General features: G+C 51.5%; 2 protein-coding genes across 4 annotated transcripts in view; one reads left to right on the top strand and one right to left on the bottom strand.

Annotated features, from left to right (window-relative positions):
• GPN1 (GPN-loop GTPase 1) overlaps positions 1-13,307 on the bottom strand; it is a 17,866-nt gene extending 4,559 nt beyond the window's left edge. Inside the window, exons 1-12 of the mRNA XM_077489383.1 lie at positions 13,167-13,307; positions 11,412-11,505; positions 10,635-10,674; positions 9,145-9,211; positions 7,294-7,331; positions 6,287-6,365; positions 5,987-6,081; positions 4,194-4,239; positions 3,579-3,725; positions 3,411-3,493; positions 199-238; positions 10-100 (exon numbers count right to left, since the gene is read on the bottom strand). Of these exons, the coding sequence (XP_077345509.1) occupies positions 10-100; positions 199-238; positions 3,411-3,493; positions 3,579-3,725; positions 4,194-4,239; positions 5,987-6,081; positions 6,287-6,365; positions 7,294-7,331; positions 9,145-9,211; positions 10,635-10,674; positions 11,412-11,505; positions 13,167-13,256 (910 nt within the window). The 5' untranslated portion in view covers positions 13,257-13,307. The remainder of the gene's footprint in view (positions 1-9; positions 101-198; positions 239-3,410; positions 3,494-3,578; positions 3,726-4,193; positions 4,240-5,986; positions 6,082-6,286; positions 6,366-7,293; positions 7,332-9,144; positions 9,212-10,634; positions 10,675-11,411; positions 11,506-13,166) is intronic.
• Positions 13,308-26,888: 13,581 nt separating this feature from the next.
• DNAJC5G (DnaJ heat shock protein family (Hsp40) member C5 gamma) lies at positions 26,889-60,605 on the top strand. Of its 3 annotated transcripts, none has more exons than XM_077489384.1 (6): positions 26,889-27,040; positions 44,450-44,568; positions 44,754-44,967; positions 56,411-56,561; positions 56,644-56,721; positions 58,935-60,605. In XM_077489384.1, exons 1-5 carry the CDS (start codon positions 26,915-26,917, stop codon positions 56,715-56,717), a joined length of 684 nt encoding a protein of 227 aa, XP_077345510.1. In that variant the 5' UTR covers positions 26,889-26,914; the 3' UTR covers positions 56,718-56,721; positions 58,935-60,605. The 3 variants fall into 3 exon arrangements, with proteins under 3 accessions (XP_077345510.1, XP_077345512.1, XP_077345511.1); XM_077489386.1 differs by lacking the exon at positions 26,889-27,040 and adding an exon at positions 36,342-36,494; XM_077489385.1 differs by lacking the exon at positions 26,889-27,040 and adding an exon at positions 37,173-37,205.
• Positions 60,606-61,425: the final 820 nt, after the last annotated feature.

Genomic DNA, 61,425 nt, shown 5'->3' with positions numbered 1-61,425 from the left:
GTTTATTACCTGTGGACTGCGTGGGGTCCAGAGCCACGGAGCCCATATCTCTATGGAGCCTGTTCATCTGCTCCTGCTGTTCCTTCCTCTTCTCTTCCTCCTGATAATGGGAAAAAAAAAAACAGATCAGGATATCATAATTAATTGTACCCATAGGCCCCTCCCCAATCTGCAGGGCCACACAAGAAATTAATTTACCGCATCTCTGCGCATACGTTCGTACTCCGGCCGGTACTCTCTGTGAACAAACAGACAGTTAAAGTTACAGCAGAATGGTGGAAGGTAGAACGATCTTTGTAGCCTACTGAAGGACACAGGAAGTCATAGACTGTTGTGTTATTACTGCCACCTACAGCAGGATTGGCTTCGTAAATCTGGAAAACAGATGCCTCAAGCCAAAAAAGCACCAAGATTTAGTGCAGTGTGTCCTTAAGAACTTGTTCCTTGAGACCATTAGCTTGCATGGTTATTTGTCCAGGCTACCTAGATAGCTGTGGGTTATGGCCTTCTCGTATTTTACAACAACATCTCACACCACAACTTATCTCTGGTATAAAATAAGATGTGCTAATGAATGATAGAACACATACATAGAAAAACTGACAGTACCCGGAGTCTTGTCTTTTCTATTCTCATGCACTTGTGTACTTGGTTTGCTTTTCAGTATGTCGACCAGAAATGTCCATAACAACTTGGCGAGCCAGCCAGGAGTCTCCACCACTGCGAAAGAAAACCACTATATACACTCGCTAGGTAAACTGCCCCTAAGTTTTAAGCTTTTCTTTTGTCTCCCGTCTGTTCCCAAGGAAACCTGTCCCACTCTCAGACCCTTCTTGTTGGTAACGTGTGTATGAACATGTTTGTGTACTCCTTCTCAGGCTGGACCGAGTGTGAACAAGTTGTTTAAATATCCACAAGAGGTCTTAGGACAGTGAGAGGCTACCAGCCTTTGAAACAGAATGGAAAGAGCAGAAACCGGGTACTCTGAGCATGTCAAGATGCTGAATTTGTCCAGACCGAGCTGTAGAAATAGGAAGATTCGTCCCACCGAGTGGAATCTCCAGAAACTCACACCAAATGAAACAAGCTTTCTATTGTCTAGTGATAGACCTTGCAGGAAGCAGCCTTTCCAACTTTCAGCATCTTAGGAATCACATATTCAGAGATGTCCCCTTCTCTTGGAACCTGGGCTTCATCAGCCATGCCATTAAAACCAAAGATCTTGAAGCCCACTGAGACTGAAGATGCGGATGATCTGGAAGCACCCACCAGGATGCTGGAAAAGTGCGAGTTTCATATCCACCTGGGCCAGTCTGGAGCAATAAGGATCATCGGAATGCTCTACTATCTTAATCCTGCAAATCCGATGAAAAAAAAGCTAAAGACCAACCTGTCAAGTTGGTGATTGAACCTGAAGGCCAAGAAGTCTACAGCCAGTATCCCACACCTATGACATTGGTCCTGGAATACCTCTGGGTGAAGAGGTCGCTACCCCAACCAGTTGCTGCCAACTGTCTATATCTGGAATGTACATGACTGACAAAGCTGAAAACATGATTCTGCTCTGGAGAGGGTGCACCTGAGCAAGACTTCTTAGTTCCTCTCTGATGGTTGAGGTATGCACCACCAAAACATTGTCCGACAAACCAGATCAGTAGGATGATCCAATGCAGCAGAGAAAGCTAAAGTTCCAGGATGCAGATTTGGATACAAGCGACATATTGGGACGCCCTTGACAATCAAGTCCACCAACAGCGTTTCCTCAAAATATGGGAAGGAAGGCCTTTGACTCCAAAAAAGGTGGACTTTTGAACCACCAAGCCAAGGAAAACCTGGTCCTCAGCAACAAATACATCAGCCTGTCCAAAGGCCAGACTGACTTGTCCCACCAAAACAGAATGTTGCATTGTAGAGGTCTGGAGTGAAACTGGGCAAGTGGAGCTGCCAAAGGAGGCCACCAATAGAACCAGGATTCTCATGCAAAAAGCAGGGAGTTTGTCAGCTCCTGGAATAAAACTTTCCCATGTGAGACCAAAGAGTCTGAAGTTTCTCCTGAGAAAGGAACATTGAAGCCCAAGCTGTGTCCAGGACTGGACCCAGATATTCCAGATCTTGAGTTGGTACCAGATCCACCTGAACAGCTATAATGTCCATACGGTTAAAGATGACTGTTCCCTCAACATGAGATACTCTAAATCTCTAACAATGGGGATGCCACAAGAACATTGCAGGGCGAATACTGGTGCCAGCAGCTTTGTAAATACATCAAGGTGCAGATGAGAGGCCGAAGGGCAGGGACACAAACTGGTAGCGAAAGGGACCCAAAGCAAAGTGGTAAGAATCATTGATATGATGGAAAACTAGGGACATGAAGGCAAGCATCCTTAATATCCTTAAAATTCAGATGGATTTAGTGGATTCCATGGAACCCTAGGGTTCCTTCAGAGGTGGCTGGGGATTCCCCACCCATCTGATGGTGCTTGAATAGTTCTGGGTCCAACATCACGTGGCATGAGTGCAAGAGTGACATTCTGACCATCACTGTAAGGGGAAAAAAAAGCTTCCCACTGACCACCACTGTAAAGGGACATCTTCCCAATGACCACCAATTGACTCATCTTAACAGGGGCTCCTGGAGACCTGAAAATGATTCCAAGGGTCCCTCTGCTTGCCTATATCCAGCCCATAGGTCACTCTTCCATCCACTGACACCATAAAAAGGGTAAAATTCCTCCCACTGGACACCAGCGATGGGGCACTAGTCCTCCCACTGGACACCAGCGATGGGGCACCGTTTACTCCCACTGGACCCCAGGACTTTTTCTACTCCCACTGGCATTAGTCCGGCCCCCCTAAAAAAAAAAAAGTGTTGAAAGGACAGTAAAATGGCCCTTTTGTAAAATATTTGAGACCCCCTGCTCTAGGGTAAAGACTGCCTTAGAGCTTTGAAATACAAGATGGGGCAGAGACCCCCTTTTGGGAACTGTGAAAAAGGTTTAAAGTAAAACCCCCATTCTGCTACAAAACTGGGGCAATGACACCTTGATCTTGAGAAGGCCAAAATGTAGATCTGCTAATCAGGTGGATCAGACCATGCTGGGGAGTAGGAGGGGTTATCCTGGACTTGTCTACAATATTTATTTATTTCTTCACTTTCTGTAGGCAACAGTATAACATGGAAGTTTATAACTTATTTTGTCCCTCAGAGAGCAAGAAAAATTATTTTGGTTAGATATACCAAAAAATCATTGTATAGTTTAAAAAAAAAAAACTTATTGAAAGCTTCCACAACTCAGTGGTGGGCCTTGTATGTAGACAGACAATGAGGAAGAGGCCCACCATGTACCCCATAGCCAAAGCGGCCCTTGCTGAGCTTGACTGCCATGTACCGGCCACCTCTCATCACTCACTTCTCATATTCTTCGGCTGCCTCTGAAACCTTGACGAAAAATTCGTCCATCCCGGCTCCGGTCATTGCCGACACGCCAACTACCTGAGGAGAGCCAAGAACATAGACGGTCAGCACTGTGCCTGACCACTCACACACAAACATGGCACACATACAATAAGCACGTTACCCGCAATACGTTATAGAACTCTTCCAGGACCAGGCTCATGGATCGCGTCAAGTTACTGACATAGGAGGTCTCCTGATTCAGAGCGTCCTGGAACGTCTCGAAGTCCTGCATCCACTCCACTGCAAAGCTGTGATCGATTATGTCTGTCTACAGAAAGGTAGATTATTACTGCCCGAATCCCATCCTCGCCAGAAGAGACCATAAACACACACAAAAAAGGGGGGGGGGGAATTCATCCTGAGGATCCTCCATTGTACTGCCTGATGGCCATTCCCACTACCAGAGATGATAAATATACAGGAACTCATACCAAGGACGCTCCATTGTATTGCCTGATGCCCATCCCCACCATCAGAGATGATAAATACACAAGACCCTATCGGCAAATGTCGATATCACCTGTAATTCTTTGCATATTTCTTATCACTATCCCTAGGACCCTGCATTGTAGTGTGTGCCTGATGCACATCACCACCACCAGATACAACACACAGGAGCCCTCCATCTCACAGTTATAGGTCAATGGGGACTAAAGACTGTACGAGGGAACAATAGGCGTACAGACTCCGGGGTTATCACCAGTCCTGTCTATGGGACCTCATATGTATTACTCACCTTGTTCATGACAACAATGAAGGGAAGTTTGGTCTTATACATGATGCTGGAAGAGAAAACGATGCATCAGATATGTTCAGGTTATGTCAGACATGCGCACTCTCTCCCCCCCATCACAGTGTGTACTAGAGCTGCACGATTCTGGCTAAAATGAGAATCAAAACTTTTTTGCTTAGACGATAGATCACGATTCTCTCAAGATTCTCACGGCGTAACATCTTTCACATTAAACAAAATAATTGGGCTAACTTTACTGTTTCGTTTTTTTTTTTCCCCTTTTTATTCATTGAAGTATATTTTTCCCCCCAAAAATTGCATTTGAAAGACCACTGTGCAAATACATTGTGACATAAAATATTGCAACAATCGCTATATATATATATTATAATATGTTTGGGGGTTCCAAGTAATTTTCTAGCAAAAAAAAAAAAAAAAAAAAAAACACAGGTCTTAACTGTAAGAAACAAGTGTCAGAACAAGGGTTAGACTAAGTGGTTAAACTTCCTGCATATTCACATGGAAGTTTTATCCCTTTGATCTAAGACAGAAGAGTTGCAATGTTGTTAAACACTTCGCAGACCGCCAGAGCGAGCAGAGAACTCTCTATACTTGTTACAGGAAAGAATCGGGAAACTCTGCAACATAGATCGTCGGGGGGGGGTGAATCGAGATCGTGATCTTTTAACGATTAATTGTGCAGCTCTAGCGTGTGCCCCCCCCTTCCCTCCACACCGCCATGACAGCGTGTACCCCCGCTTCCCTCTGCACTATCACAACGTGTAGTCCTCTCTTGCCTCAGCACCGTCATAGCGTATAACCCCCTCTTCCCTCCGTACCTTTAGAGCGTGTACACCTCCCTTCCCTCCGCACCGCCATCACAGCATGTACCCCCCCTTCCCTCCATCACGGCGTGTTTTTCCCCCCTTCCCTCCGCACCTCCATCACGGCGTGTTTTTCCCCCCTTCCCTCCATCACGGCATGTTACCCCCCTCCTCCGCACCTCCATCACGGCGTGTTTCCCCCCCCCCTTCCCTCCTCACCTCCATCACGGCGTGTTTTTCCCCCCTTCCCTCCATCACGGCATGTTCCCCCCCTCCTCCGCACCTCCATCACGGCGTGTTTCCCCCCCCCTTCCCTCCTCACCCCCATCACGGCGTGTTTCCCCCCCTTCCCTCCTCACCTCCATCACGGCGTGTTTTCCCCCCCTTCCCTCCTCACCTCCATCACGGTGTGTTTTCCCCCCCCCTTCCCTCCTCACCTCCATCACGGCGTGTTTTCCCCCCCTTCCCTCCTCACCTCCATCACGGCGTGTTTCCCCCCCCTTCCCTCCTCACCTCCATCACGGCGTGTTTTCCCCCCCTTCCCTCCTCACCTCCATCACGGCGTGTTTTTCCCCCTTACCTCCGCACCTCCATCACGCTGTGTTTCCCCCCCTTCCCTCCGCACCTCCATCACAACGTGTTTCCCCCCCCCTTCCCGCCATCACAGTTTGTATCCCCCCCCGCCATCACGGCTTGTTACCCCTTCCCTCCGCCATTACAGTTTGTACCCCCCTTCCCTCGGCACCGCTATCACGGCGTGTACCCCCCCTTCCCTCCGCACCACCATCACAGCGTATACTCCCCCGTTCCCTCCGCATGGCCATCACGGCATATGCCCCTCCTCCTTTCGCCATCACAGCATGTATCCCCCCTTCCCATCGCAGCATGTAACTCTCCCCCCCCCCCTTGCACCGACATCACAGTGCGTACCCCCAACTAATGCCACAACAGCGCCCCCATCATTACACTCACCTGCAGGCGTACAGCATGTTGGACATGAAGGTGACGGGGTTCACGCTGCGGGACGTATCCATCACATACACCACCACAGAGGGGAAGGAGGAGGCCTGGGGAAGAGCAGAACATGTACCAATAACAGAGCAGATATCAGATCACCTGACCCGGATAAGGAGGATTCCCAAAAATCTGCTCATTGCAGACAATGGTACAGGCCAGGGGCCATTTAAATCTAAACCTACCCTTCCCCTACAGCATTGTATAGAGTAGAACCAGTAATGACCACAATGGGAGGGGCCCCTCCTGGGAACTCACCAAGGCTTCTGTAATAATGGCACCGGAGGCCGACCATGTGAAGACTTCGATCTGCCCCGGGGTGTCGATCACAACATACCTACAGGATGGAGAGAAGACAGTCTATTGGTGTGAATGATAACAGGAAACGGCAGCTGGGGCGGGCACATGGGAGGAGCAAATCATTAATCGCATTCTGAATTCTATTCTGCCTGCCAGCAAACGGGAGCCAGTAAGAAATTCCCAGATCCAGGCTGACCAACCCCCTCCCCCTACACAAATCTTAACACATTTTTTTGCACCCGGTCACATGACATCCCGGGTCCTCTCCCTCCTCCAGCAGGGTGAGGAGTCTTTAGTGCTGCACCTGGCCAGTCCCCGCCTGCCCCAGGTACCTGGCCGGTCCGCGCCTGCCCCAGGTACCTAGCCCCTGGCCGGTCTGTGCCGGCCCCTGACCAGTCCGCGCCTGCCTCAGTTAGCCGGCCCCTGACCAGTCCGCGCCTGCCTCAGTTAGCCGGCCCCTGACCAGTCCGCGCCTGCCTCAGTTAGCCGGCCCCTGACCAGTCCCCTCCTGCCTCAGTTAGCCGGCCCCTGACCAGTCCCCTCCTGCCTCAGTTAGCCGGCCCCTGACCAGTCCCCTCCTGCCTCAGTTAGCCGGCCCCTGACCAGTCCCCTCCTGCCTCAGTTAGCCGGCCCCTGACCAGTCCCCTCCTGCCTCAGTTAGCCGGCCCCTGACCAGTCCCCTCCTGCCTCAGTTAGCCGGCCCCTGACCAGTCCCCTCCTGCCTCAGTTAGCCGGCCCCTGACCAGTCCGCTCCTGCCCCAGTTAGCCGGCCCCTGACCAGTCTCTGTATTGCAGGATGAGAAGCAGGAGCCCCAGCACACCTCTAGTGGCGGTGGACCTTGTAGAAATGTTCTATTGGACAGATATTTCTAACCGATTATGTTCAGTGTAATGAGAATCTCTGGTTTTGGTTGAGCTTCCATTAGTTAGATGGCAAAGCCAAGAGATGGTGCCATGACACTCACCGACAGTTCTTCTGCCTCTTCTCGATGAACTTCACCACCTGGAACAAGATCACCGTTACCATGTGACTCCAGTAAACCAATCACATCGAAGAAATGTTAAGCCAAGGAACAAAAAGAAAACATGAACATACAGTGGTGTGAAAAAGTGTTTGCCCCCTTCCTCATTTCCTGTTCCTTTGCATGTTTGTCACACTTAAGTGTTTCGGAACATCAAACCAATTTAAACAATAGTCAAGGACAACGCAAGTAAACACAAAATGCAATTTGTAAATGAAGGTGTTTATTATTAAAGGTGAAAAAAAATCCAAACCATCATGGCCCTGTGTGAAAAAGTGATTGCCCCCTAAACCTAATAACTGGTTGGGCCACCCTTAGCAGCAACAACTGCAACCAAGTGTTTGCGATAACGTACAATGAGGCTTTTACAGCGTCCTGGAGGAATTTTGGCCCACTCATCTTTGCAGAATTGTCCTAATTCAGTTACATTAGAGGGTTTTCGAGCATGAACGGCCTTTTTGAGGTCATACCACAACATCTCAATAGGATTCAGGTCAGGACTTTGGCTAGGCCACTCCAAAGTCTTCATTTTGTTTTTCTTCAGCCATTCGGTGGTGGACTTGCTGGTGTGTTTAGGATCATTGTCCTGCTGCAGAACCCAAGTTCGTTTCAGCTTGAGTACACGAACAGATGGTCGGACATTCTCCTTCAGGATCTCTTGGTAGACAGCAGAATTCATAGTTCCTTTTATCACAGCAAGTCTTCCAGGTCCTGAAGCAGCAAAACAGCCCCAGACCATCACACTACCACCACCATATTTTACTGTTGGTATAATGTTCTTTTTATGAAATGCAGTGTTCCTTCTACGCCAGATATACTTGGACACACACCTTCCAAAGAGTTCCACTTTTGTCTCATCGGTCCACAGAATGTTGTCCCAAAAGTCTTGGGGATCATCAAGATGTGTTGTGGAGAAATTGAGACGAGCTTTGATGTTCTTTTTGCTCAGCAGTGGTTTTCTCCTTGGAACTCTGCCATGCAGGCCATTTTTGCCCAGTCTTTTCCTGATGGTGGAGGCATGAACGCTGACCTTAACTGAGGCAAGTGAGGCCTGTAGTTCCTTGGGCGTTGTTGTGGGGTCTTTTGTGACCTCTTGGATGAGTCGTCGCTGCGCTCTTGGGGTAATTTTGGGCGGCCGGCCACTCCTGGGAAGGTTCACCACTGTTCCATGTCTTCGCCATTTGTGGATAATGGCTCTCACTGTGGTTCGCTGGATTCCCAAAGCTTTGGAAATGGCTTTATAACCCTTTCCAGACTGATGGATCTCAATTACTTTCTTTCTCAATTGTTCCTGAATTTCTTTGGGTCTCGGCATGATGTGTAGCTTTTAAGGATCTTCTGGTGGACCTTACTGTGTCAAGCAGCTCCTATTTAAGTGATGCCTTGATTGTGAACAGGTGTGGCAATAATCAGGCCTGGGTGTGGCTAGAGAAATTGAACTCAGGTGTGGACAACCACAGTTATAGTATGTTTTAACAGGGGGGGCAATCACTTTTTCACACAGGGCCATGATGGTTTGGATTTTTTTTCACCTTTAATAATAAACACCTTCATTTACAAATTGCATTTTGTGTTTACTTGTGTTGTCCTTGACTATTGTTTAAATTGGTTTGATGTTCCGAAACACTTAAGTGTGACAAACATGCAAAGGAACAGGAAATGAGGAAGGGGGCAAACACTTTTTCACACCACTGTAGGTGATTGCCAAGGGGCCCCTGAGGAAAGGAGATGATGCAACTGATGAAAAGGCAAGACGAGCCAAGGTGGGGGGGGGGGGGGGGAAGGGACACTCACCTGATCGAAACGCGTTGCAAAGAGGTTGAGGGCCGTGACAATCCCGCCATTAGGTCCAAGTCCGTATCTATGGAAGGAGCTCAGGAAACCAAACAACTCAAACTCATAGAAGGGGGACCCCCTCCATGCCCATATTTCAATAGACAACCCCACCCCCACCCCCTCCCGGTGCCTATAATGACCCCTGCTCTGTGCCAATAAACAACCCCTCCATGGTTCTGTCCCTATAGAAAACCCCCCCACTGTGCCCAAATAACCCCCCCTGTGCTTAAAGTCCCCACAGACCCCACCCCCTCTCTACCGTGCCCGTGTCCCCATAACCCACCCGCTCAGGGGTCAAGTCCTGGGGGGGGGGAGAAGTGTGGGAACTCACCAAAGATTCCTGCCCCCAACCTCAAAAATAAGAAAAAGTGTGTGCGTGCGTGCATACATACGTGTGTGTGTATATATATATATATATTATATAGATATACACACACACACACACACATATATACACACATATACACACACTCCTCAGGCTGTCTGGGTTGATTGTGCAAAGTGGGGCCCAGGTCCCGGGCTGGTCACTCCTCAGTGCCCAGCAAATGCAGCCTGATCAGTGCTCAGCAATGAGGCCTCACCAGTGCCCATCAGAGCAGCCCACCCCGGGTGCCACACATTGGGGGGGGGGTTATGTATATCATCCTAGCATGTCTGTCCTCCCCTCCCTTGGTCCTTTTCCAGCAGCCCCTGTAACAAGGTCCCCGCCTCCTATAACACACGCCGGGATTGTTCCGCCTATCACTGGACTCTAGGAAGCTTGTTACAGGGGCCGCTGGAGGAGGAGCACCGAGGGAGGGGAGGACTGGCACTCTGGGATGACACACCCCCAAATGTGTGGCACCCGTGGTGGACTGACCCCTGTTGGCACGGACGCCCTCCCTTCCCTCCCACCCACACTGCCTGCCACAGCTACGTTCCTGCTGTAAAAAAAAAAGTAAAGGAACGTCGCTCCCAATACATTGCCACTGGACTCCAGCCCTCGCTTTTTTATTGCTACAGCCTATAGCCTACAGCCTATACAGCCTACCCAGATTGCGGCACCCAGTATTCTCTCTGCCTCCGCCTACCCCCTTCCTTCCCTGCTAAAATTGCCCGACCTAGAAAGGAGCCCCGTACAGCAGCCTGGAGACGACGACCCCCCCCTCCCCCCCCGCCTCAGCACGCAGCGCCTGGGCGCAGTGCACCCCGTGCACCCACCCAGGATCAGTCCTGCCCTCTCCTTCCCACAAACCATCTGCCTCAGTTCCCATGCTTGAGGCCACTCCTGCAGGACGTGGCTGCTAATGGGATCAGCGCTCCTGCTGTAGAAAAGGTACAGGAACGTCGTTCCCACAGGACTTCAGCCCGTCTGCCCCCATAGACCCTCCCCCTCCGTGCCCGTGTCACACACCCATAATTGATTCTCCCCCCCCCCCCATGTCTAGCTATCTCTGTGGGAAGGATACTGCTTCATCACCTCTTTGTAGTTCACAGTGTCCCGAATATCTGCAGAGAGACACACAGATCATGTTAGTTTGGGGGGTTATATAGTACATACTCTATGTTGGCGGGGCGTGGGATTCTAGCACATATTCTAGGTTAGCAGGGGAGGGGGATCTCATGGATGGCAGGGTCTAAGTTCATGGTGTAGGGGGGTGGGTATTGTAGTACATTCCTATGTTGGCGGGGAAAGTGTTTTCATGGACGTAAGGGGTGCAGGTTTAGGATGGGAGAAGGAGGAAGGGGATTGTAGTACATACCAATATTGGTGGGGAAGAGGCTCTTGTGGACGGTGGGGTCCAGGTTTATGGTGTAGGGGGAGGGGATTGTAGTACATACCAATATTGGTGGGCAAGGGAAACTCATAGATGGCGGGGCCCAGGTTGATGGTGTAGGTGGGGGAGGGTTTTGTAGTACATACCTATGTTGGCAGGGAAGGGGATCTCGCGGACAGCAGGGGCCAGGTTGATGGTGTAGGTGGGGGAGGGTTTTGTAGTACATACCTATGTTGGCAGGGAAGGGGATCTCGCGGACGGCAGGGGCCAGGTTGATGGTGTAGGTGGGGGAGGGTATTTTAGTAAATACCTATATTGGTGGGCAAGGGGCTCTCATAGATGGCGGGGTCCAGGTTGATGGTGTAGGTGGGGGAGGGGATTTTAGTATATACCAAAATTGATGGGGAAGGGAATCTCGTGGACGGCAGGGTCCAAACTGATGGTGTCGGAGGGGGTTGTAGTACATACCTATGTTAGCAGGGAAGGGGATCTCGTGGACGGCGGGGTCCAGGTTGATGGTGTAGGGGGCAGAGTCCTTCCCATGTAGATATGAGGTAACTCTCTGTAGGAGGAGAAAAAAGGAGACATTGGAATACATATCTCATCCCAGCCAATCACATCGCTCCATTCTGTGGTGGAGGGGTTTAGGGACTGGTCCTGGTATCTGAACCAATAAAAGAGTGGTACATTCTGCCCCGCCCCCACTAGGAGAGCTTACGTCTGGGTACGTTAAATGTGACTCTCTCCTGATTGGTCGAGCCACATTAGTCCTCAGAGATGAAACACACGAGGGGGCGGGGACTCCTCAGAGATGACACACACACACCAGGGGGCGGGGAGATGAGATGACACAAACGAGGGGGCAGGGACTTCTCAGAGATGACACACACACACCAGGTGGTGGGGACTCCTAAGAGATGACAAACGAGGGGGCGGGGACTCCTCAGAGATGACACACACACACGCGAGGGGGCGGGGACTCCTCACAGATGACACACACACGCGAGGGGGCGGGGACTCCACACAGACACACACACACCAGGGGGCGGGGACTCCTCACCGATGACACACACACACACACACACCACACAGACGACACACACACACACACACACCAGGGGGCGGGGACTCCTCACCGATGACACACACCAGGGGGCGGGGACTCCTCACCGATGACACACACCAGGGGGCGGGGACTCCTCACCGATGACACACACACACCAGGGGGCGGGGACTCCTCACCGATGACACACACACACCAGGGGGCGGGGACTCCTCACCGATGACACACACACACCAGGGGGCGGGGACTCCTCACCGATGACACACACACACCAGGGGGCGGGGACTCCTCACCGATGACACACACACACCAGGGGGCGGGGACTCCTCACCGATGACACACACACACCAGGGGGCGGGGACTCCTCACCGATGACACACACACACCAGGGGGCGGGGACTCCTCACCGATGACACACACACACCAGGGGGCGGGGACTCCTCACCGATGACACACACACACCAGGGGGCGGGGACTCCTCACCGATGACACACACACACCAGGGGGCGGGGACTCCTCACCGATGACACACACACACCAGGGGGCGGGGACTCCTCACCGATGACACACACACACCAGGGGGCGGGGACTCCTCACCGATGACACACACACACCAGGGGGCGGGGACTCCTCACCGATGACACACACACACACACACACCAGGGGGCGTGGACTCCTCACCGATGACAAACACACACACCAGGGGGCGGGGACTCCTCACCGATGACAAACACACACACACACCAGGGGGCGGGGACTCCTCACTGATGACACACACACACACCAGGGGGCGGGGACTCCTCACCGATGACACACACACACCAGGGGGCGGGGACTCCTCACCGATGACACACACACACACACCAGGGGGCGGGGACTCCTCACCGATGACACACACACACACACACACACCAGGGGGCGGGGACTCCTCACCTATGACACACACACACACACCGGGGGGGGGACTCCTCACAGATGACACACACCAGGGGGCGGGACTCCTCACAGATGACACACACACCAGGGGGCGGAGACTCCTCACAGATAACACATGTCCTCCCTGGTGAAGATGTGTATGAAGAGAAGCTGACCTCAGAGAGAAGAGCAGAACAGTAGAGAGGGGGACACTCTCCTCCCCTCCCCCCCACACACACACCTACCTGGGTGAAAGTGGTCTTCCCGGAGCCCGCCATCCCTAATATTATCATACATAACGGGGACCCGCCATCCTCTCCTCCACCCTCCGCCATCTTACTACTCCACTTCACTCCGCACTTCCGCCTGACACACACACACACCAGGGGGCGGGGACTCCTCACCGATGACACACACACACACCAGGGGGCGGGGACTCCTCACCGATGACACACACACACACCAGGGGGCGGGGACTCCTCACCGATGACACACACACACACCAGGGGGCGGGGACTCCTCACCGATGACACACACACACACCAGGGGGCGGGGACTCCTCACCGATGACACACACACACCAGGGGGCGGGGACTCCTCACCGATGACACACACACACCAGGGGGCGGGGACTCCTCACCGATGACACACACACACACACACACACACACACCAGGGGGCGGGGACTCCTCACCGATGACAAACACACACACCAGGGGGCGGGGACTCCTCACCGATGACAAACACACACACACACACCAGGGGGCGGGGACTCCTCACCGATGACACACACACACCAGGGGGCGGGGACTCCTCACCGATGACACACACACACACACACACACACCAGGGGGCGGGGACTCCTCACCGATGACACACACACACACACACCAGGGGGCGGGGACTCCTCACCGATGACACACACACACACACACACCAGGGGGCGGGGACTCCTCACCTATGACACACACACACACACACACACCAGGGGGCCGGGACTCCTCACCGATGACACACACCAGGGGGCGGGGACTCCTCACCGATGACACACACCAGGGGGCGGGGACTCCTCACCGATGACACACACCAGGGGGCGGGGACTCCTCACCGATGACACACACCAGGGGGCGGGGACTCCTCACCGATGACACACACACACCAGGGGGCGGGGACTCCTCACCGATGACACACACACACCAGGGGGCGGGGACTCCTCACCGATGACACACACACACACACCAGGGGGCGGGGACTCCTCACCGATGACACACACACACACACCAGGGGGCGGGGACTCCTCACCGATGACACACACACACACACCAGGGGGCGGGGACTCCTCACCGATGACACACACACACACACCAGGGGGCGGGGACTCCTCACCGATGACACACACACACACACCAGGGGGCGGGGACTCCTCACCGATGACACACACACACACACCAGGGGGCGGGGACTCCTCACCGATGACACACACACACACACCAGGGGGCGGGGACTCCTCACCGATGACACACACACACACCAGGGGGCGGGGACTCCTCACCGATGACACACACACACACCAGGGGGCGGGGACTCCTCACCGATGACACACACACACACACACCAGGGGGCGGGGACTCCTCACCGATGACACACACACACACCAGGGGGCGGGGACTCCTCACCGATGACACACACACACCAGGGGGCGGGGACTCCTCACCGATGACACACACACACACACACCAGGGGGCGGGGACTCCTCACCGATGACACACACACACACACCAGGGGGCGGGGACTCCTCACCGATGACACACACACACACACACCAGGGGGCGGGGACTCCTCACCGATGACAAACACACACCCCAGGGGGCGGGGACTCCTCACCGATGACAAACACACACACACACACACCAGGGGGCGGGGACTCCTCACCGATGACAAACACACACACACACACACACCAGGGGGCGGGGACTCCTCACCGATGACACACACACACACACCAGGGGGCGGGGACTCCTCACCGATGACACACACACACACACCAGGGGGCGGGGACTCCTCACCGATGACACACACACACCAGGGGGCGGGGACTCCTCACCGATGACACACACACACCAGGGGGCGGGGACTCCTCACCGATGACACACACACACACACACACCAGGGGGCGGGGACTCCTCACCGATGACACACACCAGGGGGCGGGGACTCCTCACCGATGACACACACCAGGGGGCGGGGACTCCTCACCGATGACACACACCAGGGGGCGGGGACTCCTCACCGATGACACACACCAGGGGGCGGGGACTCCTCACCGATGACACACACACCAGGGGGCGGGGACTCCTCACCGATGACACACACACACCAGGGGGCGGGGACTCCTCACCGATGACACACACACACCAGGGGGCGGGGACTCCTCACCGATGACACACACACACCAGGGGGCGGGGACTCCTCACCGATGACACACACACACCAGGGGGCGGGGACTCCTCACCGATGACACACACACACCAGGGGGCGGGGACTCCTCACCGATGACACACACACACCAGGGGGCGGGGACTCCTCACCGATGACACACACACACCAGGGGGCGGGGACTCCTCACCGATGACACACACACACCAGGGGGCGGGGACTCCTCACCGATGACACACACACACCAGGGGGCGGGGACTCCTCACCGATGACACACACACACCAGGGGGCGGGGACTCCTCACCGATGACACACACACACCAGGGGGCGGGGACTCCTCACCGATGACACACACACACCAGGGGGCGGGGACTCCTCACCGATGACACACACACACCAGGGGGCGGGGACTCCTCACCGATGACACACACACACCAGGGGGCGGGGACTCCTCACCGATGACACACACACACACACACACCAGGGGGCGTGGACTCCTCACCGATGACAAACACACACACCAGGGGGCGGGGACTCCTCACCGATGACAAACACACACACACACCAGGGGGCGGGGACTCCTCACCGATGACAAACACACACACACACCAGGGGGCGGGGACTCCTCACTGATGACACACACACACACCAGGGGGCGGGGACTCCTCACCGATGACACACACACACCAGGGGGCGGGGACTCCTCACCGATGACACACACACACACACCAGGGGGCGGGGACTCCTCACCGATGACACACACACACACACACACACCAGGGGGCGGGGACTCCTCACCTATGACACACACACACACACCGGGGGGGGGGGGGGTGGGGGGACTCCTCACAGATGACACACACCAGGGGGCGGGACTCCTCACAGATGACACACACACCAGGGGGCGGAGACTCCTCACAGATAACACATGTCCTCCCTGGTGAAGATGTGTATGAAGAGAAGCTGACCTCAGAGAGAAGAGCAGAACAGTAGAGAGGGGGACACTCTCCTCCCCTCCCCCCCCACACACACACCTACCTGGGTGAAAGTGGTCTTCCCGGAGCCCGCCATCCCTAATATTATCATACATAACGGGGACCCGCCATCCTCTCCTCCACCCTCCGCCATCTTACTACTCCACTTCACTCCGCACTTCCGCCTGACACACACACACACCAGGGGGCGGGGACTCCTCACCGATGACACACACACACACCAGGGGGCGGGGACTCCTCACCGATGACACACACACACACCAGGGGGCGGGGACTCCTCACCGATGACACACACACACACCAGGGGGCGGGGACTCCTCACCGATGACACACACACACACCAGGGGGCGGGGACTCCTCACCGATGACACACACACACCAGGGGGCGGGGACTCCTCACCGATGACACACACACACCAGGGGGCGGGGACTCCTCACCGATGACACACACACACACACACACACACACCAGGGGGCGGGGACTCCTCACCGATGACAAACACACACACCAGGGGGCGGGGACTCCTCACCGATGACAAACACACACACACACACCAGGGGGCGGGGACTCCTCACCGATGACAAACACACACACACACACACCAGGGGGCGGGGACTCCTCACCGATGACAAACACACACACACACACCAGGGGGCGGGGACTCCTCACCGATGACACACACACACCAGGGGGCGGGGACTCCTCACCGATCACACACACACACACACACACACCAGGGGGCGGGGACTCCTCACCGATGACACACACACACACACACACACCAGGGGGCGGGGACTCCTCACCGATGACAAACACACACACACACACCAGGGGGCGGGGACTCCTCACCGATGACACACACACACCAGGGGGCGGGGACTCCTCACCGATGACACACACACACACACACACACCAGGGGGCGGGGACTCCTCACCGATGACACACACACACACACACCAGGGGGCGGGGACTCCTCACCGATGACACACACACACACACCAGGGGGCGGGGACTCCTCACCTATGACACACACACACACACACACCAGGGGGCCGGGACTCCTCACCGATGACACACACCAGGGGGCGGGGACTCCTCACCGATGACACACACCAGGGGGCGGGGACTCCTCACCGATGACACACACCAGGGGGCGGGGACTCCTCACCGATGACACACACCAGGGGGCGGGACTCCTCACAGATGACACACACACACCAGGGGGCGGGGACTCCTCACCGATGACACACACACACCAGGGGGCGGGGACTCCTCACCGATAACAAACACACACACACACACACCAGGGGGCGGGGACTCCTCACCGATGACACACACACACACACCAGGGGGCGGGGACTCCTCACCGATGACACACACACACACACCAGGGGGCGGGGACTCCTCACCGATGACACACACACACACACACACCAGGGGGCGGGGACTCCTCACCGATGACACACACACACACCAGGGGGCGGGGACTCCTCACCGATGACACACACACACACCAGGGGGCGGGGACTCCTCACCGATGACACACACACACACACCAGGGGGCGGGGACTCCTCACCGATGACACACACACACCAGGGGGCGGGGACTCCTCACCGATGACACACACACACCAGGGGGCGGGGACTCCTCACCGATGACACACACACACACACACCAGGGGGCGGGGACTCCTCACCGATGACACACACACACACACACCAGGGGGCGGGGACTCCTCACCGATGACAAACACACACACCAGGGGGCGGGGACTCCTCACCGATGACACACACACACACACCAGGGGGCGGGGACTCCTCACCGATGACACACACACACACACCAGGGGGCGGGGACTCCTCACCGATGACACACACACACCAGGGGGCGGGGACTCCTCACCGATGACACACACACACCAGGGGGCGGGGACTCCTCACCGATGACACACACACACCAGGGGGCGGGGACTCCTCACCGATGACACACACACACCAGGGGGCGGGGACTCCTCACCGATGACACACACACACCAGGGGGCGGGGACTCCTCACCGATGACACACACACACCAGGGGGCGGGGACTCCTCACCGATGACACACACACACCAGGGGGCGGGGACTCCTCACCGATGACACACACACACCAGGGGGCGGGGACTCCTCACCGATGACACACACACACCAGGGGGCGGGGACTCCTCACCGATGACACACACACGCCAGGGGGCGGGGACTCCTCACCGATGACACACACACACCAGGGGGCGGGGACTCCTCACCGATGACACACACACACACACCAGGGGGCGGGGACTCCTCACCGATGACACACACACACACACCAGGGGGCGGGGACTCCTCACCGATGACACACACACACACACACCAGGGGGCGGGGACTCCTCACCGATGACACACACACACACACCAGGGGGCGGGGACTCCTCACCGATGACACACACACACACACCAGGGGGCGGGGACTCCTCACCGATGACAAACACACACACCAGGGGGCGGGGACTCCTCACCGATGACAAACACACACACACACCAGGGGGCGGGGACACCTCACCGATGACACACACACACACACTCACACCAGGGGGCGGGGACTCCTCACCGATGACACACACACACACACACACACCAGGGGGCGGGGACTCCTCACCGATGACAAACACACACACCAGGGGGCGGGGACTCCTCACCGATGACACACACACACACACACACCAGGGGGCGGGGACTCCTCACCGATGACACACACACACCAGGGGGCGGGGACTCCTCACCGATGACACACACACACACACACCAGGGGGCGGGGACTCCTCACCGATGACACACACACACACACACACACACACACACCGGGGGGGGGGGGGGGTGGGGGGACTCCTCACAGATGACACACACCAGGGGGCGGGGACTCCTCACCTATGACACACACACACACACACACACACACACCGGGGGGGGGGTGGGGGGACTCCTCACAGATGACACACACCAGGGGGCGGGACTCCTCACAGATGACACACACACCAGGGGGCGGAGACTCCTCACAGATAACACATGTCCTCCCTGGTGAAGATGTGTATGAAGAGAAGCTGACCTCAGAGAGAAGAGCAGAACAGTAGAGAGGGGGACACTCTCCTCCCCTCCCCCCCCACACACACACCTACCTGGGTGAAAGTGGTCTTCCCGGAGCCCGCCATCCCTAATATTATCATACATAACGGGGACCCGCCATCCTCTCCTCCACCCTCCGCCATCTTACTACTCCACTTCACTCCGCACTTCCGCCTGACACACACACACACCAGGGGGCGGGGACTCCTCACCGATGACACACACACACACCAGGGGGCGGGGACTCCTCACCGATGACACACACACACACCAGGGGGCGGGGACTCCTCACCGATGACACACACACACACCAGGGGGCGGGGACTCCTCACCGATGACACACACACACACACCAGGGGGCGGGGACTCCTCACCGATGACACACACACACACACACCAGGGGGCGGGGACTCCTCACCGATGACACACACACACACACCAGGGGGCGGGGACTCCTCACCGATGACACACACACACACACCAGGGGGCGGGGACTCCTCACCGATGACAAACACACACACCAGGGGGCGGGGACTCCTCACCGATGACAAACACACACACACACCAGGGGGCGGGGACACCTCACCGATGACACACACACACACACTCACACCAGGGGGCGGGGACTCCTCACCGATGACACACACACACACACACACACCAGGGGGCGGGGACTCCTCACCGATGACAAACACACACACCAGGGGGCGGGGACTCCTCACCGATGACACACACACACACACACACCAGGGGGCGGGGACTCCTCACCGATGACACACACACACCAGGGGGCGGGGACTCCTCACCGATGACACACACACACACACCAGGGGGCGGGGACTCCTCACCGATGACACACACACACACACACACACACACACACACCGGGGGGGGGGGTGGGGGGACTCCTCACAGATGACACACACCAGGGGGCGGGGACTCCTCACCTATGACACACACACACACACACACACACACACCGGGGGGGGGGGTGGGGGGACTCCTCACAGATGACACACACCAGGGGGCGGGACTCCTCACAGATGACACACACACCAGGGGGCGGAGACTCCTCACAGATAACACATGTCCTCCCTGGTGAAGATGTGTATGAAGAGAAGCTGACCTCAGAGAGAAGAGCAGAACAGTAGAGAGGGGGGACACTCTCCTCCCCTCCCCCCCACACACACACCTACCTGGGTGAAAGTGGTCTTCCCGGAGCCCGCCATCCCTAATATTATCATACATAACGGGGACCCGCCATCCTCTCCTCCACCCTCCGCCATCTTACTACTCCACTTCACTCCGCACTTCCGCCTTCACACAGCTTTATTTACAAAGGACAGAGCTGACAACGAGGGAGGAGCCCTAGAGGAGACCCGCATGGCTCTGCGGTCTGTCATAGGTGGAGGGAGGGGAGTCTGGGCGGTCTTTAGAAGATATTTATCTAAAAATGAACCATTAGAGGGACTACATCTCCCAACATGTCCTGTCACTGCCCCATAGAGGGATTACAACTCCCAGCATGTCCTGTCACTGCCCCCTAGAGGGACTACAACTCCCAGCATGTTCTGTCACCGCCCTCTAGAGGGACTACAACTCCCTGCATGTACTGTCACTGCCTCCTAGAGGGACTACAACTCCCAGCATGTCCTGTCACTGTCCCCCAAAGGGACTACAACCCTCAGCATGTCCTGTCACTGTCCCCCAGAGATACTACAACTCCCAGCATGTTCTGTCACTGCCCCCTAGAGGGACTACAACTCCCAGCATGTCCTGTCACTGCCCTCTAGAGGGACTACAACTCCCAGCATGTCCTGTCACTGCCCCCTAGAGGGACTACAACTCCCAGGCTGTCCTGTCACTGTCCCCTAGAGGAACTACAACTCCCAGCATGTCCTGTCACTGTCCCCTAGAGGGTCCTCCCATCATGTCCCGTCACTGCCCCCTAGAGGGACTACAACACCCATCATGTCTTGCCACTGCCCCCTAGGGGGAATAAATCTCCCAGCATGTCCTATCACTGCTACTAGAGGGACTACAACTCCCGGCATGTCCTGTCACTGCCCTCTAGAGGAGCTACAACTCCCAGCATGTCCTGTCACTGTCCCCCACACGGACTATCAGCCTCAGCATGTCCTGTCACTGTCCCCTAGAGGGACTACAACTCCCAGCATGTTCTGTCACTGCCTCCTAGAGGGACTACAACTCCCAGCATGTCCTGTCACTGTCCCCCACACGGACTACCAGCCTCAGCATGTCCTGTCACTGTCCCCTAGAGGGACTACAACTCCCAGCATGTTCTGTCACTGCCCCCTAGAGGGACTATAACTACCAGCATGTTCTGTCACTGCCCTCTAGAGGGACTACAACTCCCAGCATGTCCTGTCACTGTCCCCTAGAGGGACTACAACTCCCAGCATGTCCTGTCACTGCCCCCTAGAGGGACTACAACTCCCAGCATGTTCTGTCACTGCCCACTAGAGGGACTACAACTCCCAGCATGTCCTGTCACTGCCTCCTAGAGGGACTACAACTCCCAGCATGTCCTGTCACTGCCCCTAGAGGGACTACAACTCCCAGCATGTCCTGTCACTGCCCCCTAGAGGGACTACAACTCCCAGCATGTCCTGTCACTGCCCCCTAGAGGGACTACAACTCCCAGCATGTCCTGTCACTGCCTCCTAGAGGGACTACAACTCCCAGCATGTTCTGTCACTGCCCCCTAGAGGGACTGCAACTCCCAACACGTTCTGTCACTGCCCTCTAGAGGGACTACAACTCCCAGCATGTCCTGTCACTGCCTCCTAGAGGGACTACAACTCCGAGCATGTCCTGTCACTGCCCCTAGAGGGACTACAACTCCCATCATGTCCTGTCACTGCCCCCCAGAGGGACTACAACTCCCAGCATGTCCTGTCACTGCCCCCTACAGGGACTACAACTCCCAGCATGTCCTGTCACTGCCCCCTAGAGGGACTACAACTCCCAGCATGTTCTGTCACTGCCCCCTAGAGGGACTACAACTCCCAGCACGTCCTGTCACTGCCCCTAGAGGGACTACAACTCCCAGCATGTCCTGTCACTGTCCCCCAGAGGGACTACAACCCTCAGCATGTACTGTAACTGTCCCCTAGAGGAACTACAACTCCCATCATGTCCTGTCACTGCCCCCTAGAGGGACTACAACACCCATCACGTCTTGCCACTGCCCCCTAGGGGGACTAAATCTCCCAGCATGTCCTGTCACTGCCCCTAGAGGGACTACAACTCCCAGCGTGTCCTATCACTGCCCTCTAGAGGGACTACAATTCCCAGCATGTCCTGTCATTGCCCCCTAGAGGAACTACAACTCCCATCATGTCCTGTCACTGCCCCCTAGAGCAACTACAACTCCCAGCATGTCCTGTCACTGTCCCCCAGAGGGACTACAACCCTCATCATGTCCTGTCACTGTCCCTAGAGGGACTGCAACTCCAAGCATGTCTTGCCACTGCCCCTAGAAGGACTACAACTCCCAGCATGTCCTGTCACTGCCCCTAGAGGGACAACAACTCCCAGCATGTCCTGTCTGCCCCTGGAGGAACTACCACTCCCAGCATGTCCTGTCACTGTCCCCTAGAGGGACTGCAACTCCCATCATGTCCTGTCACTGCCCCCTAGAGGGACTACAACACCCATCACGTCTTGCCACTGCCCCCTAGGGGGACTAAATCTCCCAGCATGTCCTGTCACTGCCCCCTAGAGGGACTGCAACTCCCATCATGTCCTGCCACTGTACCCTAGAGGAACTAAAACTCCCATCATGTCCTGTCACTACCCCCTAGAAGCACTACAACTCCCAGCACGTCTTGTCACTGCCCCGTAGAGGGACTACAACTCCCAGCATGTACTGTCACTGCCCTCTAGTGGGACTACATCTCCCAGCATGTCCTGTCACTGCCCTCTAGAAGGACTACAACTCCCAACATGTCCCGTTGCTGCCTCTAGAAGGACTACAACTCCCAACATGTCCTGTCACTGCCTCTAGAGGGACTACAACTCCCATCATTTCCTGCCACTCCCCCCTAGAGAGACTATAACTCCCAACATGTCCTGTCACTACCCCTAATGCCGCCCATGTGTGGGCTCCGGCTGACTTAGAAAGAAGTTTTGACTCAAAATTATCCACCGGACTTGGCAGTCCGGCGAACAATCCGCCCATCTGTGTGCTAGTCCGCCGGAACTTTTGAAATGAGCGGACTTGCCCACACACGGAGTAAAGTCCGTTCATTTTGAACGTGGCTCCAGGTAGATGGGACTAGCGAAGGAAGTCAATCTCGCCACCTCCATCAGCGAGATTGACACCTCGCGAGTCCCGTCACCTGGTATGGACTTAAAGGGGAAGCCCTACGCCAAAAAAGGGCGTGGGGGGTCCCCCCCCAAAGTCCATAGCAGACCCTTATCTGAGCACGCAGCCCGGCCGGTCAGGCAAGGGGGTGGGGACGAGCAAGCGCGCCCCCCCCCCCTCCTGAGCTGTGCCAGGCCGCATGCCCTCAACATGGGGGTTGCTTCGGAGAAGGGGGGCCCTGCGGCCCCCCCACCCCAAAGCACCTTGTCCCCATGTTGATGAGGACAAGGGGCTCTTCCCAACAACCCTGGTCATTGGTTGTGGGGGTCTGCGGACGGGGGGCTTTAATAAGGGGGCCCCCAGATCCCAGCCCCCCACCCTATGTTAATGAGTATGGGGTACGATGTACCCCTACCCATTCACCTGGGGAAAAAAGTGGAAATAAAAAAACACTACACAGGTTTTTAAAACACTTTGTTAGACAGCTCAGGTGGTCTTCTTCCGTCTTGGGGGGTCTTCTCGCCGGACTCCTCCACTATCTTCTGCTAGCTATTTTACTAGCGGAGGAGCCTGGCTTTCTCCTTCGTCGCCGCCACCGCCCGGGGGTCTTCTTCCAACTTCGGGGGCCCCCCTTCCCCAAAGCACCCCCATATGTTTTGGGCACGTGGCCTGGTACGGCTCGGGGGGGGGGGGGGCGCTCGCTCGTCCCCACCCCCTTGCCTGACCAGCCGGGCTGCATGCTCGGATAAGGGTCTGCTATAGACTTTGGGGGGGACCCCCACGCCATTTTTTTCCCGTGTAGGGGTTCCCCTTTAAATCCATACCAGGTGACGGGGCCAGCGAGGAGTCAATAGAGACGGCGACATTCACTTCCTGCAATGGTCCCGTCTACCTGGAGCCACTTTCAAAATGAACGGACTTTACTCCTTGTGTGCGCAAGTCCGTTCATTTCAAAAGTACGGCGGATAGTCCGCCGGAAAAGTCCGCTCGTTCGGAAAGTCCAGCGGACCTCCGCTGCAAAGTCCGGCGGTTTGTCCCACGGATAGTCCGATTGTGTGTATGCGGCATTAGAGGCACTACAACTCCCCCTAGAGGGACCACAACTCCCATCATGTCTTGTCACTACCCTCTAGAGGAACTACAACTCCCAACATGTCCTGTCACTACCTCTTAGAGGGACTATAACTCCCATCATGTCCTGTCACTACCCCCTAGAGGGACTACAACTCCAAGCATGTTCTGCCACTGTTCCTTAAAGGAACTACAACTCCCCCTAGAGGGACTACATCTCCCCGCATCTCCTGTCACTGCCCTCTAGAGGGACTACATCTCCCCGCATCTCCTGTCACTGCCCTCTAGAGGGACTACATCTCCCAGCATCTCCTGTCACTGTCCCCTAGAGGAACTACAACTCCCATCATGTCCTGTCACTGCCCTCTAGAGGGACTACATCTCCTAGCATCTCCTGTCACTGCCCCCTAGAGGGACTACAACTCCCAGTCTTTTAACTGCCTATTAGCACTACTTTCGGGGTTAGACCCCCTGTGGGATTGTTATCTCCACCTGTGGCTGTGTTAGAAGAATTCCCCTCATTTCCTGTACTGGAGACAATGGTGTTACAGTAAGTGGGGGAACTCTCCAACCATCACACAGGAAGGGAGAGGGGAGAGCCCCTGTCAGGTGTCTATTGCTTTCCTTGTTGCAGCTTTTACCCCAGTGAGGAGAAATCTCTCCAATGGATGTCATGGAGGGCAATAAAACCTGCCAGGGGCTCTACTCCTTCACCAAGGCCTGGCTGACCCCTCCATCAGCTGAGGAATGGCAGCTGTACTATAGATTGACCATCAGTACCCCCGCCACCCAATCACAGCTGACATTCCTCTATCAGTACGTCAGTGACGGGTTCTCTTTATTACCATGTCTCTCCGGATATAATAATCCGGGCCGCACTCCAGGAAGGCAGAAATGCTGCGGATCTGGCATGCAATGTGATCCCTCAATGTTCTCCATTCCTCACCTCTCATCACCCGAGCCCCATTTATATCAGGAGAGGAATGACCATGAGGAGCCAAGAAACACTCAGATATCTCGCTACTAGGGACCCGGGCAGGAATGGGGCCCCTATAGGGGTATCCTAGGTCAGGCGCTGCTTAGGAATGGGGCCCCTATAGGGGTATCCTAGGTCAGGCGCTGCGTAGGAATGGGGCCCCTATAGGGGTATCCAAGGCCAGGCACTGGGTAGGAATGGGGCCCTATAGGGTTATCCTAGGTCAGGCGCTGCGTAGGAATGGGGCCCCTATAGGGGTATCCAAGGCTAGGCACTGTGTAGAAATGGGGCCATATAGGGGTATCCTAGGTCAGGCGCTGCGTAGGAATGGGGCCCTATAGGGGTATCCAAGGCCAGGCACTGGGTAGGAATGGGGCCCTATAGGGGTATCCAAGGCCAGGCACTGGGTAGGAATGGGGCCCTATAGGGGTATCCAAGGCCAGGCACTGGGTAGGAATGGGGCCCTATAGGGGTATCCAAGGCCAGGCACTGGGTAGGAATGGGGCCCTATAGGGGTATCCTAGGCCAGATGCTGCATAGTAATGGGTCCCCTATAGGGGTATCCAAGGCCAGGAGCTGTGTAGAAATGGGGCCCTATAGGGGTATCCTAGGCTAAGCACTGGGTAGGAATGGGGCCCTATAGGGTTATCCAAGGCTAGGCTCTGGGTAGTAATGGGGCCCCTATAGGAGTATCCAAGGCCAGGGGCTGGGTAGGAATGGGGCCCCTGTAGGTGAATTCTAGGTCAGGTGCTGGGTAGAAATGGGGCCCTATATGGGTATCCTAGGCTAGGCACTGGGTAGGAATGGGGCCCCTATAGCGGTATACTGGTCAGTAATGGGGCCCCTTCACAGAAGCAGGCTGGGGTCACACACCGGAAGTGGGAGGTGTATACAGTCACTCAGCCCCCCTGTGCAGTGTGGGGGAGGTGATCTCCGGGCTCACGATGATCGGTCTGTGTACCGGCGCCCTCTAATGGACGATCTCCGCATGTCAGGGCAGGATGCCCACACCGAACATGGCCGCCCAAGAGCTCTGCAAAAATCATGTGGTTAAATTGTCGTTTGCTTCTCAGTGGGGGGTGTGATGGAGTGGGCGGGGCCGGGAACTGCTGCACTTCCGGGATCCTACGACACAGAGCGGTACAGGGAGGAGGATCACCTACCGACTGTGTGAGTACCTATAATGACACCTACCGGACCGGTTTCTGGTCTATATATTTTCTTTACTTACCTACGGAGTCTCCTCCCCTAATCTACCTACCAGGCTGTAGAGTCCCCTCCCCTAATTTACCTACCTGGCTTTAGAGTCCCCTCCCCTAACCTACCTGGCTTTAGAGTCCCCTCCCCTAACCTACCTGGCTTTAGAGTCCCCTCCCCCAACCTACCTACCCGACTGCAGAGTCCCCTCCCCCAACCTACCTACCCGACTGCAGAGTCCCCTCCCCCAACCTACCTACCCGACTGCAGAGTCCACTCCCCCAACCTACCTACCCGACTGCAGAGTCCACTCCCCCAACCTACCTACCCGACTGCAGAGTCCACTCCCCCAACCTACCTACCTACCCCAAATCTCTCTAGTATACTCACCTCCCTGCCTATGCCCACTTACCTGTCTTCCAGTGTCCCATCATATAAGGTCCCCCATCAGATAGTGTCCGCTGTGTACTGCGCATGCGCAGTACACAGCAACATAGATTCCGAAAATAGCCGTACGGGGCGCACGCTATATGATGGCAGGACACTATCTGCCAGAACACCGGTTCCCAGCTCCCTGCCTCCAGCTTTGACAGCGATGTGGAGGATGGAGGCAGTAAGTGGAGGACGAAGGAGGTAGGTGGGAGGAAGTTACAGCCCTGTGAATGATTGCCAAGTGGTGGTGGTGGTGGGGGGGGTGTGTGTGTGTGTTAAGGTGTAGGAGGTAGGGTATTCAGTTGGTGAGTGGAGGAACTGGGTGGCTGAATAGTTAGAGGTGGGTTGAGATAGTAGGAGTGAAAGTGTAGGAGGTAGGTAGTTGAGATGGAGGAAGTAGGGGTTTAAGGAGGAGGATGTAGGGGGGGTTGAGATTTGAGGTGTAGGAGGAAGGAAGTGGTTGAGATGTAGGTGGTTGTGATGGAGGAAGGAAGTAGTTGAGGGGGAGAGGTTGTAGGTGGTTGTGATATAGGAGGGAGGGAGTGGTTGAGGTGGAGATGGTAGGTGGTTGTGATGTAGGAGGAAGGAAGTAGTTGAGGGGGAGAGATGGTAGGTGGTTGTGAGGGAGGAAGGAAGTAGTTGAGGGGGAGAGATGGTAGGTGGTTGAGGTGGAGATGGGGGTGGTTGTGATGTAGGAGGAAGGAAGTAGTTGAGGTGGAGATGGGGGTGGTTGTGATGTAGGAGGAAGGAAGTAGTTGAGGTGGAGATGGTAGGTGGTTGTGATGTGGTTGTGATGTAGTTGAGGGGGAGAGATGGTAGATGGTTGGGTTGTAGGTGGTTGTGATATAGGAGGGAAGAAGTGGTTGAATTATAGGAGGAAGGAAGTGGTTGAGATGTAGGTGGTTGTGATGGAGGAAGGAAGTAGTTGAGGGGGAGAGGTTGTAGGTGGTTGTGATGAGGGAGGGAGTGGTTGAGGTGGAGATGATAGGTGGTTGTGATGTAGGAGGAAGGAAGTAGTTGAGGGGGAGAGATGGTAGGTGGTTGTGAGGGAGGAAGGAAGTAGTTGAGGGGGAGAGATGGTAGGTGGTTGAGGTGGAGATGGGGGTGGTTGTGATGTAGGAGGAAGGAAGTAGTTGAGGTGGAGATGGGGCTGGTTGTGATGTAGGAGGAAGGAAGTAGTTGAGGTGGAGATGGTAGGTGGTTGTGATGTAGTTGAGGGGGAGAGATGGTTGGGTTGTAGGTGGTTGTGATATAGGAGGGAAGAAGTGGTTGAATTATAGGAGGAAGGAAGTGGTTGAGGTGGAGATGGTTGGGTTGTGATGTAGGAGGAAGGAAGTGGTTGAGGTGGAGATGGTAGATGGTTGGTTGTATGTGGTTGTGATATAGGAGGGAGGAAGTGGTTGAGGTGGTGATATAGGAGGAAGGAAGTGGTTGAGGTGGAGATGGTAGGTGGTTGTGATGTAGGAGGAAGGAAGTGGTTGAGGTGGAGATGATAGGTGGTTGTGATATGGGAGGAGGAAGTGGTGGAGGTGGAGATGGTAGATGGTTGGGTTGTAGGTGGTTGTGATATAGGAGGGAGGAAGTGGTTGAGGTGGAGATGGTAGGTGGTTGTGATGTAGGAGGAAGGAAGTGGTTGAGGTGGAGATGGTAGGTGGTTGGGTTGTAGGTGGTTGTGATATAGGAGGAAGGAAGTGGTTGAGGTGGAGATGATAGGTGGTTGGGTTGTATGTGGTTGTGATATAGGAGGGAGGAAGTGGTGGAGATGGTAGATGGTTGGGTTGTAGGTGGTTGTGATATAGGAGGGAGGAAGTGGTTGAGGTGGAGATGGTAGATGGTTGGGTTGTAGGTGGTTGTGATGTAGGAGAAGGAAGTGATTGAGGTGTAGGTGGTTGTGAATGTAGGAGGAAGGAAGTGGTTGAGGTGTAGGTGATTGTGATGTAGGAGGAAGGAAGTGGTTGAGGTGGAGAGATGGTAGGTGGTTGAGGTGTAGGTGATTGTGATGTAGGAGGAAGGAAGTGGTTGAGGTGGAGAGATGGTAGGTGGTTGAGGTGTAGGTGGTTGTGATGTAGGAGGAAGTGGTTGAGGTGGAGATGGTAGGTGGTTGGGTTGTAGGTGGTTGTGATGTAGGAGGAAGGGGTTGAGGTGGAGATGGTAGGTAGTTGGGTTGTAGGTGGTTGTGATGTGGGAGGAAGGAAGTGGTTGAGGTGGAGAGATGGTAGGTGGTTGAGGTGTAGGTGATTGTGATGTAGGAGGAAGGAAGTGGTTGAGGTGGAGAGATGGTAGGTGGTTGAGGTGTAGGTGATTGTGATGTAGGAGGAAGGAAGTGGTTGAGGTGGAGAGATGGTAGGTGGTTGAGGTGTAGGTGGTTGTGATGTAGGAGGAAGTGGTTGAGGTGGAGATGGTAGGTGGTTGAGGTGTAGGTGGTTGTGATGTAGGAGGAAGTGGTTGAGGTGGAGATGGTAGGTGGTTGGGTTGTAGGTGGTTGTGATGTAGGAGGAAGGGGTTGAGGTGGAGATGGTAGGTAGTTGGGTTGTAGGTGATTGTGATGTAGGAGGAAGGAAGTGGTTGAGGTGGAGATGGTAGGTGGTTGAGGTGTAGGTGGTTGTGATGTAGGAGGAAGTGGTTGAGGTGGAGATGGTAGGTGGTTGGGTTGTAGGTGGTTGTGATGTAGGAGGAAGGGGTTGAGGTGGAGATGGTAGGTAGTTGGGTTGTAGGTGGTTGTGATGTGGGAGGAAGGAAGTGGTTGAAGTGGAGAGATGGTAGGTGGTTGGGTTGTAGGAGGTAAGTAGGTGGGTGGGGTGTGGTGTTGGCCTCCCATTACTCAGACTTGTTCAGTAGCCCAAATGAATGAGCCAAACATTGAACACAGACAGTCATCACAGGTTCTCTTTAATTGAATATTTATATTTCCTATTGCTGTTTGGCGCGGGCAACGCTAGGAGGGAATTGGAGATGAGCAACTGAACACAAAATTCAGGAGCAGTTCAGTCCAGCACTTTAGTAGGAGTTCAGGGACTGTGTGCCTTCACAGCAATATGCAGGGCTCAGAATATTCAGGGGTGGAGAGGTCTGTTCCTAAGAAGGATGGTGTTGTGGTTGTTCACGGTGCTCACTGACCGGTAGGTTTGTCTCCAGGAAGGACATTGTGGGGGTCATTCATGGTGCCTATGGACGGTTAAGTCTGTTCCCAGGAAGGAAGGTGTTGGGGTTATTCATGGTGCCCATGGACAGGTGTGTCTGTCTCAGGGGAGGACTGTGTGTGGGTTATTCAAGGTGCCCATGGATGGGTAGGTCTGTCTCAGGGAAGGACAGTATGGAGGTCATTCAGGGTGCACAGTGCTGCGTACTTTGTGTGGTGTTATATATCAGATAATCAGATTACTGTATGCCGAGGTCAGAGGACGCTTCCTCCTGTGTGCCAGATTACAGCCGTCTTTATCTGCCAGGTGGTTCTCAGCTCAGGACAAACGTCAGGTAATGGCCCAGCTCCCTGCTGGGTGACCAGCTGCAGATTTATCACCTCATCTATCGATCAATAACAAGCATTCTCCGATGAGGTGACATCGCTGATCACGTGATGGCCAGAGATAATTCATTGGCCTTCATTATCTGAGTGGTGGCCCCTTCATGCCAGGCTGCTGGTGGGTTTCCTTTATATTTTGGAATTAGGGTGACCAAGTTATGCTGACCTGTCTGAATGCTTTAAGAGATGGCTGTGTGGCATTTCTCAGCTTCCTCATGGGGATACTGGGTTGAAAGGCTCACTTGTTCCATGGGACAGGGTGACAACCCAGAGGGGTACTTGGTAGACAGGCATAGCGTGTTGTCACCCTATAACAGGAAAAGGTCCTCGACAAGGATTTTTGGCCACATCTGATCACAGCGCTCCTCTTAGGACAGGGGTGTCAAACTCAGTTGTCAGTGGTATGGTTGCCTTCAAGGCAAGTTGTATATGGGGTGTGCTACGTACAGAGTGTAGGGTTCAGGCGTGCGTTACGTACAGAGTGCTGAGTTCAGATGTGTGCGCTGCGTACAGAGTGCGGGGTTCAGGAGTGTGCTCTGTGCAGAGTACAAAAGTGGGCTACTTACAGATTGAGCGTGCTACAAACGGAGTGTAGGGTTCATGAGAGCATTACATAAAGTTCAGGTGTGCGCTGCTTACAAAGTTGAGGGGTGCGCTTGTGTGCAGAGTGCGGCGCTGAGGGGTGCGCTTGTGTGCAGAGTGCGGCGCTGAGGGGTGCGCTTGTGTGCAGAGTACGGCGCTGAGGGGTGCGCTTGTGTGTAGAGTACAGGAGGGGGTCACTTACAAAGTGCATGGTTCAGGAGCATGCTACAAACAGAGTGCAGGGTTCCTGAGTTCATTACATAAAGTAAAATGTGCTACTTGCAGAGCGTAGCGTTCAGGTGTGCTGGGCTGAGGTGTGCGCCGGGCGCGGGGCTGAGGTGTGCGCCGGGCGCGGGGCTGAGGAGTGCGCTTGCGCGCGGGGCTGAGGAGTGCGCTTGCGCGCGGGGCTGAGGAGTGCGCTTGCGCGCGGGGCTGAGGAGTGCGCTTGCGCGCGGGGCTGAGGAGTGCGCTTGGGCGCGGGGCTGAGGAGTGCGCTTGCGCGCCGGGCGCGGGGCTGAGGAGTGCGTTTGCGTGCAGCGCTGAGGAGTGCGCTTGCGTGCCGGGCGCGGGGCTGAGGAGTGCGCTTGCGTGCCGGGCGCGGGGCTGAGGAGTGCGCTTGCGTGCCGGGCGCGGGGCTGAGGAGTGCGCTTGCGTGCCGGGCGCGGGGCTGAGGAGTGCGCTTGCGTGCAGAGTACAGGAGTGGGTTACTTACAAAGTGCATGGTCTAGGAGTGTGCTACAGAGTGCAGGGTTCCTGAGTGCATTACATAAAGTGTACAGAGTTCAGGAATGTGCTACTTACAGAGTGTGTCGTTCAGGTGTGTTGGGCTGAGGAGTGCGCTGCATGCCTAGCGCGGGGCTGAGGAATGCACGCCGAGCGCGGGGCTGAGGAATGCACGCCGAGCACGGGGCTGAGGAGTGGGCGCGGGGCTGAGGAGTGCGCTTGCGCGCCGGGCGCGGGGCTGAGGAGTGCGCTTGCGCGCCAGGCGCGGGGCTGAGGAGTGCGCTTGCGCGCCGGGCGCGGGGCTGAGGAGTGTGCTTGCGTGCCAGGCGCGGGGCTGAGGAGTGCGCTTGCGTGCCGGTGCGCGGGGCTGAGGAGTGCGCTTGCGTGCCGGGCGCGGGGCTGAGGAGTGCGCTTGCGTGCCGGGCGCGGGGCTGAGGAGTGCGCTTGCGTGCCGGGCGTGGGGCTGAGGAGTGTGCTTGCGTGCAGAGTACAGGAGTGGGTTACTTACAAAGTGCATGGTCTAGGAGTGTGCTACAGAGTGCAGGGTTCCTGAGTGCATTACATGAAGTGTGCAGAGTTCAGGAATGCGCTACTTAGAGTGCGGGATTCATGGGTGCACTGTGTGCAGAGTTCAGTAGTAGGTTACTTACAAAGTGCGGGGTTCAGGAGTACGCTGTGTGCGGAATGGAGTTCCAGCTGCAAAACTGAGTGTGAGGGCGACCTGACCAGGCCCAGCTGTGTGGATTTGACCCACTCGCCTTGTGTTTTGATCTGTGTGTCTTAAGCCTGGTACACACAACGAGAATATTTTTTGCTGCATGCTAGTCTCGTATTGAAAATGAAGAAGTTACAAAAAGTTATGAAAATTGTGGTATGACAGGATACAACTTGGGAAGTGATGTAATGTGTTGTCTTGTAATGTATTCTTTCATTTCTGAGAATGAGTGGTCGGTCTTACTCTTCTGATTTTATTTAATTTTTTCGGATGAATACTGTACTGATTAAACTAAAATCGTTCGCTCTGCTTTTGTCTGTGAACATTTTTTGTGTCTGTCCCTTCGGATAATTTTGCATGAACTGTCGTGATCGTCTCTCGAAAAGCTGCGTACTAACCATCTGGTTATCAAGCAATTGTTCCAAAAAACGTTTTTTATTTTTTTTTATCGTGTGTACTAGGCTTTAGAATATGACGAGACGCTCTTTCCTAACCGTTGTCCAGTGACTCCCATCTTCGCTCTCCTGAAGGACAAAACCGGGCAGGAATCTTCTGAGTCCGGTTGTGTTGTTCGCTCGTGTTCCTCCCACAGGCCTCTGTGACTATTTATGATATCACTAGTGTCCTTCGGTGATGTAGTGGCTGGAGTGGAGACACAATGGGTGTCGCATTCATCTGACACCCCAATGCAGAATATTCTTGGCCAGCTTGGGGCGATTTAAGGTTCTTCATAATCTGTCTGATGTCCACAAGAGAGATCTCCCCCCCCCCCCCCCCCCCCCACCCCTCCGCCAAAACTTTAAAAAGATGTGTGGAGCAGCGTTTCTCAACTAGGGTGCTGTCTCGGCCTGTCCGGGGTGCCGGACTGCCTCTGGTATTTTCATAAAGTGTCAGGCGTGTCCGTGGTGCGGGCTGGCCGGCCATCAGAACCATGGAGATGAATGATGATAATGCAAGGCGGGCAGCCTTCCTGGCAACCCCAGCTTTCAGAAAGGGGGTGGAAGTTCTGTTAATCCTGCTCCGCCTCCCGCCAACTGCCATTCTTTGGTGAACACTGGGAAGTAGGACTCATGTGGAAAAAAAAAAGGGGGGGGGGGTTGGGTGGACTGAAGCCTCTAATGTGAAAGGGGGAAGGGGCTAGTCTGAGAACTCTGATGGGGAAGGGGCTAGCCTGAGGACTCTGATGGGGAAAGGGGCTAGCCTGAGGACTCTGATGGGGAAAGGGGCTAGCCTGAGGACTCTGATGGGGAAAGGGGCTAGCCTGAGGACTCTGACGGGGAAAGGGGCTAGCCTGAGGACTCTGACGGGGAAAGGGGCTAGCCTGAGGACTCTGACGGGGAAAGGGGCTAGCCTGAGGACTCTGACAGGGAAAGGGGCTAGCCTGAGGACTCTGACGGGGAAAGGGGCTAGCCTGAGGACTCTGACGGGGAAAGGGGCTAGCCTGAGGACTCTGCCGGGGAAGGGGCTAGCCTGAGGACTCTGCCGGGGAAGGGGCTAGCCTGAGGACTCTGCCGGGGAAGGGGCTAGCCTGAGGACTCTGCCGGGGAAGGGGCTAGCCTGAGGACTCTGCCGGGGAAGGGGCTAGCCTGAGGACTCTGCCGGGGAAGGGGCTAGCCTGAGGACCCTAATGTGAATGAAGTAGGGGGGGGGGGGGTGGATGAGGATGACTCTAAAGTGAATGGGGTCGAAAACTCTGATGTAAAGAGGGGATTAGGACGGAGGACTCTGATGTGAAAGAGAGGAGTGTGGGTGGACTGAAGACTCGCATGTGAAATTGGGTGGTCTGAGGACTCTGATGCAAAAGTGGAGCCTCTAATGTGAATGGAGTATGGGGATCAGGGGGATGAGAGAGATTTTGATGTGAAGGGGGTGGGAGGGGGGGGGGATTGAGGGCTGTGATTTGAAAGAGGGGAGTGTGGGTGATCTGTTAACTCTGATATGAAATGGGGTGGTCTGGGGACTCTGATGTAAAAGTGGAGACTCTAATGTGAATAGAGTAGGGGGGGGGGGGGGGGGTGAGATTGAGATTAATGTAAAGGGGGGTTGAGAACTCCTCTGATGTGAAAAAAATGGGGGAGTTTGTAAAGTAAGGGGAAATTAGGACTGAAGACTCCGATGTGAAGGGGAGTAGGTGGGACTGAGTACTCTGATGTACTCTGGTGTGAGGGGGGGGGGGGGTGACTGAGGACTCTGAAATGAAGTGGGAGGAGGGCACTGGGGACTCTGATGTGGGACGACGACTGATGACTTTATTGTGAAAAAGGGAGATTTAGGACTCTGATGTGAATGGAGAGCCTGGGGGAGACTAAGGAGTCTGATGTGAAGGGGGGAGTTTGAGGCGGACCCGGGGACTCTGATGTAAAAAGGAGGTGGTGGCGAGATTGAGGACTCTGAAATGAATGTGGAGGGGTGGGATTGAGAAGTGTAATGTGAAGGAGAATGGGGCTGTGAACTCTCATGGAAAAGGGGGGGGCCACATTGAGGATTTTGGTGTGAAGGGAATTGGACTTCTGATGTGATAGGTGACCCCATTTTAGACTTGGGTTCCTCAAGATTTTCCATATTCTCAAAGGGTGTCGGGGATGCAAATCTAGATTAGTGTTTGAAGAACCATACGATCTCCAAATCTTCTCCTCCAGAAAACCATACAGTGGGTCACAGACATTAGTTGCCTGGAGCTGATGGTGTCTATGAAGGTTCTCGGGTCCCCAGGTCATAGTGTATCTAGTGGTAGGTGGCCACACTCAGCTGGACTTGTTCTGTGATGTTGATTATGTTCTGTAACATCTCCAAGCCACTTTGTAAGGCCTTGTAAGTCTCTGGAGGAAGATACCCCAACATTTTATATCCACACGGTGAGCACCAAGACCTTCATCCAACCACCCATGGATTGTGTAGATGTTAATTGTCCAAGAACTGAATGAAAGTTTTGAAGGTTGTAGAACTACCCTGTTCTGGTTGCGTTATCCCCGTATTTAGTGCCAGGAAGTCTGCATCAGTATTAATTCTTTGGGTTACGTGGCTAAAGGTGTGTAAAGATGTTAAAATGGCATTATATGTGCGAGATTGATGTTGTTGAAGGCCTCCACCTCTGTTTAAAGATGGTTAAAACTCACTACTACCAGCCAGTCCCTGTGCTGATCTCAGAGCTGGGTGAAGTCCTCTTCCTCTCTACTGATACCTCCTTATCTATGGATCAGAGATAAAGGACATAGTTGTAAATTCTCTAGGAGCCCTTTGCCCCCATGTTCTACTTCCTTTCAGAGACATATAACAGAACCCAACAAGGAAATAGCCCCCGTGATATAGTATATGGCACTGAATGGTACTTCTACTCCATACATAGAAATGGACTTTGTTATGTTTACCAGCACACGTCCATCGAATCCTGAGTACACATCACGGGGTAGAAGGGTGTTCCTCGCTTCACGCTCGTCCTGAGGTATTCACCGGTAAGCGCGCTCTTGTAGTTTGCCTGAGTCATAATTTTACACTGACCTATAGAGTCCATCTTGCTAAAAGGAATGCCCCATTTCTTTGGTGACTAGTGGAAAGAATGTCCCTTGCATTGATGATCAGTGGGAAGAATGTTCCTTACATTGATGGTCAGTGGGAGGGATGCTTCTTACATTGGTGATCAATGGGAAGAATTTTCCTCACATTGGAGGTCAGGGTGAACAATGTTTCTCCCATTGGTGATCAATGGGAAGAATGTCCCTTACATTGGAGGTCAGTGGGAAGAATGTTCCTTACATTGGAGGTCAGTGGGAAGAATGTTCCTTACATTGGAGGTCAGTGGGAAGAATGTTCCTTACATTGGAGGTCAGTGGGAAGAATGTTCCTTACATTGGTGATCAGTGGGAAGAATGTCCCTTACATTGGTGATCAGTGGGAAGAATGTTCCTTACATTGGAGGTCAGTGGGAAGAATGTTCCTTACATTGGTGATCAGTGGGAAGAATGATCCTTACATTGGTGATCAGTGGGAAGAATGATCCTTACATTGGAGGTCAGTGGGAAGAATGATCCTTACATTGGAGGTCAGTGGGAAGAATGATCCTTACATTGGAGGTCAGTGGGAAGAATGATCCTTACATTGGAGGTCAGTGGGAAGAATGTTCCTTACATTGGAGGTCAGTGGGAAGAATGTTCCTTACATTGGAGGTCAGTGGGAAGAATGCTCCTTATTTATTATTATTATTATACAGGATTTAAATAGCGCCAACAGTTTACGCAACTCTTTACAACTTGAGGGCAGATAGTACAAATACAATACGCTTTAATACAGTAGAAATCAGAGGGCCCTGCTCCTTGGAGCTTACAATGTAAGAGGGAAGGTCAAGAGATACAAGGGGTAATAATGTGCTGATGGAGAAGATAAATGTACAGTTGTTGGGGGGGGGGGGGCAGATGGGCTTCTCTGAAGAGATGAGTTTTCAGGGATCCTCGGAAAGTGGATAAAGTAGGAGAAAATCGGACAGATTGGGGTAGAGCATTGCAGAGGATGGGAGAGGCTCTGGAGAAGTCCTGAAGGCGAGCATGGGATGAGGTGACGAGGAAGTTTGAGAGCAGGAGGTCTTGGGAGGAGCGAAGAGAACTATTAGGTTGGTATTTTGAGACTAGGTTAGCAATGTCGCTGGGGGCCAGGTTGTGGATGGCTTTGTAAGTTATAGTTAGTATCTTGAATTTAATTTGTTGGCTGAGTGGCAGCCAATAGAGGGATTGGCAGAGGGGTATAGCAGACGTTGAGGGGTTTGTGAGGTGGATGAGCCTGGCAGCAGCGTTCATGATGGACTGAAGTGGGGATAGCCTATTTAGAGGTAAGCCAATGAGGAGACAGTTGCAGTAGTCGAGGCGGGAGATGACCAGCGAGTGGATTAGAAGCTTTGTGGTGACATTGGTTAGGAAGGGGAGTATCTTCGAGATGTTGCAGAGGTCGAGGCGGCAAATTTTGGATAGGATGTGGGGGTGAAAGGTTAGTTCAGGGTCAAGGATTATGCCTAGGACCTTGGCATGGGGGAACAAGTTGATCGTTGAGCTGTTGATATTGACAGAGAAATCTGGGTAAGATGCATCTGACGGAGGAAATATCATGAGTTTGGTTTTGGAAAGGTTGAGTTTGAGTAAGTGATGTGACATCCAGGCTGATATGTCTGCTAGTAAGTTGGTGACGCGTGAGGAGACCGAGAGCTGGGGGGTGAAGAGATGATATTGAATGCCGTGGGAGGCAATCAACTGACCCAGGGAGGTGGTGTAGAGTGAGAAAGGGAGAGGTCCAAGAACAGAACCTTGGGGGACCCCAATGGAGAAAGGAAGAGGAGAGGAGAAAGTACAGTTGTAAGTGCCACTAAAGGAGCGGTGGCATAGGTAGGGTGAGAACCAGCAAAGAGTACAGTCATGGAGACCAAAGGAGTGGAGTTTGAGGAGGAGGGGGTGGTCCACTGTGTCAAGGGCAGCAGAGAGATCCAGGAGAAGTAGTACAGAATAGTGTCCGCTGGTTTTAGCCGTTGGGTCATTTGAGAGTTTAAGGAGAGCAGTTTCCGTGGAGTGTTGAGGGCGAAATCTGGACTGAAGGGGATCAAGAAGTTTGTTCATGCTCAGTCGGTTGTAGACCAGTCTTTCAAGAAGTTTGGAGGAGAAGGCGAGCAAGGAGCTTGGACGTAGGTTGTTAAGATCCGTGGGATCCAGTGAGGGCTTTTTAAGTATGGGGGGTGACTAGTGCATGCTTTAGAGAGTTTGGGAAGATGCCACAAGAGAGGGAGAGGTTGAAAATGTGAGAAAGTGTAGAATCGAGTCAGAGGGTGGGCGTAGCATTTGCAAGGGAGCAGGATCCAGGGGGCAGGTGGTTAGATGAGTGTTAGGTAAAAGTTTAGCAACCTCATTAATACTAGCAAGGTTGAATGAGGGAAGTAATGATTGAATCTGTGGACATGGGGTGTTGCGTGGGGGAGGTTTCTGCGCATTGGAGATCTCATGAATTGTATCACCCTTGTTTTTGAAATGATTGGCGATCTCCTGGGCATTGAGTGAGTTGGTGGGTGGAGGAGTGTTGAAGGTAGAGAAGAGTTGACGTGGACTGGATGAGAAGGTGGTAATGATGAGTGTGATAAAGTAGGTCTGCTTGGCAGTGTGGAGGCAGGAATAGTATTTTAGGAGGGCAGATTTATATTGTGTGAAGTCTTCTGCCGCGTACACACGGGCGGACTGTATGGCGTACTTCGTCCGTCATACAATCCAACGGACAGTCCGTCATACTTTCGACTGAACGGACTTGACCACACACGGATGCACAAACAGTCCGTCGAAAGCTTGCGCGATGACGTGTACAGCACGTACGACGGGACTAGAAATAGGAAGTCCAATACACAGCAAAGCACCTTTCCGCCGTGTAAATCCTTTCTGGGCATGCGCCATTCTTAGTCCGTTGAACTAGCCTACTGACGAGCGGATTGTCCGCTGAAACCAAAGTATGACGGACAGAATTTTGAAAAATCCGAAATACTTAGTACGCCAGACTGCACGCTGAAAAAGTCCGCTGAAGCCCACACACGAGCGGACTGTCCGCTGAAATGTGTTTCGACGGACTAAGTAGGCCATACAGTCCGCCCGTGTGTACGCGGCATTCCTGGAACTTAGTCTTATGCCACAGACGCTCAGGAGCGCGGCTACGTTTTCTGAGACTTCTGGTGTTGTCTGTTTGCCAGGCCTAATTCTCCGTTTAGTGAGGGAGGCAAGCATGTCTAGGGAGGAAGACAGTGAGCTGTTGCAGATGAAAGTGGCTATGTTGGGGCAGGACAGGAGTGAGATTTTGTCATAGAGGTGATCAGTAGCAGAGAAGGGAAGGGTTGAGGTGTTGAAGGTTTCTAAGTGTAACTGCTAGGCGGTTGGAGGGAGAGAGCAAAAGAATAAGGTGGCAGTGTTGCCAACTGTCAGTAATTTTACGGGCAGCTAGTAAAAAACGGGCACTTTTCTCCTGCCAGTAAGAGGAAAAGGTTGCCAGTAAAAAATATGGCCGTAGCGCTTGGCTCGGGACTGGGCAAGTGCAGCTTGGGTCCAGAGCCGGCCAGGACCATCCCAGTACCTGCTACAGTGTGTGCGGGTGGTACCGGTGGGGGGCGGGTCTGGCAAAGACGGTGCCTGAGCATGTCGTGTGATGTCATGGTGCAAGGGAGCCAAGCCGAGTGGCCAGAGCCTCGTGTGCAGGGGTCAAGGCAAGCCAGGAGCGGGACGGTCAATGCTGTTTGGGCTGGAGGGGACTGAGAGGACCTCCTGGCATGGATATAGACTTGTCCCTGAGCCACTTACTATATTTAAAATAAAATAAGAAATATGCTTTTTTTTTTTTCTTAATATCTACCTTGAATCGCATTGCTAATTGCATATTGTACTTGTTTGTAGCCTAAATACTGAAATTTGCACTTGCAACTGTAATTTTGTAACTTTTGGAAATGCCAGTAAAAACTTGGCTGTGCCAGTAAATTTCAATCTGGTAGGTTGGCAACACTGTAAGGTGGTGATCAGAGCGTGGGAGAGGATTGTTGGAAAGGTTGCACAGATAGGAGAAGACAAGGTCGAGGGTGTTGCCGTTGGAGTGAGTAAGAGCCTGTATCCATTGCTTCAGGTGGTCAATAGATGAGGTTAGTTAGACTGAGAAGTTTAGAAGTAATAGTAGTGTTTAATATTAACAGGGATGTTAAAGTCACCGAGAATAATTGTGGGGGTTCCAGAAGAGAGAAATTAGGGTAGCCAGGCAGAGAAGTCATCAAGGAAGACTGATACTGGTCCAGGGGGTCGGTAGATGACGGCAATTATTCGAGAAATGGGAGAGAATAGACGAATGCAGCGTGCCTCAAAAGAGGAGTGCGTCAGGGAGGGAGGTGGGTGAAGTACCTGATAGGTGTTGCATGGGGCTAGAAGGATTCCCACTCCACCTCCCTTCCGTCCACTTGGTCTGGGAGAGTGAGTCCCAGAGAAGGCCACCATGGGAGAGGGGAGTAGGAGAAGCAGTATCTGATTCATGAATCCAGGTTTTCGGTAATGGAAAGTGGTTTTAAGGAATTTGTGATAAAGGGGTCATGTAGGGTGGTGAGTTTCTTACAGACAGAGCGTGTGTTCCAAAGGGCACAGGGGGAGGCTGGTTTTGGAAGGAAGAGGAATATTGACTTGGTTCTTTGGGTTGTGGCTGCTGCCAGAGGGTGTAGGGGGGGGGGGGGTGGGAGCGTTGGGCAAAGATAGATGATGGAGCCCCAGGGTTTGGGGATGTCCCCAGAGGTTCAGGAGGGTGAGGGAGGTAATGTGGGAATGTGATTTATATGAAGGGGCATTTCTTAGAGTACTGGAGGTTTTATCAGTATATGGATGTAGAATGAGCAAGAGTTGGTAGGAGCAGTAATATGGAGAGGACAGAAGGCAGGGTGATTTGTATAAGCGGGGGGGGTGGAGAAGAGGGGTGAAGGTAAGAGAGTTTGAGGAGAGGGGACACAAGTGTCAGGAGGAGTGGTAGAGAGCGCATGTTACCGAGTAGAAGGAGAGCTTAGCAGAGAGACAGGGTCACCTGCAGTCAGTGCAGTTTGCTATGTATGTTTGCTTTATGCAATCGCTGAAGTGCAGAGATTGGAGTGCATATCTCTTGTAGCAAGAATCACTTGGAGAAAGAAGCCTTAAAGCAGAGCTCCACCCTAAAGTGGAACTTCCGCTCATTGGAACCCCCCCCCCCTCCGGTGCCACAATTGGCACCCTTCAGGGGGGAGGGGGGGTGCAGATACCTGTATATTTGCACCCACTTCCGGCATAGATATCCGCAGAATCTGCGGGTATTTACGCCACTTCCTGCGGGTCTCCCGCTGTCTGCTGGGTAACACACACAGATCCCAGAGACAGCGGGGACCATCCTTATTGCGCAGTAGGCAACCGGTTAGTGAAGATCAGTTTCGGGTGCCGACATCGCGGGCGCGCTGGGCGGGTAAGTGTCCTTATTTTAAAAGTCAGCAGCTGCAGTATTTGTGGCTGCTGACTTTTAAAAACAAAAAACGGCGGAACTCCCGCTTTAAGGATAGAAGCCCCAGCAATGTGCTGAATCCTTCTATTCTTGGTTAGTGGGAAGAATGTTGCTTATATTGATTGTCAGTTTGTAGAATGCTCCTTACATTTTTGATCAGTGGGAAGAATGTCCCTTACATTGGTGTTCCAGTGGGAAGAATGTTCCTTACGTTGGTGATCAGTGGGAAGAATGTCCCTTACATTGGTGATCAGTGGGAAGAATGTCCCTTACGTTGGTGGTGCAGTGGGAAGAATGTCCCTTACATTGGTGGTGCAGTGGGAAGAATGTCCCTTACGTTGGTGGTGCAGTGGGAAGAATGTCCCTTACATTGGTGGTGCAGTGGGAAGAATGTCCTTTACGTTGGTGGTGCAGTGGGAAGAATGTCCCTTACGTTGGTGGTGCAGTGGGAAGAATGTCCCTTACGTTGGTGGTGCAGTGGGAAGAATGTCCTTTACGTTGGTGGTGCAGTGGGAAGAATGTCCCTTACGTTGGTGGTGCAGTGGGAAGAATGTCCTTTACGTTGGTGGTGCAGTGGGAAGAATGTCCCTTACGTTGGTGGTGCAGTGGGAAGAATGTCCCTTACGTTGGTGGTGCAGTGGGAAGAATGTCCCTTACGTTGGTGGTGCAGTGGGAAGAATGTCCCTTACGTTGGTGGTGCAGTGGGAAGAATGTCCCTTACGTTGGAGGGTCAGATGTTATCTGCACCGTCATCACTCTGGATTGTGTGCATTTATACTCCACCTAAAAAAAACACCTATAGCCACTTCTCCTGGTTATCATGTGGTCATGAGAGCAGTTGTTTGTGCAGGAACATACACGTCACCGCAGGAAAATGATATGCAAACAGAGCTGAAACCCTTCATGGCCTGGGAGTGTGTGAGGCGGCTTGCAAGGATAACAATCTCAAGCGAAACTGAAGTTATTATTCATTTGAAAATTTTTTACTTTATGGTTTGTTATCCTCAAAATTTTGGATTTTTTTTATGTTTATGACTTTGCCGATGCAAGAACTGGTGTACTGCTGATCCATCTATCTGTTCTCTTGGACACAAGGGAGAACCTAGGTGATGGCATTGAATGAGGCTCATGTTGAGGACAGGTTTGGCCATTATGGTTGTTCTTTCATGCTGTGTTATCCCAGGACAAACCCTCAGAGGAATATGTTCAAATCTGAGTTTAGATACTATAAGGCAGGGGTCTCCAAACTGAACCCCGGGGGCCAGATGTGATCCTTTGTTTGCTTTTATCCATTGCTTGGGGCACTGTTTTGTCAACAGATACCAACAATGAGGGAAAATTCCCCCACTGACCCCAACGATGAAGCACTATTTCTCTCACTGACACCAACAATGGTCAGTGACACCAACAATGGGGCACAATTTCTCCCAGTGGCACCAATAAGGATGCGCTCCGGCGTGTTCGCACACGCAGAGCCCGCCAGGAAGTCGGAGCAGGGCTGCGCTAATTACAGGCAGTGAGACATTGCCCCGATGCACGGCTGCAGAAATCGGGAAATGTCTCCCTGCCTGTGATTAGTGCAGCGTTGCGCTGACTTCCTGGCGGGCTCTGCACGTGGACCATGCGAACACGCCGTAGCTCATCCCTAGAAACCAACAATGGGGCTCGATGACACAATGAGCACAATTCCTCCCAATGACACCAATGATAGGGCACAGTTCTCTCCAATGATGCCAACAATGGGGCACAATTTCTCCCAATGACACAGACAATGAGTCCCAATGACAGCAATAATTGGACACTTAACCTCCCACTGATACCAATGATGGGGACCAAGTACACCAATGATGCGGCATAATTCCTCCCACTGACACCAATGATAGGCCACAATTCCTCCCAATGATGGGGCACAGTTCCTCACACTGACACCAACAATTGGGAACAATTTATTTCAATGACACCAACAATGAGGTCCAAGGACAATAATGATGGGGCACTATTGATTCTGCCGACACCAATGATGGGGCACTATATCTCACACTGACACCAATGATGGGTCACAGTTCCTCCTAATGATTTTAGTGATGGGGCACAATTTCTCCCAATAACACCAACAGTGGCACCCAATGACACGAATGATGGTGCATAATTCTGCCCACTGACACCAGTGATGAGGCATAATTTCTCCCAATGACATCAAAGATGGGGCATTGTTTTCCCCCACTGACATCTGGACCGTTTCTACCTTTTCCACAGTCTGGCCCCCTAAAGTTTGAAGGACCGTAAACTGACCCTTTGTTTAGAACATTTGGAGACCCCTGCTGTAAGCCATTGCCTTAAGTGTTTTTATTCTTGAGTTAAGTCATGTTTGGACCTGCCCATTTGACGTTCTAACCTTTGCTCCTTCCAGGGCACCATGGCAGATCCCAACAAACCTCAGAGGAGGATGTCCCGGACCGGATCCTCGTTGTACCAGGTGTTAGGGTTGGAGAAAGGCGCCTCACAGGATGAGATAAAGAAAGCATATCGGTAAGACTAAGATTCTTTCACCTATTTCACTTGGAGATTGCTTGATACAGCTATTTACATGGCCAGCCAATCCCATCTCACCTCTCATTAGAGTGGTCAAAAGAATGAAAGATGAGATCAGACTGGGTGATCTTGGTCACACATTGCTTGCTGCCTGCGATAAAGTCTGTTTTCTTTCTTTTTAGGAAGCTAGCCCTGCGTTTCCACCCAGACAAAAACCCTGATAACCCAGAAGCGTCTGAGAAATTCAAAGAAATCAACAACGCCAACACAATTCTGAGTGACGAAAACAAGAGGAAAATTTATGATGAGTATGGCTCCATGGGCCTTTATGTGGCTGAGCAGTTTGGGGAGGAGAGCGTTAAGTACTACTTCCTCATGTCCAAGTGCTGGTTCAAGGTGAGGCCTGAAATCCGTGAGTTGTGTGTTTGAGATCAGGGGTTCGGGTTCCTGTTCATCTTGGTTAAGGCTTCTGGGATTGGGGACTTAACCAGGTCATGTTGGTTAGAAATTGGGTTATTGAGGAAATGTTCTTGGTCATGCTGTTTAAGGATCAGGGGGTTGCAGACTTGGTTCCAGTCAGGTTGGTTAAGGATCAGAAGATTGGTGTCTTATTTCTGACCCCTGTTAGAGATCAGGGGATGTGTTCCTGGTCTTGTTGGTTAGAGATCAGGGGATTGGGGACTTATTTTTGGTCATATGGTTAAGAGATCATGGGATGGAAGACTTGTTCCTGGTAATGTTACAGATCAGAGGATTGGGGACTTTTTTTCCTTGTGATGTTCGAGATCATGGGATTGGGGACTTGTTCCTGGGGATCTTAGACATCAGGGGTTTGAGGCTTGTTTTTAGTGATGTTAGAGATCAGGGGATTAGGGACTTGTTCCTGCTGATGTTGGAGGTCAGGGGATTAGGGATGTGACAGACCTAGCCAGGACAGAAGCTTTTGGAGGGGATTGAATGCTAGCCTCTTGCTACCAATCATTGGCCTGGGCATTTGGGGGAACTGTGCTGTTTGTGAGCTGTATGCCTGGGGACCCTTGAGGTGGTGTTACTTTGGATTCAGATCCATATCCCCGAAAGACACAGACTCTGGGAACCCTGTATATGCCATATTAGAAATAGTGACTGATTCATACTATTGGGACACATACTGTTAGATGCTAATGCCATCAACTCCAGCCACCTGTCTGTTGTCTTATATAATGTAAATGAGTCTAACAGACTGGAACTGGAAATTGAATGAAAGTCTTTTACAACGTCCTGAAATCCGAGAAGAGATGGTTAAAGAAATCGATTCGTATTTTAAAATTAACGATAATGGAGAGACCGAAATGGGGATAGTGTGGGAAGCCCATAAAGTAGTAATTAGAGGAATTCTAATAAAACATGGATCCCGAATAAAGAGAGCAAGAGAAGAGGAAACAGGTAGATTATTGGAGAAGATAAGGGAGATAGAGATACAACATAAGAGGTCAATGGAGAAGGATATGGGGATAGAACTAGCACATTTAAGAAGACAGTTATCTGATCTCCTCCGGTATAAGGCAAGGGCTATTTTACAACAAGAAAGGAGAGTAATATATGAATCAGGAGATAAATGTGGTAAAGTGTTAGCAAGGAAATTAAAAAAGCAACGACTCTGCTCATACATACCCTATGTTAGAACAAAAGGAAATCTTAAATCCTTATTACCGAAAGATATTGCAGAGGAATTCAGACAATATTATACTTCATTGTATAATCTTCCAGTTCCCTCCCACTCCTCTTCATCATTAGAGGAATATCTTGAATCTTCACATTTAGCGAGATTGTCATCTTCAGCGCAAAGAAAACTCGAGTTACCAATAACAACAGAAGAAGTAATCTCGGCAATAAAGATGTTGAGGCAAGGAAGGGCTCCTGGCCCAGATGGATTTACTCTGCAATATTTTAAAAGTTTTCACTTGCAACTTGTCCCCTATATGGTTAAAACATTTAATATACAAGGAAAAACCGTGCCTCCACCTGCAGAAGCGTTAAGGGCACATATTGTACTTATTCCAAAAGAAGGAAAGGATCAATCAATATGTAGTAGCTATCGTCCAATATCATTACTAAACACGGATTATAAAATATTTACAAAGATACTTGCATCTCGCCTAGAACCGTTTATGAAGCAGTTGGTTCATTTGGACCAAGTGGGGTTTGTTCCCACACGTGAAGCTAGAGATAGTACATTTAAGGTCCTGAATTTAATTCAATATGTAAACCATAGGAAGTTGCCGAGTATCTTTGTCAATACAGACGCAGAAAAGGCCTTTGATGGGGTCAATTGGCCCTTTATGTTAGGAGTTCTAAAACAAATGGGCCTTGGTGATCGAATGTTGGACTGGATAGCAGGAATATACTCAAAGCCACAAGCATTGGTGAAGGTTAATGGGATAAACTCTGAAATCTTCCCAATATCGAATGGGACGCGTCAGGGATGCCCCCTGTCACCTCTTTTATTTGCATTGTCACTAGAACCTTTGTTAAATAGAATTAGATGGAACCCCGATATTAAAGGTATTTCTATAGCGGATCAGGAATATAAACTTTCAGCATATGCTGATGATTTATTATTCTCACTTTCTAATCCACAAATACCATTACCCAATTTATTAGGGGAAATTGAGCGTTACGGAGCTCTGTCTAGTTTTAAAATAAACTACAGTAAGTCGGAGGCGATGGGGATATTACTGGAGGGTTCCACTCAAAAAAAATCTAGAGGATAACTTCAAGTTTAAATGGACAGCTACAGGGTTGAACTATCTAGGGATACAGATTCCATCTAATTTAATAGATGCATATGCATTGAATTTCCCACCCTTATTAAGGGAAATCAGTATAAAGTTGAATGAGTGGAATAAATCTTCACACTCCTGGTTTCTTTATCTGTTTCAGGCGTTACCAATCCGGATTCCACTGGCTTTCTTTAGTAAAACTCGGACGATTTTTACAAAGTTTATATGGGCAAGTAAGCGCTCTAGGATCAATAGGAAGTTACTAACTATGCCTAAAGAGGCGGGTGGAATTGCTGCACCGGACCTATACAAATACTACCAGGCTACCCAGCTTGGTACAATTGTGGATTGGTGCTGTCATAGAGACAGTAAAAGATGGGTCGCTATGGAACAACAAGTAAGCCCCATTCCTTTGGATAGAGCCATGTGGTGCGGCACGGCTATACCTCCCATATTAATCTCAACAGTAAAAAAAACAGTAAAATCTCCTTTATTTCCTATTCTTGGGAATCCTCAATTCCCGCCTGGCCTGGAACCAGGAATATTTAGAAATTTAAGAGAGAAGGGATGTTTTCAGGCTTTACATTTTTTGAGATCTAAAAAATGGCCATCAATAGAAATGTTAATGCAATTAGGAGGACAATATGAACTACCCATTTGGCAGGCGTTACAGGTTAAACATTTCTTGGATACTTTAGGACCGTCTAAGGATTTTGATCGGCCTCTTACTAAGTTTGAAAAGTACTGCGAGAGGAAGGAGTCCCTCTCCCATATTATCTCCAAAATATATGCATTGTTAATTTCTCCTTTGGAGGACAATGACATAGTAAGTTTGGATAAATGGGAAAGAGATCTCGGACAAACCTTTACCCTGACTCAACGTCAGAAAATAATACATCTGACTTTGAAATCATCTTGGGGACTTGGGATTGGGGACTTGTTCCTGGGGATCTTAGACATCAGGGGTTTGAGGCTTGTTTTTAGTGATGTTAGAGATCAGGGGATTAGGGACTTGTTCCTGCTGATGTTGGAGGTCAGGGGATTAGGGATGTGACAGACCTAGCCAGGACAGAAGCTTTTGGAGGGGATTGAATGCTAGCCTCTTGCCTACCAATCATTGGCCTGGGCATTTGGGGGAACTGTGCTGTTTGTGAGCTGTATGCCTGGGGGCCCTTGAGGTGGTGTTACTTTGGATTCAGATCCATATCCCCGAAAGACACAGACTCTGGGAACCCTATATATGCCATATTAGAAATAGTGACTGATTCATACTATTGGGACACATACTGTTAGATGCTAATGCCATCAACTCCAGCCACCTGTCTGTTGTCTTATATAATGTAAATGAGTCTAGTATGGCTTGCCACAGCTTCTAAGAGTCTTTCACCCATTGTTTGTGCTAATTAACCTTGCTATTGTATGAAGGAGTTCTGTGTTGAGATATATGATGTGTAGTTAGGGAGTCACATTGGCCGCTTTAAGGGATTAGTTAAGTAGCTTGTGTTAATTAGGTTTCTGGTTACAGTTGTATTGTTAGAATAATATGAGTAGGAGGGGGGACCTCCTCTTCTGCTGTATATAAGACTTGTATTTTGGTTCTAATAAGAGTCCATGTTCAGCAACTAAACAAGTATCGTCTTGTTTTGTGCTTGTGAGCGGTTGGAATATCTGATATCTATATTCAGACTAGGAGGAAGCGGTATATGATGAAAGCACTCAAGCAAATGAGGGACGTTTCGTTACGAGGGACTTGTTGTATAGTGATGTTGGAGATCAGGGGATTGGGGACTTGTTCCTGGTGGTGATGGAGATCAGGTTGGTTAGCCATTATGGCATTAGGGACTTATTTCTGATAATAGGGATCAGGAGTTTGACAACTTCTTTCTCGTGTTGTTGGATGGGGATCAGGGGTTGCTCAAATGTGACACGCAGAGACAAGAAGTAAGGGAAGTCCTCCCCAGTTGGTAAACACAGAGGCAGAAAGTAAAGGAATTTCTCCCCATTTGGGACACACAGAGATGGGAAGCAAAGGAATAACTCCTTAGGGCGCACATAAACTGGAAGTAAGAGAAGTCCTCCTGAGATGGGACACAGAGAAAGGAAGTAAGGGGAGAACTACTTAGTCAGGAGACAGAAAGTAAAGAAAGAAGTCTTCAGTTGAGAAGCAAAGGACTAAGGGAGGCCATCATTTGTTGGGACACACAGACAGAAAGTAAAGGAAGAACTCCTTAGTTGGGACATACAGAGACAACATGTAAAGGGAGATCTCCTCAATTGACACAGAGAAAGGAAGAACACCTTAGTTGGGACACGGAGATAGGAAGTAAAGGCAGTCCTGAGACAGGAAGTATGGGAAGTCCTCCCAAGTTGAGTCACACAGAGGTGAAATAAGGGAAGTCCTCCCCAGTTGGCACACACAGAGACAGAAAGTAGGGAGTCCTCCCCAGTTTTGTCACAGGTGTCTTATATTTTGCCTTCCCTGGTACCTCCCATCCTCCCACTCATCAATATGCTAATAATTTTAAGTAAAACGTTGTTTTCTTATCATACATCACGGGACACAGAGCCATAGTAATAACTATATGGGTATATAGCCACCTTTAGGTGATGGACACTGGCACGCCCAAGGCTCTTGCAGGGACCAGTATTCCACCCTACCTTATAAACGCTAAATTTAACGATTTGCCTATTGAAATCCCATATTCTGAAGAATCGGGGTCTTTCAGGGTCAGTACTGTCTACCCTGATTAATGCTAGGAAACCAGCTTCCAGAGTCATATATTATAGAGTCTGGAGAGCATAAGTTGCCTGGTGTGAATCCAAAGTTGGCTTCCTCGGAAGTATGTCATAGGCAGAATTCTGGCTTTCCTGCAATTAGGAGTAGAAATGAAGCTGGCCTTATGTCCTATCAAGGGTCAGCTTTCGGCTTTATAGGTATTGTTTCAGAGACCACTCGCTTCTCTCTCATTCCTTGGTCAGCACTTTTATACAGGGGGTGACTCGGCTTAATCTGTCAGTTAGGTCACCATTATGTCCTTGGGATTTGAACTTGGTTTTGTCGTTATTGCAAAAACAGCCATTTGAGCCAATACAATCTATTCCCTTGGTCCTTTTGACAAGGAAATGACTGTTTCTGATTGCGATATCCTCTGCAAGAAGTGTATCACAATCAGCTGCTCTTTCATGTAAAGAGCCATACTCAATTATCCACAAGGATAAAGTGGTGTTGCAGCCTAATCCAGTTTTTTTGCCTAAAGTGGTGTCAGATTTTCATCTGAACCAGGATATTATCCTTCCTTCATTTTTTTTTTTTCCAGAACCTTGTTCTGGGCTAGAGAAGTCACTACATTCCCTTGATGTAATGAGAGCAATTACCGTATATACTCGAGTATAGGCCGACCCGAATATAAGCCGAGGCCCCCAATTTACCCCCAAAAAACTGGAAAAAATTATTGACTCGTGTATAAGCCGAGGGTGAGACATGCCTGTCCATCCCTGTGTGTCCGTCCATCCCTGTGGGTCCATCCATCCCTGTGTGTGTGTCCATGCATCCGTGTGTGTGTGTGTGTGTGTCCATGCATCCGTGTGTGTGTGTGTGTGTGTCCATGCATCCGTGTGTGTGTGTGTGTGTGTGTGTGTGTGTGTGTGTGTGTGTGTGTGTGTCCGTGCAGCCTACCTGTGTCCAGCCTGCCTGTGTCCGTCCAGCCTGTGTCCGTCCAGCCTGTGTCCGTCCAGCCTGTGTCCGTCCAGCCTGTGTCCGTCCAGCCTGCGTCCCGTCCAGCCTGCGTCCCGTCCAGCCTGCGTCCCGTCCCGGCCCGGCCCGTCCCGTCCCGAGCCGAGCCTCCGTCCTTCAGCTCTTCGTCGGCGGCCATTCTAGGATTCAAAAGCCGCGCCTCCGTCGGTGATAGGCGGAACACTCAATTTCCCACTGACTGCTGTTCCGCCTATCGGATGTCCGTGATAGGCGGAACACTCAATTTCCCAGCAGCCTGTGTTCCGCCTATCACGGGCATCGTCTCATCCTCGTCCGTAGTACGAGGATGAGACGATGTCCGTGATAGGCGGAACACAGGCTGCTGGGAAATTCAGTGTTCCGCCTATCACAGGCGAAGGCGGAGGCGCGGCGTTTGAATGTTAGAATGGCCGCTGTCTGTCTGCTCGATACGCTGATCGAGCAGGCAGACAGCGATGACTCGAGTATAAGCCGAGGGGGGCACTTTCAGCCTCAAAAAAGAGGCTGAAAATCTCGGCTTATACTCGAGTATATACGGTAAAGTCTATTTAAACTCAACTGCTCAGATTTGGAAAACAGATGTTTTGTTTGTTTTGCCAGACTGTCCTAAGAAAAAAACAGGCAGCATCAAAAAATACTATTTCTTGATGGGTTAGGCAAATTTATCATTCAGGCGTATGGTTTGAAAGGGAGGATTCCACCCTTTAAGATCAAAGCACACTCGACCAGAGCAGTAAGTGCTTCTTGGGCAGTGCATCACCAGGCCTCTATGGCTCAGATCTGCAAGGCCGCAACCTGGTCTTCAATCCATACGTTCACTAGATTCTATCAGGTGGATGTGAAAAGACGTGAGGCTACCGCCTTTGGGCGCAGTGTGCTGCAGGCTGCAGTATAGGTCCTCAAGTCTGATGGCATCCTGATTTATATGTGTCTCCTTCCCCTCAGTTGGCATTGCTTTGGGACATCCCATATAGTTATTACTATGGCTCTGTGTCCCCCCGATGTACAATAAAGAAAATAGGATTTTTATAATGGCTTACCTGTAAAATCCTTTTCTTGAAGTACGTCACTGGACACAGAGATCCCTCCCCTCTTTGGGATATATGTATATTTAATACAAATATCACTGAAAAATATATTCAAAATCAATATTCAATATCAATATTCACCAATATATCCCAGCGCTCAAAACAGGTTGTCAAATTATAAGCAGCTATCATAAAAAGCTCATATAACATTTAAAGAGGAAGTAAACCTTGATGAGTTTACTTCCTCTTTCATTCCCTGTAAAGGCAAGCATAATGGACTACTATGCATCGCATAGTAGTCCATTATGTGTCACTTACCTGACACAGGAGCCAGCGAAGTCACCGCTGTCCCCTGTAGTTCCGAGCGTCCATCTTCTTGGTGGGTCTCCGTGGGTCTCTCTGCTCCGGCGCTGTGATTCGCCGGAGCAGCGATGATGTCACTCCCGCGCGTGCGCACGGGAGCCGAGACTCGCGGCATTGCCCTCATCGACGATGCCCCGCTCAGTGCGCCTGCGCGCCGCTGTCTATGGCGCATGCGCCGTAGATGGCGGTGCCTGTCTTCGGGCAAATATCTCCTAAACCGTATAGGTTTGGGAGATATTTCTTGGACCTACAGGTAAGCCTTAATCTAGGCTTACCTGTAGGTCAAAGTGGTTTGTAAGGGTTTACAACCACTTTAAATATATAGTATATACAATTCCTTAATCATGCACAATGTAAAATATACTATATTGACAGCGCTTAGTAAGCCACAATCTCACAGAAAATAGGAGAATAATAGTTCATAAGTTCCAGAGATTCCAACAGGGTGTAAAGTCCTCAAGGTGTGGATAGAAACAATCAACTCAAATGTTCATAAGGAAAGAGAAGAAGAGGTCCATCTCCAAGCCATTCACCAAAACGCCAGTGTGAACAAAGCTCCACGCGTGGTGACACTCCTTATGGTAATGCACTTACCAAAATTCTAAAGAGTCTAGGCACATCAGATAATTACTGGTTCCTGGGATTCCTCAATAATACACCTCCAATTCAGAGACTCTCCACCCCGCATCAGTTCACATATAAGAAAGATCAGAAACACGATCCATAGCGCACACTGATTTTAATAGATAAAATTCTTACACAATCTTTAAAAACATACGTACACAATCCAGCTAAATCATGTCACACATTCTGTCACTCGCAGAGGTCAATGTTTGTCTCACTGCAGTCCGGATTCCTGAGCTCGTAAATGATCTCGGTAACAGCGGCGGATCCCGGGAAGCAAACAAACACTCTCTCTGTGATGACATGCGGCTGCTCGGTCACGCCCATATGCGTTTCGTCACTACGTCTTCATCTGTGGGTGTGGCCGGGCAGCGCAGCTCATGCTTTATATATACGGAGCGAAAGGCGAGCCGGGCAGCGGGACACTCCTCCGACCCGCCCCCTCACCCCTCGCTATATTCAGAGACTGAAAGTGTCTGATTATGCTTAATACCCTCCCACTCGGCCAATATATCCTATCGCGCAGAGGTTGAGGGACACAGACACGCCTGGCTTCTCAGTCATCCGGCCTCAGTTAAAATGCTCAGGGTCAGCGGCACACAAACTGTACCAATCATCCCGGTGCTGAGTATGGAGACCACCACCATCCAGGCACCTCAATACAATGAACGGCAGGCGGCGTTCACTTCCCTACCCTCTGTCACTACTTGACATACCGAAGGACAGGTGGAAAATCCAGAAACATAGCATTGTTGTCATACTCTGGTAATTACTAAAATAAAACCGCCGATCTGCGTGCGTCTTATATCACATGACAATCATAATTCAGAAGCAATATATATATATATATATATATGCACTTATTCATTTAGAAAAGATCATACAACGGTTAAAATAGAGAAAATTATAAATAAAGTGAAAATCATATTGCACAATATTTATATAACACTGATACATATAATCAACCAGGGATATTGGTGGCAGCAGCATTTCTCCCTGAACACAGGCATGTAGTTCCTCTTTATTTATATGGAAAAAGCAAGGCTAGGTATAATTCCCATCCCAATTAACATACAAAGTGCTGACCACAAATTCCAAATGGAACAGAACCTTTTTATTCCCATTACTCCCGTTTTATACCATTTATGTTATTATTCCTCTGTCACCAAATCTATTGGTTCGGGATGTTCACTATGTCATACTACAATAGTAAGGTAACTAGAATAAAGCTGGCTCCAACTTAAATATACAATTGTTTTAGAGCGCTACCACGCGCCAACGCCTGCTGCATGAAAGCACTGTGTTCATCGCCACACTACTGCATCCACCGACATCCCACAATCACTAGCAAATTAAAAAATAAATAGAACAACAACAAATTAATAGATGCCCCTTATCTTAAAGGGGCCCAGACCCTTCCCCTATAACTGCAAATTCAAAGAGGATAAAGCTACGATTAGTACACCACCAAAAATAATAAAAATTAATAAATAAATAAAAATCACACAGAATTGAAAATAACTTGCCGTCATCAGACTTAAAACCTAAACGAAAGGGGGGGGAGACAGGGAGGATCTGAATAACGTCGTCAGTAATCACTGATGAAACAGTTGAAGTCCACCTCTATATTCAAACCTTGGGGGCTCAAAGTATTAGTCCGGAAAATCCATTCGGTTTCTCGTTTCGATATTTCTCAGACAAGGTTACTCCCCCTCCAAAAGGGGAATATCCTGTCTATACCCCAAAACTTTAAACCAGTAGGGTCCCTATTATGTTTAAGTCTAAAATGTAAAGAGACACTATGGTCTCTATAACCTATGGAAATATTGTAGATGTGTTCTGATACTCTTTTACACAGCTTTCTTTTGGTTTGGCCCACATGGGCACTGAAGAACATGTACGACATGTCATTATACATGTAATAAACTGCTCTATCCTAAACGTTTGTCCATTTCCTGTAGAGGTAAATTGATCAATACCCCTCAGGTGGGTATGTATTGACTTGCAAGCCTTACACCTCCGGCAGGCAAAAAAAACGGCCCGATCCCAAAACATACGTGGTCTGGACGGGGGGTCCAAAACTTTCTTAACGATTTTGTCTTCAAACGAAGGATTTCGTCTGTATATAAACCTTGGTTTCTGTGGGATAATCTCCTTAAGAGTACGATCCAATTTTAGAATGTCCCAATGTTTTTGGACAATCCCTTCCACCTCCTTATATTGTCCATGTAGGGTGCTAATAAAGCCCCATTCATGGTTCGTTCCAACATCTCTCTCCTTAGGTTGTAAACACATCTCTTGAGTGGTCTCCATCACCCTATATAAATCCCGATCAAGGGATTCAGAGGAGTATCCTTTCTCTAAAAATGTATCCTTAACCAATAATGCTTGTGACAGGTAATCCTCATCAGAGGTACAGTTCCTGCGAATACGAAGAAACTGTCCCTTAGGAATGCCACGTAGCCATAATGGATGATGGCCACTCTGGATTGGAATATAGCTATTCCTGTCTGTTGGCTTAAAGAAAACTTTGGTTGATAGATGAGTATTTTTACATTATTACTCATTACTGAGTTAACCTCATTACTGAATTGCCCTCATTACTGTTACATCCAGAAAAGGGATTATATCCTTACTCCAGTGGAATTCTAATTTGATGTTATTGTTATTTTCATTCAAACTATCTGCAAATGCTTTTAATGTTTCTTCTGTCCCTTGCCAAATAAAGAATAAATCATCTATGTACCTCTGATAAAAAAAGTAATTCTCGTCTCCGGGAAGAAAAAATACGTATGTCCTCCCAATATATGTATATTGCTTGGCTACAAAACTGAGGTGCTCCCAGTGTGGGAGGGGTTATATAGGGAGGCAACTTCCTGTCTTGGGTGTGCCAGTGTCCATCACCTAAAGGTGGCTATACACCCATATAGTTATTACTATGGTGCTCTGTGTCCTGTGATGTACTTCAAGAAAAGGATTTTTACAGGTAAGCTGTTATTAAAATCCTATTTTTCATTACATACCCTGTTTTAGATTTGTGATGTCATCACTGGGTCTCTGGGTTTTTCTAAACAATGCAGGTGGATTATGGCTGGTGGGGGGAGCTGGCTGAGTGCTGTACCTATCTTCCTGAAAACATTACTGTAACCTGCATCAATACTCCTCTCAGCAGCCATGATGTATGTAAGCAGTGAACTGGCACCTGGGAGGAGTTGTACAAATATGGAGGGCCAGACGTCAGATTTAACCCCTGTGTGCAATGTGGGTAGAATGTTCAGGAGGCTTTTCTTTGCTGGTTTGGACACACTGTGTTGATATTTCCTTTACAGACTCTGGTGATTTGCTGCACCTTGGTGACCTGCTGCTGCTGTTGCTGCTGTTGTGGGTTTTGCTGCGGCCGCTGTAAACCTCCGGAGGAGGACGAGTCTTATAAGTGTGTGAACCCAGAAGACCTGGAGGCTCAGATCAGAGCAGAGGACGGTGAGTCTGGTGTTCGTGTCGGCCGGTTTTGGAGGCTGAGGTTTGGGTTCTGTGCTGTTTAATGTCTTCTGTTTCTCTGCAGGGGAGGAGGTCATCAACAAGCAGCCATCTGCTGGAGCTTCTGTCCACCCCGAGCCACAGAAGCAGAACTCCTAATACTGTGAGTCTTTTATTACAGGGCGTTATATGGTGTTAGAGGAAGTATTGTGTCCTGTCCAGTTCGCCTTACTGCCAGTATGGCTGTTATAGTTCATTGTAAATTTTGGTAAAATTTCCTGTGTCCAGTGGTACCATACAGTAATGATAGCAACAGTCTGTCCTGTGTGCACCAAATAAAACCTCTTCCCAATGTCCATCCCTCATCTCTCCTTCCATCCTTTCCTTTAATTTCTCCTTCCCAATGTCCATCTCTCTTCTCTCCACCCCAGTGTCTATCTCTCCTTCCCAGTGCCCATCTCGCCTCTCCTTCCCAGTGCCCGCCTCTCGCCTCTCCTTCCCAGTGCCCGCTTCTCGTCTCTCCTTCCCAGTGTTCGTCTCTCATCTCTTTCCCTCCTTTCCATTTACACAGATAAACCTTACTTCCAGTTGTCCATCTCTCTTTCCCAGTATCCATCTCTCACCTCCCCTTTAGGCAGATTAACCTACTTCCTGTTGTCCGTCTGACATGTCTCCTTCCATCCGTTCCATCTGTCATATCCCCTTTACAAGGATAACCCTACTTCCAGTTGTCCATCTCTCGTCTCTCCCTCCCAGTCTCCGTCTCTCAGCTCTCCTTCCCCCGTCTCCGTCTCTCAGCTCTCCTTCCCCCGTCTCCGTCTCTCAGCTCTCCTTTCCCCGTCTCCGTCTCTCAGCTCTCCTTTCCCCGTCTCCGTCTCTCAGCTCTCCTTTCCCCGTCTCCGTCTCTCAGCTCTCCTTCTCCCGTCTCCGTCTCTCAGCTCTCCTTCCCCCGTCTCCGTCTCTCAGCTCTCCTTCCCCCGTCTCCGTCTCTCAGCTCTCCTTCCCCCGTCTCCGTCTCTCAGCTCTCCTTCCCCCGTCTCCGTCTCTCAGCTCTCCTTCCCCCGTCTCCGTCTCTCAGCTCTCCTTCCCCCGTCTCCGTCTCTCAGCTCTCCTTCCCCCGTCTCCGTCTCTCAGCTCTCCTTCCCCCGTCTCCGTCTCTCAGCTCTCCTTCCCCCGTCTCCGTCTCTCAGCTCTCCTTCCCCCGTCTCCGTCTCTCAGCTCTCCTTCCCCCGTCTTCGTCTCTCAGCTCTCCTTCCCCCGTCTCCGTCTCTCAGCTCTCCTTCCCCCGTCTCCGTCTCTCAGCTCTCCTTCCCCCGTCTCCGTCTCTCAGCTCTCCTTCCCCCGTCTCCGTCTCTCAGCTCTCCTTCCCCCGTCTCCGTCTCTCAGCTCTCCTTCCCCCGTCTCCGTCTCTCAGCTCTCCTTCCCCCGTCTCCGTCTCTCAGCTCTCCTTCCCCCGTCTCCGTCTCTCAGCTCTCCTTCCCCCGTCTCCGTCTCTCAGCTCTCCTTCCCCCGTCTCCGTCTCTCAGCTCTCCTTCCCCCGTCTCCGTCTCTCAGCTCTCCTTCCCCCGTCTCCGTCTCTCAGCTCTCCTTCCCCCGTCTCCGTCTCTCAGCTCTCCTTCCCCCGTCTCCGTCTCTCAGCTCTCCTTCCCCCGTCTCCGCCTCTCAGCTCTCCTTCCCCCGTCTCCGCCTCTCAGCTCTCCTTCCCCCGTCTCCGCCTCTCAGCTCTCCTTCCCCCGTCTCCGCCTCTCAGCTCTCCTGCCCCCGTCTCCGCCTCTCAGCTCTCCTGCCCCCGTCTCCGCCTCTCAGCTCTCCTGCCCCCGTCTCCGCCTCTCAGCTCTCCTGCCCCCGTCTCCGCCTCTCAGCTCTCCTGCCCCCGTCTCCGCCTCTCAGCTCTCCTGCCCCCGTCTCCGCCTCTCAGCTCTCCTGCCCCCGTCTCCGCCTCTCAGCTCTCCATTTATCAACTGCGACTCCCAGTGTACATCATCTGTCCATCTCCCCTTCACTAATTAATCCCCTTCCCTTTTTCCATCTGTCATCTCCTCTTCACACTGATAAAACCTATTCTTCATTGTCCATCTTTCTAGTTCTCATTTCCCCATGTCAGTGTCCATCTCCCATTCAGTGTAATAACCCTCATTTACTTGTTCCATTTGTCCTTTTCCTGTTTCAATTGCATTGAGATAAGCTGCATTACATTTATCTGTCTGTCCTGTTACCTTCTCCTCCTGACATGGATAAACCTTCTTCCCTCTGTCCTTTTGCCATCTTTTCCTGACATTGAACCTTCTTTCCGTTGTCTCTTTGTCTGTCCTGCTCACCGTTCTTACCCTTCTGTTGCCCAGTGTTTCTTCACCTCTGTCTCTGTCTACCCCTAAGGTCCTTGGACCCCGCGACGACCTGGATAGCAGTTGTATTGGACGGGATCCATTTCTCGTCATTTTTGAAGACCCGGATTTAGAGCTCTTGAGGAGAAGGAGAAAAAAATGTGTTCTGAAGAGCTCATGGCACCTTCCACCGATCTTCAAATCCTTCTCCATCTTCTTTTTGGACCTTACGGCAGAGGGGCAACGAAATCCGCCTCGTGTTGAGCTGTTCAGTCTCTTGGTCCTCGCAACGAGGCTTGAGGAGCTACTTCTCACTGGCAACAAGAAGCAAAGGACACCGAACTCCTATACTTTCTTAATTAAAGACCATCTTTGACCATCCTTGCCCCCTGCAGAGCAGAGAACATGAAACGGGATCCTGGAATGAACCCTCACAATAGTTGCCTCTAGAAACCCTTTCCGTCCTATAAAAATTTGGTTTAAATAGTTATAAACCGGTTGGCCGCCGGGCTGTCTTGCTCTTTCTGTCTGCTGGTTAAAATAGGGCTAATGTACCAAACTAGGAGGCTAAACCCAGAGACTATGGCCAGACAATCTCACTGTGTAGAAGTTCCTGCTCCAAAGACTTGTGTGTTTTATTTTTTATTTTTTTTCTTATCCCCGATCAGACTGAAGCGATTCTCAGCCATACTGGAAGCAACCTCCTCAATGTTTGTATTTGATCCTTCGAAGCTCAATGCCAATGACTGCTGTCCTTTGGCCGGCCTGGTGCTCCGGGCAGATGATTGCACTTTCGGAAACGTCTGGACGGTGCTCGTCGAATTCCCTTCCCACTAACGCGGGCTCCATTAACACCACTCTGCACTGACTTCTTACTGTAACCAATTAACGGACAAGCTTTGACTTTTTTTTTATTTTTTTTTGTTTTTAAGGTTAATCAGAGGCCATACCTAACGACCAACCAAAAACTTTCATTCATGGACAGGACAAGGTTGTTTAGCACCCAAAATGCACTTCAGCCCAGCAGCATAAGTTGCAGGTCCTGTCCTTTTTACAGCAACCCCCCCCCCCCTCCCATCCCTTCCACTTCCTGTTGAAGCGCCCAAGGCGTCTGTCCCTTTGGCCCACCCCTTTGCTCGACCTGTTATTTAAAATGGAATCTGAGCTATTTTTTTGTGGCCCACAACATTCTTGTTGGAGAATATTCACTGTATAGTATCATTTCAATTCTTTCTACTGTTGGGTGAAGCTTCGGTGATAATTTACAGTCAGTCCCATACTTCCTGTGATGTGTATATCCTTGTAACCAAGTCACGTGTAAACTGTGCGGCGTACACATGTCCAGAGAGTCTGTTGGCTAATGTTTGATGGACTTGTGGTGTGGTCTGGATTATTATTCTCTCCAAAAGTTGCACCCCCCCCCCCCCCCCATGTATTTCTGCATCCTGTGTGCACAGACCATACCTCATTTTAGCTTTTTTTTTACTCTTTTTTTTTTTTTTTCTTTTCTGGACACCTGAATGCTAAAGTTTGTACCGGGTTTTTGCCAAATGTACCGGGTTTTTTTTCACCAGCACGCGTAGTGCCAACGTAGGAGGGGGGAGGGGGGGGGGCGCTGTGGACTGGCGTGTTTACCACCATACAATGGTGTCTGAGAGCTCTGGATGGAAGGAGATCACTACCTCTGAGTGTCCTGGAGCTTTAATAAAATCACCCACACAAAGTTTGGCTCCTTGTCTTCATACTGACCGTGAGAGGGAACAGATGTTCTGGTTAAGGGTCGTGCTGGTAGTCTGACCACTAGGTGGGGCTGTTTATAAGGTTCAGCATTCACAACGCACTTTCTGTCCAACACCCGCTGCGCTGTGTGTATGAAGGAGCAATGTTGTCACCCTAGGACAGGAGGGTCCTCTTCTCAATAATATAGGAGAAAGGGGTTCTGTAGCTCGGTTCTAGGGTGACTGCAGTTACTTACCGTACTGTATCTATAAAGGAGGAATGTCATCCTAGGACAGGATTAAGGTCCTCCACTTCTCCATTACATGGGGTGGGGAGGGGTTCTATAGCTCAGTTCTAGGGTGACCGCACTCACCATACTGTGTCTATGGAGGAGTGTTGTCATCCTAGGACAAGACTAAGATCCTCCACTTCTCCATCACATAGGGTGGGGGGGTTCTGTAGCTCAGTTCTAGGATGACTGCACTCACTTACCGTACTGTGTCTATAAAGGAGGAGTGTTGTCATCCTAGGACAGGACTAAGGTCCTCCACTTCTCCATGACATTGTGGGGGGTTTTGTAGCTCAGTTCTAGGGTGACCGCACTCACTTATCCTACTGTGTCTATGGAAGAGGAGTGTTGTCATCCTAGGACAGGACTAAGGTCCTCCACTTCTCCATCACATGGGGTGGGGAGGGGTTCTATAGCTCAGTTCTAGGGTAACCGCACTCACCGTTCTGTGTCTTTGAAGGAGGAGTGTTGTCATCCTAGGACAGGACTAAGGTCCTTCACTTCTCCATTACATAGGGGGGTGGGGTTCTGTAGC

This window comes from Lithobates pipiens, unplaced genomic scaffold (genome assembly GCF_037356315.1).
Source record: "Lithobates pipiens isolate NorthernLeopardFrog02 unplaced genomic scaffold, aLitPip1_a1.2 Scaffold_18, whole genome shotgun sequence".
Lineage (NCBI taxonomy): Eukaryota > Metazoa > Chordata > Amphibia > Anura > Ranidae > Lithobates > Lithobates pipiens.
This window is presented reverse-complemented; position numbering and strand designations above follow the sequence as displayed.

Bases quoted from the DNA above. Each gene is read 5' to 3' on its own strand.
- DNAJC5G (XM_077489384.1), top strand. From the start codon at position 26,915: ATGTGGTTAAATTGTCGTTTGCTTCTCAGTGGGGGGTGTGATGGAGTG. The intron at 27,041-44,449 runs GTGAGTACCTAT...TGCTCCTTCCAG, and splicing joins GAGGATCACCTACCGACTGT to GGCACCATGGCAGATCCCAA. The intron at 44,968-56,410 runs GTGAGGCCTGAA...TTTCCTTTACAG, and splicing joins TGTCCAAGTGCTGGTTCAAG to ACTCTGGTGATTTGCTGCAC.